This window comes from Arachis hypogaea, chromosome 20, assembly GCF_003086295.3.
Source record: "Arachis hypogaea cultivar Tifrunner chromosome 20, arahy.Tifrunner.gnm2.J5K5, whole genome shotgun sequence".
Lineage (NCBI taxonomy): Eukaryota > Viridiplantae > Streptophyta > Magnoliopsida > Fabales > Fabaceae > Arachis > Arachis hypogaea.
This window is the reverse complement of record NC_092055.1, coordinates 110,177,539-110,249,627: the sequence shown is the minus strand read 5'-3', so window position 1 is coordinate 110,249,627 and position 72,089 is coordinate 110,177,539. Positions and strand designations below refer to the sequence as shown.

Below are 72,089 nucleotides of genomic sequence, written 5' to 3'. Positions count from 1 at the left end.
TCTAGAGTTGAACAGCAGAACCTTCTGTCCTGGCTCAAAGATTCTAGATGACAGCTTTCTGTCATGCCACTTTTTTTATTTCTCTTTATAAAGCTTGGCATTTTCGAATGCTGTGAATCTGAATTCCTCTAGCTCATTTAGCTGGAGCAATCTTTTTTCTCCTGCTAATTTGGCATCAAAGTTTAGGAATCTGGTTGCCCAGTAGGCTTTATGTTCCAGTTCCACGGGCAGGTGACATGCCTTACCATACACAAGTTGGTATGGAGAGGTCCCTATAGGGGTCTTGAATGCTGTTCTGTAAGCCCACAGAGCATCATCCAAGCTCCGTGCCCAATCCTTTTCTACGGGTACTTACTGTCCGTTCTAGGATTCTCTTTAATTCTCTGTTAGAGACTTCAGCTTGCCCATTAGTTTGTGGATGATATGGAGTAGCCACCTTATGGCGAATTCCATACCGAAACATGGCAGAGTAAAGCTATTTATTGCAGAAGTGAGTGCCCCCATCACTGATGAGTACTCTAGGGACACCAAACCTGCTAAAGATATGTTTCTGGAGGAACTTCAGCACTGTTTTAGTATCATTGGTGGGTGTGGCAATGGCCTCAACCCATTTTGATACATAGTCAACTGCCACCAGAATATAATTGTTTGAGTATGATGGTGGGAAAGGTCCCATGAAGTCAATTCCCCATACGTCAAACAACTCAATTTCCAAGATTCCTTGTTGAGGCATGGCGTAACCATGAGGCAGATTACCAGCTCTTTGGCAACTGTCACAGTTACGTACAAACTCTCGGGAATCTTCATAGAGTGTGGGCCAATAGAAGCTACATTGGAGGACCTTGGTGGCTGTTCGCTCACCTCCGAAATGGCCTCCATATTGAGATCCATGGCAATGCCACAGGATCCTCTGTGCTTCTTCTCTAGGCACACACCTACGGATTATTCCGTCTGCACATCTCTTAAAGAGATAGGGTTCATCCCACAAGTAGTACTTTGCATCAGTAATTAATTTCTTCTTTTGTATCCTGTTGTACTCCTTGGGTATGAACCTTGCAGCTTTATAGTTTGTAATATCGGCAAACCATGGTGTTTCCTGAATGGCAAATAAATGCTCGTCCGAAAAAGTCTCAGAGATATCAAGAGAGGGGAGGGGCGTCCCTTCTACTGGCTCTATCCGGGACAGATGATCAGCCACTTGGTTCTCTGTCCCTTTTCTGTCTCTTATTTCTATATCAAACTCTTGCAGAAGCAACACCCATCTGATGAGCCTGGGTTTTGAATCCTGCTTTGTGAGTAGATATTTAAGAGCAGCATGATCAGTATACATAATCACTTTTGATCCTACTAAGTATGATCTGAACTTGTCAATGGCGTAAACCACTGCAAGTAATTCTTTTTCTGTGGTTGTGTAATTTTTCTGGGCATCATTTAGAACGCGGCTAGCGTAATAAATGACGTGCAGAAGCTTGTCATGCCTCTGTCCCAACACTGCACCAATGGCGTGATCACTGGCATCACACATTAGCTCAAATGGTAATGTCCAGTCTGGTGCAGAAATAACTGGTGCTGTGACCAGCTTAGCTTTCAGTGTTTCAAACGCCTGCAGGTACTCTGTGTCAACACAAATAGCGTGTCAGCAGGTAGCAGATTGCTTAGAGGTTTTGCGATTTTTGAAAAATCCTTTATAAACCTCCTATAGAATCCTGCATGCCCCAGAAAGCTTCTGATTGCCTTAACATTGGCAGGTGGTGGTAATTTTTCAATTACCTCTATTTTTTCTTGATCCACCTCTATTCCCTTGTTTGAGATTTTATGCCCAAGAACAATCCCTTCAGTCACCATGAAGTGACATTTTTCCCAGTTTAAAACTAGGTTGGTCTCTTGGCATCTTTTCAGAACAAGTTTCAGGTGATCAAGACAGGAGCTGAATGAGTCTCCATATACTGAGAAGTCATCTATGAAGACTTCCAGAAATTTTTCCACCATATCAGAGAAAATAGAGAGCATGCATCTCTGGAAGGTTGCAGGCGCATTACACAGCCCAAATGGCATCCTTCTATAAGCAAACACTCCGGATGGACACGTGAATGCTGTTTTCTCTTGATCCTGAGGATCTACTGCAATCTGGTTATAGCCTGAGTAGCCATCCAAAAAGCAGTAATAATCATGAACTGCTAGTCTTTCTAGCATCTGGTCTATGAATGGTAAAGGAAAATGATCCTTTCTGGTGGCTGTATTGAGCCTTCTGTAGTCAATACACATGCGCCACCCTGTAACTGTTCTTGTAGGAACCAGTTCATTTTTTTCATTATGAATCACTGTCATGCCTCCCTTTTTTAGGACGACTTGGACAGTGCTCACCCAGGGGCTATTAGAAATAGGATAAATAATCCCAGCCTCTAGTAATTTGGTGACCTCTTTCTGCACCACTTCCTTCATGGCTGGATTTAGCCGTCTCTGTGGTTGAACCACTGGTTTGGCAATTATCCTCCAATAAGATTTTGTGCATGCATCTAGCTGGACTTATGCCCTTAAGGTCACCTATGGACCACCCAAGAGTTGTCTTGTGTGTCCTTAGCACTTGAATAAGTGCTTCCTCTTCCTGTGAATTTAAGGCAGAGCTTATGATCACTGGAAAAGTGTCACCTTCACCCAGAAATGCATATTTCAAGGATGGTGGTAATGGCTTGAGCTCGGGTTTAGGAGGTTTTTCTTCTTCTAGAAGAATTTTCAGAGGCTCTTTCATGTCCTCTGAATCCTCTAAATCAGGCTGAACATCTTTAAAGATGTTTTCCAACTCTGATTCGAGACTCTCAGCCATGTTGATCTCTTCTACCAAAGAGTCAATAAGATCAAATTTCATGCAGTCTTTTGATGTGTCAGGATGCTGCATGGCTTTGACAGCGTTCAACTTAAACTCATCATCATTGACTCTCAGGGTTATTTCCCCCTGTTGGACATCAATGAGGGATCGTCCAGTTGCTAGGAAGGGTCTTCCTAGAATGAGAGTAGCACTCTTGTGCTCCTCCATTTCCAGCACAACAAAGTCAGTGGGAAAGGCGAATGGCCCAACTCTGACAATCATGTCTTCAATCACGCCTGATGGGTATTTAGTGGAGCCATCAGCAAGTTGGAGACATATCCGGGTTGGTTTAACTTCTTCAGTTAAGCCAAGGTTTCTGATAGTGGATGCAGGTATTAGGTTGATGCTTGCCCCAAGATCGCATAAAGCTGTCTTGGTGCATTGACCTTCTAATATGCATGGTATCAGAAAACTCCCAGGGTCTTTAAGCTTTTCAGGGAAGCGTTTCAGAATGACTGCACTGCATTCTTCAGTGAGGAGAACTCTTTCTGTTTCTCTCCAATCCTTTTTATGACTCAAGATCTCTTTCATGAACTTGGCATAAGAAGGTATTTGTTCAAGTGCCTCTGCAAATGGAATCTTTATTTCAAGAGTCCTGAGATAATCTGCAAAGTGAGCAAATTGCTTATCCTGTTCCTCTTTCCAGAGTTTTTGAGGATAAGGTATCTTGGCTTTATATTCCTCAACCTTAGTTGCTGTAGGTTTATTGCCTACAGAAGTGGCTGAAGAATCCTTTTTAGAGGGGTTGTCATCAGCACTTGTGTGTGTCTGATCCCTCACTGGCAATTGAGTGCCAGAGTTAGGAGCTGGAGTGACGTGAGAGGCCAACTCCTTGTCTGTTCCTGCGTCTGAACGCCAGAACTGTGCCCATTTTGGGCGTTTAGCGCCAGATCTTGACCATTTTGGGCGTTCAACGCCAGATCCTTGCTTGTTTCTGGCGTTGAACGCCAGTCCTTGCTTGTTACTGGCGTTGAACGCCAGTCTTGGGCATAGTCTGGGCGTTGAGCGCCAGCCTTCCACCAGATTTCTGGCGTTTTAATGCCATAATTACTTTTCCCTGGGCTCTTACTGTCCTCAGGTGAATTTTGGGTGGTTTGCTCATCCCTTAGCTCTTTGCTGCCTTGAGGTGGGGTATTTAATGTTTTCCCACTTCTTAATTGAACTGCTTGGCATTCTTCTGTTATTTGTCTTGACAGCTGCTGCTTTGTTTGCTTCAATTGTTCTTCCATATTTATATTAGCCATCCTTGTCTCTTGTAGTTTATCCTTGAATTCGGCTAACTGCTTTGTTAGAAAATCCAATTGCTGATTGAGTTCAGCATCTTGTTCTACAGGGCTGAGTTCAGCAGTTACTGTTTTAACCTCTTCTTTCATGGAAGGGTCACTGCTTAGGTACAGATGCTGATTCCTGGCAACTGTATCAATGAGCTCTTGAGCCTCTTCAATTGTCTTTCTCATGTGGATAGATCCGCCAGCTGAGTAATCTAGAGACATCTGAGCTCCTTCTGCAAGTCCATAATAGAAGATGTCTAACTGAACCCACTCTGAAAACATTTCAGAGAGGCATTTTCATAGCATCTCTCTGTATCTCTCCCAGGCATCATAAAGAGATTCACTATCTCCTTGTTTAAAGCCTTGGATGTCCAGCCTTAGCTGTGTCATCCGTTTTGGGGGAAAGTATTGATTCAGGAATTTTTCTGTTAGCTGTTTCCATGTCCTTATGCTGGCCTTAGGTTGGTTATTCAACCACCTCTTAGCTTGATCTTTTACAGCAAATGGAAATAGTAATAGTCTGTAGACATCCTGATCTATTTCTTTATCATGTACTGTGTCAGCAATCTGTAGAAACTGTGCCAGAAACTCTGTAGGTTCTTCCTGTGGAAGACCGGAATACTGACAACTTTGCTGCACCATGATAATGAGCTGAGGATTCAACTCAAAGCTACTGACTCCAATGGAGGGTATGCAGATGCTACTCCCATATGAAGCAGTAGAGGGGTTAGAATATGACCCCAAAATCCTCCTGGACTGTTTATTTCCGCTTAGGTCCATGATGGAGAAGGGGAGATGATTTAAAATAGAGAAAATATTTATTTATTTATTTCGAAAATAAGATAAAGATAAATAAAAATGGGTGAAGATTTTTGAAAAATTGAGGAGAGAGAAAGTGGTTAGGAGGTTTTGAAACAAAATCTGAATTTTAAAAATTGATTTTCGAAAAAAATGCTTTAAAATGATTTAAAATTTTTAGATCTAATGCTCCTTATTTTCGAAAATTTTTGGAGGAAAAAACACCAAGGAACACCAAACTTAAAGATTTTAAGATCAAGACACAAGGAAAAATCAAGAACACTTTGAAGACTCACAAGAACACAAGAACATGAAGGAAGAACACCAAACTTAAAATTTTTAGAAAACCCAAGAAAAATCAACAAGAAAACACCAAACTTAAAGTTTGGCACAAGATTTAATCAAGGGAAAATTATTTTTGAAAAAGATTTTTAATAAAACTGGTGCCCAATCATCAAGAACATAAACCAACACTCTAGCCAAATGGGCAATAAATGTAACACTTATTTTGAAGAAGGATATTTTTAACCAAGAACAATAATAAGAGACTCTAAACCAAAAGGAAAAATTTTCCTAATCTAAGCAACAAAATAAATCGTTAGTTGTTCAAACACGAACAATCCCCGGCAACGGCGCCAAAAACTTGGTACACGAATTGTGAATCACACTTTTCACAACTCGTACCACTAACCAGCAAGTGCACTGGGTCGTCCAAGTAATACCTTACGTGAGTAAGGGTCGAATCCCACGGAGATTGTAGGTTTGAAGCAATCTATGGTTATCTTGTAATTCTTAGTCAGGAAGTCAATTATATTTATCAGTTGAATTGCGAATAAACAAGAGAGCATGGGTTAAAGGTTACTTGTTATGCAGTAATGGAGAATATGTTGGAGTTTTGGAGATGCTTTGTCTTCTGAATCTCTGCTTTCCTTTGTCTTCTGATTCACGCACGCACGTCCCTCTATGGCAAGCTGTGTGTTGGGGCATCACCGTTGTCAATGGTTACATCCCCTCCTCTTGTGAAAATGGTCCAAATGCTCTGTCACAGCACGACTAATCATCTGAGGTTCCCGATCATGCTGGAATAGGATTCACCCTCCTTTTGCGTCTGCCACTACGCCCAGCACTCGCGAGTTTGAAGCTCGTCACAGTCATTCAATCCCTGAATCCTACTCGGAATACCACAGACAAGGTTTAGACTTTCCGGATTCTCATGAATGCCACCATCAATCTAGCTTATACCACGGAGATTCTGATTAAGGAATCTAAGAGATATTCATTCAATCTGATGTAGAACGGAGGTGATTGTCAGACACACGTTCGTGGATTGAGAAAGGTGATGAGTGTCACTGATCATCACCTTCTCCATAGTTAGGCGCGAATGGATATCTTAGATAGGAACAGGCATGTTTGAATAGAAAACAGAAATACTTGCATTAATTCATTGAGACACAGCAGAGCTCCTCACCCCCAACAATGGAGTTTAGAGACTCATGCCGTCAAAGAGTACAAAGTTCAGATCTGAAATGTCATGAGGTGCAAAATAAGTTTCTAAAAGTTGTTTAAATACTAAACTAGTAGCCTAGGTTTACAAAAAGTGAGTAGACTATGACAGATGGTGCAGAGATCCACTTCTGGGGCCCACTTGGTGTGTGCTGGGGCTGAGACTTAAACAATTCACGTGCATAAGGCTGTTTTGGGCGTTCAACGCTAGGTTTGGATCCATTTCTGGCGTTGAACTCCAACTTTTAATCCTTTTCTGGCGCTGGACGCCAAAATTGGGCAGAGAACTGGCGTTGAATGCCAGTTTACGTCGTCTATCCTTGAGCAAAGTATGGACTATTATATATTGCTGGAAATCTCTGAATGTCTACTTTCCAACGCAATTGGAAGCGCGCCATTTCGAGTTCTGTAGCTCCAGAAAATCCACTTTGAGTGCAGAGAGGTCAGAATCCAACAGCATCAGCAGTCCTTTTTCAGCCTGAATCAGATTTTTGCTCAGCTCCCTCAATTTCAGCCAGAAAAATACCTGAAATTACAGAAAAACACACAACTCATAGTAAAGTCCAGAAATATAAATTTTTCCTAAAAACTAATGGAAACAAACTAAAAACTCACTAAAACATACTAAAAACTATATGAAATTAACCCCAAAAAGCGTATAAAATATCCGCTCATCATGTACCGACTTCCAACACAAAAGAAGTCCTAGAAGAGATACACAGTGGCACCTGTGGCAATCACCTCGGAGCGCAAGCACTTACCAAAAAAGTACTCCGGACAGGGTTTTATTGGCCAACTCTATAAAAAGAAGCCACGGAGTTCGTAAAGACATGTACACCATGTCAGAAACATGCCAACTTTCACATCGCCCCGCCAGAGGAACTCATCAGCGTGACCTCACCTTGGCCATTCGCAAAATGGGGACTCAACCTTCTCTGACCCTTCCCTCAGGGATCGGGACAAGTTAAATTCCTCATAATAAGGGTAGACTATTTCACAAAGTGGATCGAGACAGAACCCCTAGCTAATGCCACTGCTCAAATAAGTCGAAAATTCCTATATAGGAACATTGTCACAAGGTTCGGGGTTCCATACTCCATCACCACAGACAATGGCACTCAATTTACAGATGCAGGTTTCAAAAAGCTAGTGGCCGACCTAAACATAAAACACTAGTTCACTTCCGTAGAACATCCCCAAGCCAATGGACAAGCCAAAGCTACCAACAAAGTCATACTGGCGGGGCTCAAGCGAAGATTACAGGACGCAAAGGGAGCCTGGGCTGAAGAACTCCCACAAGTCCTGTGGGCATATCGAACGATGCCGCATTCCACCACAAAGGAATCACCCTTCCGATTAGCATACAAAATAGAGGCAATGATCCCAGTGGAGATTGAAGAAGGGTTGCCTAGAGTGATTCACTATAACGAAGAAGCCAACTCCCAACTTCAAAGGGAAGAACTCGACCTACTCCCAGAAGTCCAAGAAAGAGCTTGAATCAGGGAAGAGGCATTAAAACGATGAATGGCTTCGAGATACAATCAAAGGGTGGTGCTGCGAGGATTTGCTGAGAACGACCTCGTCCTAATCCGAAATGATATCGGAACAAATCGACCTGGAGAAGGAAAGCTGGCAGCAAACTGGAAGGGACCCTACCGAGTCATAGAAGTACTTGGAAAGGGCTACTACAGACTGTCCGAACTCAATGGGCGAGAGCTTCCTAGGTCATGGAACGCCTGCAACCTAAGAAGGTACTATAGTTAAGGACGATAAAGGATCTTAGGATAAGGCGCACTCTTTTTTCTGAAAAGGTTTTTTAATAAGACGCCGAGCCAAGACCTATAAATTGCCCGACTTAGAGGGAGAAAGCTCCCACATGTATATATTTGCATTTTCTTTTGAATAAAATCTGTTCAGATCTTCTATAAATGCTCAAGACGCATTAATCTGAAACATTCATCGTCCGATTACAAAGCTACAGATTGGTAGAAAGTGAAAATCAAATTCACTGCACGATCACGATAAAGACCAAAAGATATGAAAGCCAAATTCATTAAAAGGTCGACCAAACGAGTATTAAACCCAATTTCTACAAAATCGGCAAAGATGATCCCTAGAAAGGACCTGACGAGGTCTTAATAAAATGGATTGCTAAAAAAAATAACTTAAAGACTGACCGACGTAAAGAAGTCGGACTAGTCACAATAACCAAAGTTATAAGTAAATCCCTAGAAAGAGGTCTGGCCAACTAAAAGAGGTTTGCTATAACTTAGAAGAGATCGACATGACGAAGTCGGTCTCCTACAAACAAGTTATAAAAGTAATCCCTGAAAGAGACCTGAACAAGGTCCAAGAAAGATGATTACAAAAATAACTTAGAAGAGATCGACATGACGAAGTCGGTCTCCTATAAACAAGTTATAAAAGTAATCCCTGAAAGAGAGCTGAACAAGGTCCAAGAAAGAGGATTACAAAAATAACTTAGAAGGAACCAACACAAGAAAATCGGTTCCAAAATCAACAAGTTATAAAAAGTAACACCTGAAAGAGACTTGACGAGGGTCCGAGAAAGAGGGTTACTAGAAATAACTTAGGCAAGACTGACATAAAGAAGTCGGCCTCTCCCAAGCAAGTTGCAAGAGTAATTCCTAAAATAAGACCCAACAAGGTCCAAAAGGAAGGATTACTAGAAGTAACTGAAATGACGAAGTCGGCTTCCCAAAGACCTTAACGTTATAAAGGTAAACACTAATAGAGACCTCACAAAGGTCCCAACAAATAGGGTTATTAGAAATAACTTCAAGCCTACATAAGGAAGCCGACATACAAGTTGGATCCAAGCAACTACAACCTCAGAGGAATCAAGCCGCAAGTATGAAGGCAAGCTAAAGAGGTCAACAAAGCTCCAACACTCCGAAAAGCCTAAAAAGATACCAAGGCAGATGCAAACAAACATGATATGAAAAACATAAAGTTATAACAATAACAAGCTCAAGAGGCTGCCAAAATCAACCCCAAGAACTTGGAAACTATTTTGTTTTTCAAAATAAAGTTGCTAAACAAGAAACCAAAAGAGTGTCAACAGTCAGCAAACACCATAAATAGTTTAAAAGCCCACAAGCCGGGCTATCTACACAAACATTTAGAAAACTATTTGTCCGAAGGCTTCTCGGCAACATCAACACGGGGTGAAGGAGGGCGAGTCCGAAGAAGCACTGCATCCACTGTCCCGTCATCCCTATTCAAGATTTGGCAATCATGATCTGATTCAGGATGAACGACCTCAGAGGAAGGAGCTGAAGAAGTCGGCATAACAGAAGCTTTGGCCACAGGCACAGAGGGAGGCTCAACATCGTCATCATCAGGGTCGTCAGGGACAATTTGGCCATCCTTTACAACATTATCCAGACTGAATAGAGCAAGGTCGACCTCGGGAGCAAGAACCCGAACCTGCTCCTTCAGGTTCTCATAAGCAGCATTTACGCTGCCCACAAGGTGACCCTGGAGCTCGGCATAATCAACTCGGGCAGACTCAAACTCCTTCCTAAGACGCATCACTTCCCTGTAAGTGGTGACATAGCTGTCCTTGTGCCTCAATGCCGTATCTTCAGCCAACCTCACAGAAGCTGGCAAGGCAACAGAACTAGCCTTTTCGACCTCCAACTCCTTCTCCAGCTTGGTCACCTTCGCTTGGAGTTCCTCCTTCATCGATTTAATATTCTTAGCCATTTCTGAAAAATGAAGAACAAACAGCTTTACAAACTAGAAAAGAAGAAGGCAGCAAAGAAAAAACAAGAAACAAAATATATCAAGTAAATACCCAATACAGTTCGGACAAGGGAGGGGTCCCCCAAAGATTTTTTAGTGTCCAAATGAGAAGGTTCCCCCCAAATTTCCTCCAGAACAGTTACAAAGGCCTGCTCGACCTCGTCCAACATCTCCCAGGTGTATCGGGATACCACTACATTTTTCTGCCACTCTAAAGGAAAGCGGGGTTCGTTATGCTCATCCAGAAAGAAAGGCCGAGCTCCTTCAACAGCCCAGACCTTAAAGAAGTAATTCTTAAAATCCCGAAAGAATTCATCATACATAGAAAAAATCTTGTGCCCCTGGGCAGACCTAAAAGAAATCCAAGAAGCCTTCTTCTTGGTAGTCCTAGGCTTGGTCAACACAAAAAGATACAAAAAGAGAGTTTGAGAAGGAGTAACAGCAAATTCTCGACAAACCAACTGTAAAATCTTGATAAAACCCCAAGAGTTTGGGTGAAGCTGAGAAGGGGCAACATTAAAGGACCATAACAGGTCAGTTTTGAAAGAAGTAAAGGGAAGAGTGATGTTCATTTGATTAAAAAAGAAATCATATGCATAGAAAAAGGGACGCTCCCCTGAGTCAGAACAGGAAAGCAAACCCTATCGTCAGAATCAGGTGCTACCAACTCGTAACTGTTCTCCTGATCTCCACTGCTACAAATTCGGTGATATTTTCTAAGCTCTACGCAAAATTCAGAATTGGCTAAAGAAACACACAGCAACACAAGGGAGTCCAACCAATCAGACATCCCCTCAGGAACCTTAGAAGATGCCTCGACAATATTTTTGCGAGAAGACATGGCCAACTAGTCCTACAAACAAGAAAAGAAGATTGGATTACTAAAAAACATCTCGGACGAAACCAAGACAACTCGGCCAACGTAACCCAGCACAATACAAGCAACAAAAGGAAACCCAACCCCTCTTTTGATCTGCAACTAAAGCGACACTCCGAAAAGAAAGCTACGAGCCACAAATCGAGCAAAGTCATCAAAATAAACTTCCTTCCAGACTCACCATCCTAGTTTCAATCAACAAACGAAGCTACTAAGCAACAAAATATCATCAAAGACGCAACCTTGTCCTCAGAGAAATAAAATCCCCCCAAACAAACGAAGTAAAGTCAAAACAAGCACCGATCTTCTTTTACAAAAGTTCAACAGCAAGAAAAGCTACCAATAGGGCAAAAATCAAAGGGCAATATTTGCAGAAGTAAACAAATGCAGTTTTCGAGTATCAAAAAACAACCAGAAGCAAACAGCAAAATATGCAAAGCCCTAAAAAGCCTCCACAGAAGTACTAGGAGTATGCATAAAGACGAAAAGAAAGCCAAAAAATACATCATAGTGATGAACAAACACAAGACTACAAAAGGTTCAAGCTTTCCAACATACATTCAGAATCAAAGGTTTACCAAAAAAAATGATGAGAACAAGAAAGTAAGAAAAAACTAACCTGGAAAAAGCAGAAAGCTTCGAGAGAAAGTTGAAGAGAGGAATAGAATCTGGAATCGCCCTTCCAAAGCCAGAAAGAAACAATAACCAAGCAATGTCGCAGAGAAAGAGGCGAAAACAGAAAGAGAGAAAGAACAGGGAAGTTACGGAGAAGAGAAACCGTTTTTCTGAATGTGAAATTCAAAATAAAGAGGCTAAGAGAAATGGGGCAATTAAAACCAATTAATGAGGGTATTAAAATCCTCGCACATTTCCAAGGCTAAAGAGCGCTAATGCAAAAGGGCGCGCTTTCAGAAGAGGAAAGGAAAACGTTCCGTATTCAAAAAGGATAACTCTACAAAGAAAGAAATCGACAAATGCTCGAGTTTGGCTTCACCAGAGAAGGATCGAAGTCCTAAGACTAAGACTCGACCTCAAAAAGAAAGACCGAGCTCGGGCAGGAGCACTGTTCATACCCTGGGTCGAGCTACCCGACCCGCGATGTTTAACGATGAGGCAACCGACCTCGACAGGTCCGACTATCTGACCTCTTCTCAAAGAACTCCGCCAAACTACCAGGAAAGCCCAGTAAAGGGCCCAAATAGAAGAACACGACCCAAATCCAAAGGCAGTCCAAACCTATAGAGATAAAGGCGGTTCCCTTGAAGATAAGCTGACCTCACCCAAAGATAAGATAAGATAAGATAAGATAACTAACTTATCTTGTCTAAAAAGGTCAGCCCACGTTATTATAAATACACTCGAGCACCCAGGTATAACTTATACTCTGATTCTACTAAAAACCTGCTTAATACCCTTGCTAACTTAAGCATCGGAGTCCCTTGCAGGTACCACCACCCTCCGGTGACAACAGATCAGCAGTGCAGCAGTCCAACAAGTCGGATACGACCGCTCCGGCCACCATCCACTAACCGGACACGTCATCTCCGACCAGTATAGAAGATCTTGTCCGAGATCGACCTACAGTTTTAGGTAACCCTCGGAACAATTATATATATGATTTTACTTTTAGAGGTCGTAATATCATACCACCTCTGTTTTACGACTTAAGCGTAAAGCTCTGTGTGGTAAGGTGTTACAGAATCCCATCAACAAAATTAACTCAGCAAAAATAAAACCTCATCCATTAAAATCCAGAACCCAAAATTGAACTTATCATTGTTTTTGACAATTATATCAACCAGAATCTATTTTATTCAGTAACCAATATCCAGAATCATTAATTTAGAATCATTAATTCTTTATAATTAACAAAATAAAAAAATAAACGGAATAGCTGAAGATTGAAGAACTCACGGTGGCAGAGAGAGACGGAGAAAAGTCCACTGCGGCAGAAGAGTTCACGACGGCAGAAGAGTCCACGGCGGTAGAGACAGATGCTCAATGACAGATGGCTCAAAGTCAAATGCTCGACAACAAGGATAGAGAAGACGATGAGGACAAAGGCAGACGACGATGACTATGAGAAGAGAAGACCTTTGAGTGGCGAGGATAGAGGCCGCCGCTGATGACGACAAGACAGCAGCTTCGAACTGACCTTCTGGCGACGCGAGGAAAAGAGTAGACCTTCGGGTGGCGAGTGTAAGAACCGAAATTTTCACGAATAAAATCATTTAAATGCCCAAATTTAATTCCGAAAATTTAGGATGAGAATTTGGGGATTTAAATATGATTTTTTGACTCAGTAGGTTTTTTTGAGTCAGAAAATGTGTTTTCTGCGAAAAACCGTAAAAAATCGCGAACCGACAGTTGAACCGGTTGAACCGGTTCAAATCTACCTGGTGCTACGTGAGAAAAGTGGAAACAGCCGAAAACCTTAGAAAAAATATTAGGAATGAAAAACCGAGCATTAATTTTAAAGGTTTGGCCCGAAGTTGGGCCAAACGGGCTAAAAACGCTAACGAGTTGGACCAGACCCAAGTTGGGCCCAAGCCCAACATATTTAAGGGTTCATTTAATGAACCCATGCAGCCACCACACCATTAAACACACACACACTCAGCAGCAAAGAAAGGGGAGAAAAGGAAGAAGAAACACTATTCACTTCAATCTTCTTTTCGCGATATCTTGAGCTATAGAGCTCCGATCGCCGCACCGTTTGCAGCTATGCATTCCTTGTGAAGAGCTCTACAAAGCTCATCCAAGAAAGTAGTAAGGTAACCACAAAATCTTCTCAGTTCTGCTCTCCAAAATTTCGGGTTTTATTAGGGTTTTGGGTTAAATGGGTTTTTGTAATTTTGGATGTTTAGCTCCACTTTAATCATTGCTTAGCATTGGGTTTTGACTTCCAAAACTATTGGAAAAGGTAAGAGCTCTTTAACCTTTGTGAGATTATGTTTATGTTGAACCCTAGGTTGATTTATGATGGTTTATGCATATATAGTTTGATTTTTGTGAGTTTGGAGCTTGTTGGTGATTGTTGGAAGCTTGGATTGTGGTTGGAAAGCTCATTGGTTCTCAATTTTGAGTTTTCGACATATTGGAAATCGGCCAAGGTATGTTTTCGGTTTTCTCTATGTAGTATATAATATTCATGGACACTTAGGCTAGTGACCCATAGGATAGCGTAGAATTTATGTGGTTGTTGATGATGGTTGGTTGATGTTGTATGTTGAATTAGTATTGTTATGTTGAGGAATAATGATATTGAGATTAGGATGTATGATAAATTGGGGTGAATAACTATTGTTGTTTATGACTTAGAAGCATGAATGAGTTTGATGATAGAAAATTGATGTTGATATAATGATGAATGGTGGGTGTGTCGGTTGAAAGTTGTTGATAATTGTAATATGATGATATTGATGTTGAAAATGATGAGGTATGATCAGAGATTGGTATAAATTGTGGTTTGTGACCCAAGAAGGTAGTTTTTGGTGAAAAATGGATTTTGTAGTGACTTTAATTGGTTTGGTATTGTTTTGATTGGTTTGAGATATGAAAGTTAGAAAAATTGGTAACTTGGGTTATTTGGTAAAAATGGATTTTTGGTGAATTTTGTCTGATCATAACTTTTACCTCAATTTTCAAAATCTGATGAAATTTGTCTAGAATTAAAGATCTATGAAAATTCTTTAAATCGATATAAAGTTTGTGAAATTTGGAATTTTGTAGAGGGAGTTATGATCATTCAAAGATGGTGTTGAAAATCTGAAATTCTGCAACTTTGTGCGCACGCACGGCCTTGTGTGGATGCACAACCTGCGAAAATTTTGATCTGTACGGACGCACACACTTGTACGCACACACAGGCAGGGAAATGTGTTCTGTTTGCAGCACTAGCACAGCTTGTGTGCGCACATATCTAAGGAAGAATTTCAACCTGTGCGGACGCACAGGCCTGTGCGGACGCACACGTTGGGGAGGCCAGTCTGTTAGAAGCACTGGCACAGGTTGTGCGAGTGAACATATTTTGAAAGTTTTGGTACCTGTGCGCACATACACCCCTGTGCGTACGTACACTTTTAAAAATTTTTCTGAGCGTGCGCACGCACACCCCTGTGAGGACGCACACGCCTTGTTGCTCAAATTTTGCTTGGTTTTCAACTATTCTACCTCTCCAACAAGGTTGTAAGCTTCTATAACACCTTTTAAAGACTTTTGGGCATATTTTTGGATACTTGAATATGGGAAAGAATTTTAAGGGTCTTAGATGATATTATTTGGAAAAATTTAGAAAACGGAGGCCTAGGTTTCTGGCGTACTGAAGGTGGTTTAATATTATGTGGTGAATGGTTGATGAATGAGATGAGGATTAAGGAACCATTGAGTTCGGAACTGAAATGTAAATGAATAGTGGTTGAAAAGAGTCAAGGGCTCTGAATGAGGTAATGGATCAATCTTGTATTAAAAATGTTTTTGAAAACTACTGCACTACTTTTCATTGAGATTATGAGACGCTATGCGCTCGGCAGGGGCCGAGGTTGGATCCCGCCTGTTGAGGTAGTAGCGGCGGCGTAAGGGCGGTGGTTCGTCCCGCTTGTGCTTAGATGTGAGGTCGGTGGCAATAGATCCCGCTCGCATCCCTTCGGATCATCAGAGCGTACAGGCGCAAAATCCTGGATAGTGATCCGAGCACTATATCTCGGGGTTCCCACACCATGAATCCGAAGGGCAACATCTCCATGGAGATGTGTCGGGTTGGCAGTTGAACCGACAATATGATATCACAGCTAGTAGGGCAGGCATTCATCATATGCATTTTCTACCTGTTTGTATGCTTTGCCGACTTGATATTGTTTTCCCTATCTGTATAACATGTCTAATTGCTATTTGTATTAATTGCTATATATGCTTCTACTTCTTTTACTTGTACTGTATATACTTGTGCTTTTACTGGGATTGAGAAGGTTCGGAAGGCGGTGGCGATGGGATCGCATGGCGGATCGGTTGGTGAAGGCTGTGGGACAGCGGTGGTTGATTAGAGTAGAAATTCCCTAAGATAGATTACTCTCTTATGGTGCTATGGCTTAAGTTTTGTTAAAGTTTTACATATTATGTTAATTCGGTTTAGAATGCTTTAAGCTTGAATTCTTGTGATGGATATGGAGTCTTGGATTACCTTTGGCGTCCTGGGGTCTTATATCCTACATCATTGGGCACTGTTACCATATTGAGAACCTCCAGTTCTCATACAATATTTCTATTGTTGTTTTCAGATGCAGGTCGCAACCCACCACGGTGAGTTGTTTTATTGGTGATAGGAGCGGAGGATCTGGATACCTCTTGGAGTCTTTTTGATTTATTATGTATATGTCTCTCACTTTTGTATTTTGTTTGGCTTAGAGGCTTGTATTTGAGAGTATAAAACTTGTATAAGCTGTTTTACTATCTGGACTCATGTATTGTCTGTATATGGCTAGCCGGCTTAAACTTCGCGAGCCGTGGCTAGATTTCTTATGATATTATACTACTATATTTTGTTATATTACATTTGTTTCTGTGCCTTAAGTTAGTAGCTTCGCTAGTACGTCTTGTGCTTTTCAAATTCCATTTTTGAGCTATATTCTTCATCGGGCTTCTAGATATTATTAATTCCTTCTATATATGATATGTATAAGTTTAGAACTGTCGTAACCTTTGATTAACCTTTGCTTTACAACGCATGGTAAAGCTTAGGCTAATTAGGGTGTTACAGCGAGAATGGCAACCGTTGGTGGTCATTGTTGACGCCGATAGTGGTAGGGATGGTGGAGGCGTAGCTTTTTCCATTTGTTGCTAATAGGGTTAGACAAAATTAGGGTTAGAAAGGAGAGGGAGGTGCTAGTATTTTGTTTTGCTCATTTAGGGAATGGATTTTCTTCTCTTTTTTTTGCTGGGATCAAAATGACATCATTTTTGACGTTGATTAGAGAACCGGATCTTGAAAAAACCTGGCCAGTTTATTCGGTTCATCGATTAACTACCAATTCGACCGATTTTTTAACCGATTTTTTGCAGGACAATTTCGGGATCAATCGGACCAGCCAGAGGGTCAGCTTTTGATTAACCTGGTTGAACCGGCTGGTTCGGTCCGATTTTCAAAACCTTAATATAATCTTTAATTGGTGCAATCATAGTTTCTGTAGAACTGAACTCCATATCGACGATAAATTCACCGTCCGTAACAACAATAGGCTCTACACCTAGAACAATAATAAATAATTATGACTATTTCTATATAATTCAATAATAATAATAATAAATAATAATAGTAATGATGAGCAAAAAGTATATACATAACGAATATTACAGGTTTAAAGGTTTTACCTCAAAGCATAGGAGGTAGTAGCAGAAGGGAAAGTCTAAGTTGGAGTAGGAGCAATCAAACTAGCCACGTGAGGAGTGTCGATAGGAATGCGTTGAGTAACTTCTATCTCAACATGCACAGGTTGATCGATTTCCCTATCAGAAGGACTGTCGTCTTCAAGTCGAGACTGGAAGCTTCTCTTGAATTGTTTGGACTGTAATGAAAAATAAATAGATGCTAAGTGTGCACATGAATACGCAGTAAGTACAATGGAAACATACAAGTACATATACCTTTGAAGAAGCTATGGCTCAAATCTTTTGAACTTCTTTAGGCTCGGAGCCTATAAGAATGTCGACAGGTCCATGCTTCTTAGAGGAAAGAGTGGTATCACTCGACTTTCGCTTGCCCCGAGTGCCACCGCATCTTAACTTTTCTTTTTTTGGGGCTAAATCTTCAGTTGATTCTAGTCTTCTTCGACTAGCTGGGGGTCGGCTACAAATCATGTGATCTTGATAGGTCGAGAAATTGTAAAAAATATGAAAATATGAGATGAGTAAAGGAAAAGATGAAGACCCAAAGAGGCATGAGATACCTGGAGGATATCCGTTGATCCTTATGTTACCATCGATTTTATTATTGGTTCCTCGATAGTAAATGGCACTAGTCGATGTTACACCCAATGTTCTTGGGTCATTTTTACAAACTTTGTAAATCATGCCCATGGCTCCTTTAGGAGGGTCAGATAGTCGATCAGTAAGGCTAAAAGGGGAATTAGAGAAAGGAGAAAATCCGAAAGGACACATGAAAGATTCTTTTTGTGCAAGAGGATTTTTAGTAAAAACTTCCAAATAGAGTTCAAGGCATTTATAAAGATATGCCTCTTTCTTCTTTTCTCATACCTCACCTTCCTGAAACGTTATTTAACTTTGTAGTAGTCCTCAAACTTTATGATTTCTTTTGTGTGACTTTTGATTTTCTTTGATGCTGCAACAATTTACACAGCAGGAAAGTCCAAATTAGAGAAAGTTTAATCAACTAAAGCATAGTAAGATGAATAATATGTTGACCACCATTTGTGAAAAGAAGGTGTCGACAGAAATCAACGAGTGATGTCGACACGATAAAATTGTTCACTCATTCTTTGGTGATTTAAATCTAAGATTTGGTTGAACTCTTCCAAACTCGACACCCCATAGTGTATCATTTGTGCTGCGGAGTTGAGTGATAATGGAGAAGGTAGTGCTTGGGCAAGGCCATATTGGCAAGAAACATATTTGGGAGAGTAAGTAACCAACTTTTTTTCAAAGTCATAGTCTATTCATGTGGTAACCCTACTAGACGAATTTGAGGAGTTAACATTCAAGACCACAAGTCATCGACTATGGATTGATTTTTGGGATTGGAGCTAATAAAGGAATGAAGATATTAGATGGAACTTCAACGATAAGTAAAAGGATTTAGATAATAGGAAGTATTATTATCAACCGTAATATTAAGAAGAAGAGTGATAAATTGACAAAAAGCATCAATTGGAGACATGTTTTTTGGTTTCGACCAAGAAAGAAAAGAGAGTCGAATTCCGTCGATAAGAGTCCTGGGAATGTTGGATGAGGAGGTTGTAAGCTGAGGGTCGAGAACAACTTTTAGCCACAAGTTAACGACCCAAAGTGGACCAAAAGGATTGATAGAGGTTTCACCTCGACGAATCTCATCGACTACTAAGGACAAGGCTTCATACAATTAGCCTAAGATCAAATAAGGAAGGTCGATGTATTTCTTGTGATAAAGCATGATGGCTAAAGGAAGATAATTATTTTTCTTTATTTGGATAGACTTAGGATGGAAAAACAAAGCCATAAAAGGAGGAAGGCTACGTGCTCACTGTTAGTAATAGGTTCATTATTAGAACCCATATTGTTCTGAATAAAACCTGACACAACAGTTGAGTTAAAATTGATGTCGAAAGCCTTATCAGGGTATTCAGTTGAATATGATACACATTCCTTGTCAGGAGGAATGCCAGTCAAGGTAGACACTTCCATTAAAGTGGGACCCATCATCCTATATGGAAAATGAAAGTCGTTGGTAGCAAGATACCAAAAGTACAAACTAGCTCCTAAAAGGGGTGCAGTGTATGATAGGTCGAAAGTAGCTAGTTTGAGAGCAAAAATAATTCCTACTGATTTCCATACTAGTTTGTACACTGGGGCTGACCTAGACATCCATGTCAAGAAGAGGGAACTTGACTCCTTGGGGGTGTAGTCCTAAAAACTCAACTAGCAAAGTAAAAGGTTTTTACATTCTTATAGAAAATTAAAGGGAGATGCTTCGGAGGAGAAGGAAAGAAAGACGAATAGATTCAATTTGTTATTGGGTGGATAGTGGCCCTAGAAATGAATATAAGATGTCATTAACTCTAAAGGGCAAGAATACCTAGCAAGGCCAAAGTTCTATAGTCTTGACATCTGGGTTTGGGGACCTTAATGTCCCGTCGTCATTATAAAACTGTGCTACATCAACCACTTAAGGAGGAGGGCCTATGACCTGAATATCATCATTTACCTCCTCCGTGAGAATGAGGTAAGTTTTGAGCAGAACCCATTGCACCAGAAGCAGAAGTTGTAGTGGTGGCAACAATGGTGGTGGAAATGATTGGAGGAAGAGAAGAAGATGTGGTTAATGTAGTTACCGAAGCAGTGGATAAAGTAATATTCGCAGTTGCAACAACTGTAGCAGAAGTGGAAGAAGCAGTAGTAAGGGAAGGAGAAACATGTTAATGATGAGCAACTTGGGAATCCATAGAAAGAGATTAATGAGATGAATAAATTTGGAAGGAAGTTGAAAAGCTTCTGGTATTGAGGGCTATTTTCTTTTGAAGGAATAGAAGAAATGATATGAGAAAGTTATTTTAAAAAAGAAAACATCTCATAAAAAGCCCATTAGAATTCATAATGAACGTTGCGTATTCTTAGGAAACCGCATGTACTGTTTCACGTCTGTGTAACTGTCTTTTCAAATTCCGAAATTTGAAAGATGCCACGTAGGAAGCAGATGAGACATAAAACTTCTCATTTCATTCTTGAAATGATAAGTTTTAAGGGGCAATTTTTTAGCGCAAAATTTGACAATAATAGTAGTGTCGATCATGGCGTATAATTCGACAAGTGACTTAGTCGACAACAAGGTGGAACTCTATCAAGTTGAAAAGGCTGAGTCAAAATAACAAAGGGGCATGTGGATAACAAGAACTTTTACTGAAGGAAGAACGTGGGGATGACTACTTGGTGGCCAAAATAAAACAGGAAACGTGAAAGATTCAGTTTGAAAAACAAGAAAAGACGAGATCATAAGAAAGAGTATCACTCAGCATGATCAGATTTGTTGTCTATTTGCGTTTATTCATTTGTTTACCTTCTAAGTTTTGTTTACCCTTTCATTTTCTGTTATTTAAAGCAAGATCTTTTAAATTTATTAAGTTTATTCATTTTAATTACTTTTCTTTCAAGTTACGTTTAGAGCATTTTCTTTACAAATTTGTTTGGATAGTGCACGCAAAAATTCATGGTTAAAAACCAACTTTGACACAAAGTCGATAAGTTTTGCATCGAGCTCACTTCTTTAGAGGAGTCGTATCTACTCCTCGAATTGAGATTTCGATATAAGCTTGATCTACACTTGTAGTCAAGGGTCGAACAAAATCAAGCGAAACAAAGACAAAATTAAAAATTGTAAATCTCAATAAGAATCATATATATTAACATAAGAAATAGAATTCTTTTAATTCTATATTTGATTCATCTTCAAGGTTAATAGTAAAAGAATTTGTCAAGCATGCTATAAGCAAAGATGTGTACTTGAAAGAATCAGAAGTACAGAAAATCTCAAAAAGATTTTTGAGATGTGAAAAAATTGAAAAACAAGAAAGAAAAGAGAAGAAATTGAGAAAAAAAATGAAAAAAGAGAAAATGTTTGAGTTAAAAGAGTTATTGTCAGGGTGAAAAATATTTTTGAGAAAAAAAGAATTGAATAAGAATATAATTTTAAAAAAATTAATAATTAAAATTTAATCTATATAAAAAAAATAGGTTGTTCGGTTGACAAAAATAATAATTAAAGTTTTAAAATTATAAAATTTAAATTGAAATTTGATTTTTTGTGATTATAGTTAAATGGAGAAGCATTCTCAAATCAATATAATACAAATAACAATAATTTAAATTAAATTAGACCGAATTGAAAAATAAAATCATATTCATATAATTTAAATTATAATAAGATATATTTATTTTTATTGTGGAGTACATTTTTAGTTTTTATGATTTTAGCTAAAAATTGAAATTATCCTTAAAATTGTTTTGCTTTTAAAATTGTTCCTAAAGTTAATCTTTGTTTTAAAACCATCATTTTCTTCATTTTTGGACAAAAATACCTTTATTTTTTTCAATCCCTCATCTCCAAAAATACCATCCGCGGTCCCGCGCTACCATCTCCTCTGAACATAACTGTGACCTTCTCTCTCTAAGAGTCACTTGCCTTTTCCTCTCAAATTTATTACCCATCCAAATTAATTATTAGTTCTCCTTGTTTGCTATTGACCCGTTGAATTCTTATTTCTTTCAAAAGACTAAATAGTACAACAACATGAATAAAAAATTATTTTTAACAGAAATGACTAAAATTTCCATGTCAATACATACCTATAAGCATAAAAAATTACAAGAAACAATTAACATATAAAATAAACAATAACTATAAAAATTTAAGATACAAATACAATCAATAGAAAATTTTTTGTTCAGTTCATAGAAATTATGGCAAATACACATTGCAAAACTTTTTACAATGGCTTATGAATAATATAGACACATATACAAAAAAAGTAAAAGTAAAATGAATTTTTTCGTATTAAGACAAAGGCATGGATAGAGAGCAGAGAGAGAGAGAGAGAAGAGGAGGAGACGAATGGGGTAGTGGGATAGATCTATACACAAGTTTAGAGTGGGTGTCGTCAAAAGTCATAGCGTTAAAGGAAAACATACTGAGGAGACCTCTTCATCCTCAGCGTGAAAGAAAGAGGAGGTTTGGAATAGGAGAGAGAGAGAGGGGTGTAGAAGGAGGAGAGAGATTTGACCAGTATGAACGGTGATGGAAGAGGTGGAGAGGGAAGAAAAATCAGAAGAATGTGATAAGGAAAGATAGTAATAAACATAAGGTATTTTTATTTAAAGGACAATTTTAAAATTAAATTCAATGTTAGAAACAATTTTAAACTTTAAAAAAAAAAATCTTAACAACGACTTTATTTACCAAACAAATTTATAGAGATTAAAATTATATTTAACTCTTACCTTTTAAATCAATCTAAACACAAATACTATTTATTACGTATCCCATTTATAATAGTAACAAGATATATATATATTGGAACTTCATATATTATTTTAAGCAATTCTTTATCTTATTTACGAGATATTTGTATACATAAATGATATGCTTAATAAAGCCTAAAAATATAATTTCCTCCAAAATGTTTGTTTTGTTTATCTTAAAAAAATTCGTTGTGCCATGACGTTCCTTAAAGTATTTGTTTATATAAAATTTGTCATATTTTCTAACTAATATTTTTGTCGATGAGTAACTCAACGTACATACACACTTTTCATTCGGACATTATATTTTAGCTAGCTTGATAAAGATCATTCATGTCACAAAGTTTATAATATTAATTATTAAATGTATAACAGTGTGGTCCTACAAGGATTAAAGTTATTTCTGAAAGATGACTTGTATCCAATTCAGTTTATTTGTTTATTCAATTTGAGATTTTTTTTATTTGATATATATTATTAAGAAGTTAATGTAACTGTATTGATAATATAAAATATTTTTATAATATAAAATTATTTATATTTCTTTTTACATAGAATGACTAAAGTAAAATACGTATATAAATTAATTAATTAATTAAAAGAATTTTGTGGATAATTTTTTTATATAAAAATAATTATAATATAATGTATTGAAAAGGACGTATATCAAGTATTTGCCTTGTTATGGGTATCAGTTAAAATGTAATTTATATTTTGTTTTGTTTACGTTTTTTTATTATTTTTTTGTTTATGCCAAACGGAAGTTGTATTTTGTGACATGCAACTTTTTAAAATTTTTTTTATTTTTATATGAGCTGAAAATGCAGGTTGTGTTTATGAGATGGATAATTTTTAATTTTTCTTTTGAAATTATAAAACGCAGGTTGCATTTTGATAGTTCAAAGAACTTTTTAGAAAGCTGTTGTGTTTTGTATAGAAAAAAATATTTTAACGAAAAACTTTGCTTATAAATATGAAACGCAATTCATTCTAACTTGTACCTTACTTCTACTCCCTCACTTGTATTCCTATTACTCTTTTTTTTCATACATTTCATACTTGTGAGTTTTTTTGTCAATTAGTTGTGTCAAAAAAGTCGGGTTAGATGAAGTTGAAGTTTTGGAAGGTATTGCAATTTGCGAGTGTATTATAACGGTGAGATTATATCAAACATATACGAAGGAGTGACTTTTGATTGTGAATGTCCATTTTCATTTACTATTCAATGTACTATGAGTTTTCTAGAGTTGCAAAATGGATTTTGTGAGAACATACAAAGTCACATTTCGAAAAGGGTGAGCAACATTTCGTTAGAAATCCTGTACAACTATTTGGTGGGTTGATACAGTTTCAAATAATATCCATCACTGATGACGCATGTATGCAACAGATGTTCTATATTTATCAACAAACTCGATTTCACGTGCCGATGATAGAGTTGTATGTTGAGTTTGAACAGCATATGAGGATGGACGCGGTTGGTGAGGACAGAGGAGGTCAATGTTGATGAGCTCGGGGATATATATTGGGAAGAAGATAACAACGACAGTGAAGAGAAGTTTGAAGCCAACTATGAAGTCGATGATGAAAACGATGACGGAGACCTGACAGGCAGTCCGGCGGTACAAAATGAAGCGCATGCGACTGTAAGTCAGCTCCCCTTTGGTGTTCCGTCTTTTATGCGGACTCTGGATCTCGAAGCCATGCATGTCTCAGAATTTCCTGAGTATGTGAATATGGGTATGTTATGTTATGGTTATTAATTAAAGTTACCACTACCATTTATTTTATTTGCCTTGTCCAACTAACGGTGGTTCGCATGTCGTAGGTGAAGACAATGTTGCAGCGGAAGATGGTGAATTTAGTGTCGGAATGGAATTTGGTTCTAGAGAGTCGGTGATATCTGCAATCAAAAGCTACACTATCTCTAGAGGAGTTGATTACACTGTGTATGAGTCTGAGTTGCAGATATAAACCCCGTAAATTTAGCAAATAATTAAAAGAAAAATTAAATTTTAATAATGAAAAATAAAAATGTAAATCTAATATTAAAATAGGATAGAGCTAATTAAAACGAAAATTTTGACACCAATTTTAAAGAAATCGGCCCAAAATTGGACCGAACGGGCCAAACCGATTGAACTGGACCCAAACCGAGCCCGTGGGCCCTATCCACTCACTTAATAATAGTGAGTTCAGATCTTCTTTCTCCCTTCTTGCATGCTAAACACGCTAGTGGGCAGCCATGGAAGAGGAGAAGAAGCAAACCCTTACCTAAACTTCAATCCTTGATAACTTTTGATCTGGAGCTCCGATCGCTGCACCGTTTGCGACCACGTGTCCGCGGCGTCGAGCTTTACAAAGCCCAATACCTTTCAAGGTGAGAAAATAAAAATCCCAGCTCCTATTCTCTCTTCTTCAATTTGGGAATATTAAAGTTTTTGGATGTTAAGATTTTGGTTAAATTGATGATTATAGGATCAAATTGAGTTGAGGAATGAGCGGGCATTGGGTTGATTGAGGCACATACAAGGTAAGAATGACCCAAACCCGAGCCAAATCTTGAATTTATTATGTGAAATCTGAAATTAAAGTGTACATGTGTGTTAGGTGTGAATTAAGTAGATATATATGCATTGGAGTTGAATTGTGGGCATTTGGAAGCTTGGTGGTGATTGAAGCTAAGCTTGCAGCTGGTTTCTCTAAGCTTGAGGGGCTATGTGGCGACTTGAGGGGCTGCCTTGGACTAAATATAGTGATCGGCCAATGTATGGTTTAGGTTCGTTTCACGTGTTTAATATGTAAGGTTTTGTAAAAACTTAGACTAGAGCACTATAGGATAAGTTGAAACGATTAATTTTTAAATTATTAGTCTTTATGGTATTGATGGACAAGTTGATGTGGGCATGTGTTGAGTAATTGATAATATGGATTGAATACAAATATATATATATATATATATATATATATATATATATATATATATATATGTATGTATGTTAGTATAATGATGATGGATGAAGGATTGATGATTATGGCAATTTAATGATATGGTTGAGATTGAGTAGTATTTGTGTGGAATTATTGGTATGGTTATTTTGATTAATCTTGTGGTGATGGTTGAAGTATTTTATGATGATGACAATTTGTGGATATGAAATAATATATTAGTTCGTGGGTTTATGAGTAAAATTTGTAAAGTTGGATTGAAATGAGGTGTTGTTGAGTCATGAAAATGCAAGGATTGCAAGAATTGTTGTGTTATGGTGAAGAGCAGGTTGTATTGATGGTTAGGATATGATTGAGTTAAATGAGATTGAGTTTTAAAAAGAAAATGTGATTTTTCGGTAAAAAATGAGGTTTGGTATAATTTGGTAAAAAGTGGTTTTTAATGAACTTTGAAAGTCCATAACTTGCCCCTTAAATTTTGGATGGAAATGTGGTTGGTTTCAAATGAAAGATGGTTTTGAAAACTTTTGAACGATATAAATTTTGTGAAAAACGGAATTTTGTAGAAAGAGTTATGGACGTCGGAAGATTAGTGTGAAAATTATGTTTGCAGGATAATCAAATCTGGTTTAGCAGCTTTTTGGACATTCTGCCATTTTTTTGGAAAAACGTACATCCACGAGTACGCGTGGCCCATGCGTACGCGTGGCGTGGCATTTTAAACTGCGCATGCACAAGTAGCCCATGCGTGCACGTGATGAGCCAACATGCATGACCACGCGTACACATGGTAAGGGAATGCACGCGCGTGCTACCTTTTTATGCTAACACGTGCACGCGAGGCCCTGGTTTTCTGCAAAACTGGTTTATATGTTTTAAAATCAACTTCAGACCTCCAAATCTCTATTTTCACTCCCTTAGCCATAAAAAGCGATATTAAGCCTAGTAATTAGCTGAAGCTAGGAAATAGAGATAACTTGGGAATGAAGTCAAGGTTAGAAATGATGGATCGTATAAGAAAGAGGTGTATATATGAACGAATTATGATGTTAAGGCTTGAATGATTGATTTTTACAAATATTATAAAATGTATGAGGCAAGTAAGAGTGTAATGTAAGAATTTGAGAATTGATGATATTAATTAACCAAGGATAATAAAATGTATGATCTATGAGTTAAGTGATATTGAAAATGACGAGATGAGACATGGATTAGTATTGAGAATGAGAATGATAAATTGTAAGGAATGATCGAATAACTTGAGATTGGGGTGTTGTCCTCATGTCAGCCGGGATTTTTTCCGTGGTTATTATTAAGCTTGGGGTATTGTTTTTCCCATGTCAGCTTGGGGTGTTGTCTCTTCTCCCCATGTCAACTTGGGATTCGTCCCATGGATATTATTGAGCTTGGGGGCTTTCTCTTCCCCATGTCAACTTGGGAATTCTCCCCATGGTATATGTTTGAGCTTGAGAACATGTCGGGATGGCTACGTACCGACAGTTGATATCGACAGCCATAGGACAGGCATGCATCATGTGCATTTGTTTGTTTTGTCTGCTATGCATTATTTGGGATTGCCTAACTGAATATATACTGTAACACCCTACCACACAGAGCTTTACGCTTAAGTCGTAAAACAGAGGTAGTGTGGTATTATGACCTCTAAAATAAAATGTATATATATATAATAGCAGAAGAATTATAATATGCTAGGAGTCTTGAAGAATAGAGGAAATAAAAATCGCGAAATAAAAGCACAACGCTCAAAGAATGAGTTAACTTGCGTACTAAGAAAATCATAACTATTAAACATAAGGTAACAAAAGTAGGAATAGAGTGCCAAAGATACAAAATAACAAGCTCCTAACTCAGCCTGCGAAGTCAAGACTGGCCGGAGAATATTTACACATATGTACATACATATCCAAAATCCAAAAGTACATATACACAATCCTGCCTCTCCATAAACCTCTAAGAGGATAAAAAAGAACAAGTTATGCAGAGAGAAAGCTAAGTACATATATATTCATCACTGTACAACAAAACTACCTAGTAACCACTCCGCTTTAAGAGTCCAGACGCCTAACGAGGTGCCTCTCGACCTGCATCTGAAAAACAACAACATAGTATGGAATGAGAACCAGAGGTTCTCAGTATGGTAAAGGTGCCACACACATAATATATAAGGTCCTGGGAATGCCAGAGGCAATCCTAGAACGCCGACACTCAGATTATAGAGCTTAAAGTATTAAACAGAAGCCATAAGAGGTGGTTTTCTAAGAATATTTAAACCTAACATAACTTAACCTCAAATCTAAGTCCCATACTGCCATTCCTCCATACCTCCAACTTCATCATGCATTTTCAGAGACAAATAGATAGATAAAGACAAGCACAAGAAGGTTACAATTACTGCAGGTAACAAATACACATTTAACATGGCAAATATATATAGGCACACCCAATTAAAGCACAAGCAAGTAATTCAAGTATTATGCATATGATGCATGCCTGTCCTATGGCTGATGAGACTCATCTGTCGGTTATCCAGCCAACCCGACAAGTCTGAATTATCCTTAGACTGTCCCCCGACGTGCATCCCCAAGAGTCTATGCATAGCTTTATCTCAAATAATCAATATTACTCAATGGGGGTAACATTCCCGGGAATTTATATAGTGCCCGGTCACACTTACGTCGTAGGGTCAACAGAGTATCGAGTTTTCAACCTGGTACACGTGGTGGCAAGCCATGGCACTTAATCCAAGGAACCTCGTATCTCAGATCATTAAATTATTCAAGCCATATAAATAATTCAATTATAATTCATCAACATCCACATCATTCTCAATCGCATCTCATTCATCATCATACATTAATCATATTCAATCCTTATCCTTCATTATCACACCTCCCATTCCGTCCATCAATAGTTCCAATCCAACACATAATTCATTCTTTTCTAAATGAATCAAACTTAAAACATGCTCATTTTCTTAATAACTCAAAATCAAACCATATAACCTTTGAATCTAAATATTTTTAAATAATCATATAAATAAAATCTCTAATTTTTATAAAATTTTACCAGCATCTCCTCTAAAACTCGGACTTTGCCACCCTTTTCGGATCCAAACCTGCATTCTTTTTAATTCAACATACCCTTTCTCATCATCATAACAGTCACCACAATAAATCTACCTTAGATCAACAGTTATACTCAAACAATATTCAAATCCAACAACCAAAATTCAACTAAGGATCATAATTCACTAATCCTAGGCTTCTAACACAAAATACCTCATTATCACAACAACCTCCATAATAGTTATACCTCAGATCAATAATTCATCAAATCATTAGTTAATCAACAAACACCAAACCAACCATGTTCATCAATAATAACATTCAATCATAATTCTCTCCAAATTAACATAACAACATTCACCATCCAAAATTAATAACTAATTATCCAATAAACTTCAACCAAATATATTCATCGACAAATTACTAAATATTAAACATACACCTGCATTCCAACTTATCCTATGGTCATCTAGTCTAAGTTTTCACAGAACATTATATATTAAATGCAAGAAACCTAAACCATACCTTAGCCGATTCCCAATTATTATTCCAAGATAATTTTTTCTAAAGAACACAGCCCTCAAAACCTCAACTAATCTGCTTCCTCCAAGTTCCAGTATTTACAATTTCGAGCTCCAATTATTTATTCACAACCTAATACACATTTATAATACATATATACCCAATTTAATACTCAAAGCTCAAATTCAGTAAAATTAAAATAGAATTATGGTATCCTCACCTTACCCAAACTTCACATAAGCAAGAGTAAACATTTTTCTCAAGTTAATTGGATCCTAAAACATCAGAAATCAAAGGAATTCAACATCTCTTCCAATTATTTGAAAATTGGGGGAAAAGAATGGCTGGAAGTGATTAGTGGCTTACTAAAGAAATTGTTCCGGTAGAAATGTAGAGCTCAACGCGGTGGACGCGTGGCCGCAAACGGTGCGGCGATCGGAGCTCGGACGGAGAAGTTACGGTGTTCGGGAGTTGACGCAGGGGTTTCGGTACATTTCTCTTCTCCCTCCCCCTGTTACGTTGTGCTTCTGTTGCGTTGAAAGAAAGAAATGAGCTTTTAAGCTCATGTAATGGGTTAGTCCGGTTGGGCCCCCGGTTCAACCGGTTCGGCCCGTTTGGTCCAATCTTGGGCCGTTTTCTTCGAAATTGGTGTCAAAATTATCGTTTCGACGAGCTCTATCCTAATTTGATATAATTTTCATATTTCTAATCTTTTTTATTAAAAATTAATTTATTGACTAATTATCTACTAATTAATTGGGGTTTACATATACCCTACTAACTGCTATATTTGCTACTTGTACTACCTGTTTCCTACTTGTGCGTGAAACTATTTGTTTGTTTGTCCCTGCTGATTCATGGATGATGGGGGATTGGGGGAAAGGTGGATTGGTTTGGTGTTAATGCTAGAGTTTAAAGTAAGTAAGTAAGTTTAGGATACTTAAATCACCTACCCCTTTTTATGACTTCTGCTTAGAAATTAAGTTTTATAACTGTATGTAGGAGTTCTAGGATTGCCTTTGGCATTCCCAGGACCTTATATATTATATGCATGGCACCTTTACCATGCTGAGAACCTACGGTTCTCACCCCATACTATGTTGTTGTTTTCAGATGCAGGTCGAGTGGCTCCTCGGTAGGCGTCTGAAGGTTCTGCGGTGAAGTGGTTTACTTTGGGGTCTCCTTTTGTTATTTTGATGTATATATATGTGTAGTTTCTGCTCTTGTATGTAAGAATACTTTGTTTATGTACCTCTTAGAGGTTTTATGGAGAACTAGGGTTTTGAACATGTTCTTTTGGGTTATTATTATGTATATATATGTATGTATATGTTCTCCGGCCAGCCTTGGCTTCGCATGCCGAGTCAGGAGCTAGTTATGCTATGTTCTTGGCCCTCTACTCGTATCATCTGTACATATATGTTATTGAACTTTAGTTTTCTTCTCATGCAAGTAACCACCTTTTTTTAGGGTTGCGCTTCAGTCTATTTTGCGATTTTGTTTTACCCGTTTTTCAAGGCTCCTAGTTAAGTATCTCTTTCTCTAATATTATATATATATATATATATATATATATATATATATATATATATATTTTTTTTTTAGAGGTCGTAATACCTTACTATCTCAGTCTTATGACTTTAGCATAAGATTAAGTATAGTAGGGTGTTATAGTAGACATTCTATGCAAAATACAAGGGCTATGATGCAGGGTGCGATTGGCTTATTCGAGCTAACTTGATTCGAAAGAAAGGTTGTTGGGAGATCAGAAGATACAATGGCAAACACACGTGCATCATGGGGCGATTTCACAAGATCATGCCAAGTTGGACTCAGACACAATTACAGATACTATTAGGCTGTTGGTTGAAGCAGACCCATCGATAAAGGTGAAGTCTATTATTGCAGAAGTTCAATCCAGATTCAACTACGCTGTAAGTTACTACAAGGCTTGGTTGGCAAAGCAGAAATCTGTCACAAAAATTTAGGTGATTGGAAAGTTTCTTACCAGACTCTGCCAGTATGGTTGAAAGTAGGGGTGGCAATCGGGAAAGCTCACCTCATCCCGCCGAAAGCCCGCCTTATGGCGGGCTGGCCCGCCCCGCCTAGTGAGGCAGTCCTAAAATCCCACCCCGCCTCGCCTAACTGCGGGCTGGCGGGCTAAGCCCGCCAAATCTCCTCTTTTTTTACTATTAACTATTAAATAATATATATAATTTCACAATTATTTTAATAAATTTATAATTTCTAAAGATATAAAAAAATTATAATTTTTATATTTACAAACATTAAAGTCTTTGTAATTATAAATATCTAATAAAGATAATTATGAACTAAGTTTTCATCCAAAACATAATTATAAATATTTTCTCCAAAGTAAAATAAACATAATCCAAAACATAATTATAAATATTGTCTTCAAAGCAAAATAAACATAATCCAAAACACTCAATTTTCATCTTCATTCTCTTGTAAGTTAGGTTGAGAGAAGTTAGATTTTGGCCAAAAAATTACAAAAATACTCCCTTGCCAAAAAAAAACTAAGCCCGGTGGAGAAGCCCACCTCGCCCCACCAAAAGCCCGTCAAAACCCGCAGTTTAAGCGATGCGAGTTAGGCGGACTTTTGCTATTTGGCGGTCCCAATTTTCCATCTTGACCTGCCTTTTTTGGCAGGTTACACGGGACTGGCCCGACGGGTTTATGCCCGTTTGTCACCCTTAGTTGAAAGCAATGATTGCAAAGATTCCAAGATCTTGTATTTAAATAAAAATGCTCTCCGTTTACCGTGAGAGTGAGGAGGTTCAAGGTGTAAGAGTTCTCCATCGCGTTTTTTAGAACTTCTATCATTGTATTGTAGCATTTAGATACTGCAAGCCATTGGTGCAGGTTGATGGCACACACCTGTACGAAAAGTATAAAAGTGCAATTTTAGTTGCGGTTGCATAAGATAAGCAGCTTAACATAAATTTTGGAAACTTACATCGTTAACTCCCATGTCATCAAATTATTGCCTAAACTGTGCCATAGACCTTCGTGTATATCTTGTTAGCCGGCGCCAATGACTCCACCTAAACAAGATTAGAATGATTGCAATAACAACAACAATAACAACAACAATAATAACAACAACAACAACGATAAACAATACCATCGCCCAAGTGGAACACCAATATCGACGAGCTCATTGTGGGGAATAGGCGCCAGGAACGGCATACGCTCCCATGCCCAAACAAAAAGTAGAATGAATGGCCCATTCATCTCTTTACAGTTGTATTGTGATGCACGACACAACGATCTGTATAGATGTGCCAGACTGGCTGCCCCCAACTGTATAGTGGAATCCAGTGAAAATTTCGAAGTACAGGAAAAAACTTCGAGTTCAAAGAAGTGGTAGACTTATCCGAAAACACAACCGTACCAAGCACGCAGAAAATGTGAGCCCAGACATACCGCTGAATGGACTCCTCCGTGTCACACAGTTTGGTGTCTCTACACTGCCGGACCCATAGAAGATTTACCTTACCCAAGACGTGATCGTCCGGACCGGGCTGACGACCAAAACAAGCAACGCAATTCTCAACCAAAAACTAGTGACTGCTGTCCATTCTACCCGTGACGGGCTCCCCGTTAACCGAGAGCCAAGTATATGTGTTACGTCTTCCAGCGTCACAGTCACTTTGCCGACTGGAAGGTGAAACGTGTGGGTTTTTATCCTCCATCATTCCACCAAAGCACTCAAGAGTGTAGAATGACCTCTCATTACGCCTACTCGTAAAACGTGGTAAAACCCAGTAAATACTTGTGCGGATGTAGCTATCTCGTTAAAGGTTTTCGGCGGATCAAATTTCTAGACAAGAAATTCCTGATCGCCTGCAAAAAGAAAAATAATAATTATTAATATTACTTCATAACTATAATTAGTGTTAACAATAACATTAACTGTTATCAATAATTTCTTAACAACAACAACAACAATAATTTTCTAATAATACTTTTTGTCCCTGAAATTTGACAAAAGTTTCAAAAATATCCCTAAGTTTTATTTTGTTTCAATTTTGTCCCAGAAGTTTTCGATTTGTATCAAATATACCCCTGACGGCTAACTTTTCAAAAAATTTAAGACCGATTCAACAACAATTTCATAAGAATAACCCGCAATACAAGCAAATCAAGCATAATTTTCATGCATTATTGTTAGATTGGTCTTAAATTTTTTGAAAATTTAGCTGTCGAGGGTATATTTGATGCAAATAGAAAATTTTTGGGACAAAATTAAAATAAAATAAAATTTAGGAATATTTTTAAAATTTTTGTCAAACTTTAAGGACAAAAAATACTTTACCCATATTATTATTATTATTATTATTATTATAAAAAATAATAATATGTTAATAACAATAATATATTAATAATAATATATTAAAAAATAATATATTATTACAAAATAATGATAATTTATTCATAATAATAAATTATTATTATCATAAACAATAATATCAAAATTTAACAATATTCTAGTCATAATAATAATTTTTTTCCGGGTGACTTAATGATAATAATAATTACTCATATATAATGATGACGACAACAACAATAACAACAACAATAATAACAACAATAGTAATAATAATAATAATTATAAAATTAACAATAAAATTACTAGTTAAAACACAAATAAGTAAAATAAAAAAATAAATTTATTCATCATAAAAAAAAATACTTACCCATTGAGAATGATCCAAATATTCAATAATGTGTTCTTCAAGTAAAATAAAATTACGAACTATTTTTTCTTCTTCCCTAACTAAAACCATAAACCTTCTTCTATTCTTCTTCTTCCTCCCTCACGAACCCTACTGCAAATATTCACTCCAACACACCCTCAACCAAGTAAAAATCTTGCTTCACTCGCAGTTTGCGTTTTGTTTATAAAGACCTGCTTCAATATTCTCCATGCACATGTGTCGTCCATGCAGCAAGGGAGCCTGCCAATCGCAACTTGCGTTTGGTGTGTTCCGAGATGGTCAACATGGCTGGTCATGTCTGTATGCAGGAGACAAAGAATACGTTTCGAGACGTGGCTGTCCCTTATGTAACACCCTCACTATCAGAAGTCACGCTTTCGGCTGCGCTACTCTGATAGCAAGAAGTATTACGACTACTTTACATACTAAATACTAAAATAGGAGCCTATGACTCGACACTGTATTGCTGATTTCTTTAAAAATCGAAAATAAATACTTTATCTTAAGAAAAAAAAACAGACATAGATTCATATACAAAACATCTTACATAGATTCATATATAAGACACCTTACTGGCAGTGCTTTTTCCGGCGACGGCAGCGGATTTTGGGCGGCAGGAGCTCGGTTCAGAAGCTTCGGTGACTTAGCAGCAACGGCGGTGGCTCCCCATCTTCTCTTCCGTTCACATTTCCCCTCTCTCAGACCAGATCAGTGGCGGCTGGGCTCGTCAACAACGGCGGAGGATCTCAACGGTGGTGGCGCATGCAGATCGGCGTCGGCAGCAGCTTCTGACGGCGACTGGAGCTTCGGCGATGACTACGGTTCTCCCCGGTGGCTCTGCTCGACGGTGACGGACCCGGAGGCGGCGACGATCACACGCGCAGCAGTAGTAGCCCACGATGATGACGGTGGCGGCGGCTTTGCACGGTGACGACGGAAGCTTCGAGGATAGTGACCCGCGGCCTCCTCTCCTTCGCATCTCTGTTTTCGGCGGCGACGCAGCGTGGTGGCGGCGCGACGGACGGTGGCGATGCCGCAGGTGAGACGACGGTGGTGGTGCGGACAGCTCCTCCTCCCCTGACGCTCTCCCTCCCTCACGGTCTCCCGCTTCTCTTCCTCGATTCGCAGCTGCCTCTTCCTTCTCTTTTCCCCTTTCCGTTTCCCCCCTTTTCTTTTCTTGCTAAGGTTTCTATGAGTGAGGGGTGAGGGTGAGTGGCTGGCGGTGAGGAGTGGGTGTGGGTAGGGGTTAGGTAAAATTAGGATTAGAGTTAAATTTGGGGATATTAGGATTAATTAGGATAGTTTAGGTAATTTTAATAAAATTAGGGATATAGGATATTAATTAAAAATCTAATTTAATCCTTTAAGTTTATTTTTAAAATAATATTTAATTATCAATTTGTTAATTAACTTCCAATTAAGTATTTTAATATAAAATTAGAGATAATATAATTAATTTTCTTTGTCTGTAAAAATTGAAAATATTAAGTTCCAGAATCTCAATTATTTAAACCAAATCATATAAAATTCTTAAATTTTACAATTACTAAACTTTATAAATTACATATAGAAAATACCTCAATAATTATAAAATTTGAATAAGAATCTTAATTTATTCCAAATTCAATTAATCAAAACTTACTTTAATTATCTTTAGTAAAGAAATTTCTGAAATTAAAGTTATAAATAAATAATTAAACTTGAAATTAATTTATAATAAAATTTTCAAAAATTCTGGGACTTACACCTTCTTGCCAAACACAGCTTACGTTTTGTGATATACGTAGATTTTTTGTTTTTCGTTCCACTCAAAATGTTACCTATATTTTACAAATTTGACCATAGCAGCTTTACATATGTGAATAAAACGCCATACACCAATATACCTAAATATCACTATTTTTTTATTTATTAATAAATTAATTTTTAGAATTTTTGGATATGTATTTTTTGTTTCTTTTGGTTATTTTGTTTTAGATGTAAATAAAAATTTAAGTATATATAATTAATTTTACGTAAAATTAATTGTACATAAATTTTTAAATTTCATGATAAATGTATGTGTTGTACATTTGTGTGCCTTATAAAGTTGAGAAACTATCAATGATGTGTTTGTGAAACACGTTGGAGAGGATAAAAGTGCGTTTAGCTTTGAACGTTGTTCTTTGATGTTTGGCAACTTTTTTCCTCACGTGATTTTGCATCCCAAAAACTCGTTCACTAGAAGTAAGAAATTATAGCTTCTGCGTTTACTCAAACGTACGTTTAGATTTGTTGCTAGTTATTATTGGTTTTTTCCATAATTTTTTTTAAATAAAAAATACTGAGAGTATTAAAACAATTATTCTAATTTTTATGCACTGTTTACTATTTGAAATTTTTATAATATGTATTATAGTTCCTATTAGAAATAATAAATTAAATAGAAAATTAATTATAAATAATAATAAAAATATAACTCGTAAAAAATTAAAACCTAAAATAATACTAAAAATAAGATTATTAAAAATACTTAAAAAGAGTACTAAAATATATTATTTTATATATTATTTTTAATTAAATAAATATTAATTTTTACTATAAAAAATAGTTAAAAAGTTGTCAATTTTTATATGTTATTTTAAATTTCATAAATAAATATTAAGTTTTATTATAATAATAAAAATTATAATATACTAAATAGAGTATTATAAAAAAATACTATATAAAAAATATTAAAAAAATATAAAAAAAATTAAATATACTTAAAAAAATAATATTATAATTTAATATTATATCTTTTTAGTAATTAATTAATTATTTATTTAAAAATAATTTTAATTAATATTATCTAAATAATATTTATTTTATCAAAATTGATTTTAATAAAAATTGTCAAACATAAATTATATTAATACAAATTTACTTCTACCCAAAATCAATTTTACAAAATCACTTTGATCCAAAGTTTGACTAACGTAAATCCAACAACACACCAAATGGTCAACAATCTTTATTTTCTTTGGTAAGGTAAAATAATAAGACTATTTGCAATTAAATTCCATGTGTAACGACAAGACATGGACCGTGCCCGTCATTAATACTTTATCTTTTTTAATAAATGATTAAATTCGTGGTTAAAAATATTTATTTTTAATTTAATTTCCAAAAATTTTTTAGTTAAATTTAATTTTTAAAATTTTTAAGTTAATTACATTAATTTTTTTGTTATTTTTTTATTAATAGTGTTAAATTTATTAACGTAATATGTTAAATAATATTACAGTATATATTTACGAATTATAATTGATTATTAAAATAATAAATTAATAAAATTAGATTACATTCATTCTAAATTAAGAGATTTTAATTTAATTTAATTTTATAAATTTATTATATTAACTACTAATTAAATTATACTGTAATATTACTTAACGTGTATATCAATAAATTCTAACGCCAGTAAATGACGTTAGTATCTTTAAAAAATTAATTTAAACATTTACTCTTATCTTCTCTTTAAAAAGAATTAAAGTCAATGTTTATTGTATTATCGAGCCGCGTATTTGCAAATAGTAATCCGTAATGTGCACCATTTTTCCATTAAAAAAATAAAACGAACTAAATTAGAAAAAGGGAAAGGTAGGTGATAGAGATGAAAGGGAAAGAAAAAGAAGCGAAGAAAACGACGAGACTGACCGTCGCGTGAGGAGTGTAGGAAATGGTTTACGTAACTCAACTGGGATTTATATGCGTGTCTTTTTCCCCTCTAACCACGATACTTTTTCTTCTTAATTTTTCAACTTGAGCAACCCCTAAGCTTTTTCAACCATATAGTATAACTGTATAAGATAGGGTTAAAAATAAATATGAAGCATGCCACGCCGATAAATTAGACCCATCAATCATAGACAACGACAATCCCTTCTCAGTCAGGCGCCTAAGTATTCGAATTCACATCAAAGTATCATCGCTTCGTAAACTAGACTTCATATCAGTACCACAAAATACAAAAGCAGAAACCAAATTTTCGTAAAATTTATTGGAGTGGGGTTCTATGCAACATTAATTTCAACTCTCTCACCGGTAATCCTTGTTTCATTTGACTCATCTTTTTTTCATTAATCTAATCCATAGTTAAAGGTAGCGGAAAGGAAAATAAAAGTTAAAAGAAAAGAAAAAATAGCTGACACAGAAATGAATTCTATTCATTTAATCTTTTAAAATGTAATTTTGCACCAAATAAAACTTTTTATTAAAAAATTAGAAAAATCTGATATTCTTTTTTTAAAATAATGATCGTTTTGACTTTTTTATGCATTAAAAAAACTAATATACTTAATATAAAATAAATCTATAAGTATATTAACTTTTTAATGTACTATAAAAGAAAAAAGATAAAGTATACTTTTTGTCTTTAAAGTTTGGTAAAAATTTTAAAAATACTCCTAAATTTTATTTTATTTCAATTTTGTTCCAAAAATTTTCGATTTACATCAAATATACTTTCGATGACTAAATTTTCAAAAAATTTAAAACCAATTTAACAATAATGCATAAAAATTATGCTGAATTTGTTTGTGTTGAGAGTTGTTCTTATAAAATTGTTGTTAAATTTGTCTTAAATTTTTTAAAAAATTAACCATCAGAAGTATATTTAATACAAATAAAAAATTTTTAAAATAAAATTAAAACAAAATAAAATTTAAAAATATTTTTAAAACTTTTATCCAACTTCAAACCAAAAAAATATACTTTTACCCAAGAAAAAAACAAGTCTTCTTGAAACGGAGAAAGCTGATATAAAATTATATTTTACAATATTTCATAGGACAATATTTGCATCTCACAGGGTGCCGCCAAAATAGGAATAAATAACTCGTGCCAATTGCAATTGGTGCGGTACTTGGCATCAATTCGTTATTTATCGAACCCACCACACACCAATAATAGAAAATTTTAACGTTTTGTGTTATAGTAACAAAAATTAATCAAATTAAATAGATGCCAATTATTGTGATTACCCACCCTAAAACCCAAGGGCCGGGGTCATGAGTTTTGGATGGCATCTAATTTATTTATTTTTATTTTTATATTTTTTGAGATGACCGACACAAAACAATGTGGTGATGGCAAAATTTATTGCACACGTAATTGTGTGTGGGGGGCAAAGATAAGTGAGTGCCTGAGTGGGAGGGGTGGCACAAACGTACAGAACAAGAATGTGGGCTCTGTGGGCCTTCTTCCCTTCCAAACCGGACTCACACCCCATAAAATTATAAAAGAAACCGACTTTTGCTTCGGCCCCAAGTGTCCTTTTTCTCCCACCACCACCGCAATTATTTTCCCTTTCCCATTCCCATTCCATTTAGTTTCACCATTTTACCCCTTGCACATAAATATTTTTATCACCAGACCTCATAAGTCATAATTATCTTTAGATTTATTAATTGATCTAGGGCCCTCGTTCCCCTCCTTCTCCTCCACCGAATAGAAAACCGAAGAATTAAAATAAAGATGAGAAAAAAAAGGAGGGAAAAAAGCCACTAAAATTGACCGTAGCTGTCAAATTTTAATTTTGTTTTGGAGAAAGGTCAAAGTTGGACAAGTGGAAAAATAGTGTAATGACGCCTCACCCAATTAGATACCGCCGTGTCGACATGTGTCTTTGCTGGATGGAATCTATCTGATAACCTCATCTTCTTCACCTCTTTCTTTTTTCACATTTTTTTCCTTCTCAAAATTAAGCTTTTTAGTTAAGTTTTAAAATACTATATATCTATATCTGTTATTAATTTATTATTCACCATTCATTTTCTCTCTCTTGTAAGTTGTAACTTAGGGTAAACTTACGCCCTCAATAAGAATAAAATGATATAATATGCTACGGTAATGGTAGAACTACACCAACTAGAAACTAGAACTAGAAATCTAGAATAGAACCGTGACTCACCGTGAAGCCTCCTCCCAAATCAATATCAATAAGATTCAAAAAAAAAAAAAAAAAATGCACCCTCCGTTCCCGTTATCAAAATTACCCTCTTTCTTTCAATTTTTTACCATCCCTTTTCTTTTTCGTTTTTCTTTCTAATTTTTTTTTCGCTCCAACGAATTCCAAGTGCACAGAGCTGTAATTCAGTGAAAGTGATAATGGAAAACTCGACCTTACCGGAAAATAGCATAGAGAACAGGAAGGTGGCGGTAGCAGCGGCGGAAGGCGACAGCGTATCGTCCGATGGTTTGAAAGGCGAAGATGGTGAGCGGAACTCAAGCGGCGCGAACCGGTGGCCGCGAGAAGAGACAATGGCTTTGATAAAAATTAGGTCTGAAATGGACGGCGCCTTCAGAGACATCAGCCCCAAAGCCCCTCTTTGGGAACAAGTCTCAAGGTAAATAAAGTAATTAAGTAGTATTAATTACAGTTAATTACGATGAAATTAAATGTTTGTTTGAAACTGTGTTTAGGAAATTAGGTGAGCTGGGATATGAAAGGAGTGCGAAGAAGTGTAAAGAGAAGTTTGAGAATATTTACAAGTACCATAGGAGGACCAAGGAAGGCCGTTCCGGAAAGCGTAACGGAAAAACTTACCGTTTCTTTGATCAACTCGAAGCATTAGACCCGCACCCTAACAATAACGCCGTTATTCAAGATGCGGTTCCTTGTTCCGTTAGGTTTCCGGTTACTGCAATGGAGCATTCCAGTTCCGCCACTTCGTCTTACTCGAGCGGCGGGGGTGAAGACGAAGGTGAAGGGAGGAGGAGGAAGAAGAAGAGGAGGCTGAGGGTGTTCTTTGAGGGGCTTATGAGGGAGGTTTTGGAGAAGCAAGAGAGCCTGCAGAAGAAGTTCATGGAAGTTCTCGATAAGTGCGACCAGGATCGAATGGCGAGGGAGCAAGCATGGAAGACGGAGGAGCTTGCCAGGATCAAGAAGGAGCGCGAGCTTCTCGCTCAGGAACGGTCGATTGCCGCCGCCAAGGACGAAGCGGTTATGTCCTTCATAAGAAAGTTTGCAGAAAACAGCAACAACAATGGCGCGCTGCAATTTCCAGCTGATAATAATAACCACCTCCAGGAGCAGGAGAAGGAGAAGGAGAAGGAGAAAGACGAAGTTGGGAATGGCATCAATGTTGGGAATTTTGTGCACATGAGCTCTTCGCGGTGGCCTAAGGATGAAGTGGAGGCATTGATAAGGCTGAGGACACAAGTGGATGAGCAGTTACAGCAGCAGCAAGGGAACAAGGGACCGCTTTGGGAGGAGGTGTCTACGGCCATGAAGGGACTCGGATACGATCGGAGCGCAAAGAGGTGCAAGGAGAAGTGGGAGAACATCAACAAGTACTTCAAGAGAATGAAGGAGAAGAACAAGAGGAAGCCCGAGGACTCTAAAACATGTCCCTATTATCACCATCTTGAGGCCATATACAGCAAGAAGCCCAAGAACAATAACAAGCTTGATGATAATGATAATGACAAGAAGAACGAGTTGAAGCCTGAAGAGCTTTTGATGCATATCATGAATGGTCAAGAAGAGAGGCAGCAGGATCCAGATCAAGATCAGTCTTCATCTGAAGATGCAGACAGAGACAACCATAATGGATATCAGATGCTTGATAATAGTCCTTCTTCCATACCAATCATGAGTTAAACAAGCTCTCATCAAAGATTCTTCCATCAATGTTGAAACACTTTTAGAGCCACACTCCACTCCATTCAATGATATCATAGAATAATAAAGACATCATGAGTACCAGAAAAAGGAAAATGAGTCCGAAAACATTTCTCTTATCATAAGTTCGGTGGGGGTGTTAGACCAGTCTCATTATTATTGGTAGAATACAAATCAAACTTCATCTTATATTCTTGGTGTCTTTCTTTGTATGTAATTTTTACATAGTAGTATGTTGGACCTTTTCTCAGTTTTGTTTGATCGTGATAAACAGAACAAGTGCACAGAGAGAGAGAGAGAGAGAGAGAGAGTTTCTTTTTTGTATGTGTGTGTGTGTGTAAGAGAACAAAGTTACCGGGCGTCTAATAAAATAGCAGTAAATTTTGTTCTTGGAGTTTGTAAACCCATGTGTGCTTCAGGTGGGTGGTGTTTGGGTCTGATTGTTTTTGGCAATAAAGAAAGGAAGAGTGGTGAAAGGAACTGGTTGTTTTTGGCAATAAAGAAAGGAGGAGTGGTGAAATAAATACCATAATGAGATATCATACATGTATTATTGTGTATTTTTTAGAGTTTAGTTTTGATGTTAGAGGATAAATTAATAATTTAATAAATTTATTTTTGTCGTGTAGTTTACAAATTAAAAAAATTATTAAAAATAAAAATATAATTTTTAATATATTTATTTTGTATTTAGTAAATAAAAATATTTAAAATTTTTTATTAATAACAAATTTATCATGTGTTAAAAAACATATTAATTAAATTTTTATTTAATTATATATAAATTTTTGTGATTATTTATATAATTTATTTAAAAAATAATTATTTTTGTTAGAAAAAAATATAAGAATCAATTCTCTTATAAACCAAATAAGTCAATTCCATTATAATTTAAGTTTTATAAATAAATAAAAAATCTAAAAAAATCCTACTTAAATTTATCCTAATTACATTTGTGGTACACAAAAAAATTCACAAAAATCTTAATTCTTTTCCATTCTTATGTAAACAGTCAATTTTTTTTCCTCACAAACCTACCGTTATCACGTAATTTTTTGTGTCGTTGTCCACCGACTACCGCTGCGTTTGCTGTAACGCCGCGCGGCATCCTCCTTGCGCCGTGCGGCATCCTCTTTGCACCCCACCGCTGTCCTTCATCGCGGCATCTTTGTTGGACACAACCGCCGTCACTGTCGCAGACTTCATCCTCCGAATGTGTCTGCACTGCGGAACACCATCGCGGCCCCCATTCGTTGCCACGCAGCCATCGCCGGGTCCACCCACGACGCGAGACCTCGGCGGCACGTTGTCACACTCATCGTCCATGCTCGTGCCATCCATGCAGCGCCATCAAAGGTATTGTCATTGGCCATCCAATGATTTTTTTTTTCTTCTGATTGGTTCTAGATGATTATTTTTCCTATGTTTTGGATGTTTTTTTTGGGTTTGGATGAGCTTTTTCAATAGTTTTGGATGTTTTTTTTCTTATTTTTTGGATGTTCTTTTTTTAATATTTTTTTGAATATCTCGTTTTGTTAGGTTTTAAAAATTTTAAAATTATTTTGGTTATCTCATTTTTATTAAGATTTAGATGTTTGTTTTTGTTATGTTTCGGATGTTTTGAAATATTTAAAATGATTTTAAATTTTTAAAATGAATTTTGTAATTATTTAAAATGGTTTTAGATTTTTTTTTTTAGATTTTGGATGTTTCTTGCTAGTGGGGGAGTCACAGTAGTCGGAGATGCTGCGCGTCGCGACGGAGGGATCGACGATGGTCAGAGAGAATGTGGAAAGAGGGATTAGAATTTGTTACGAGAATGTAGAAAGAGGATTTAGGATTTGTGTGGTTAGTTTTTTACAATGTACTATCAACGAGGTTAGGGCTAAATTAGATGGGATCTTTTTTGGGTTTTTTATTTTTTTATTGGGCCTTATTTTACCCTAGTTGGCTTTCGTTGCCTTCACCTCTAGTTAGTTATCTAACGAGATTGTTTTTGTTAATGTAGGGTTACATAATTTGATATATGTATAAAATTATTTTATGCTAAATAGTATATTGATATTTTTTTGTTTTTACTTTTAGTATTAAAAGTAATTAATAAAAAAAATTATACTATAAGACAATTAGAAACATTACGAGCATACTAAAATTAGTTTATTTTTAATTATATTTTATATTTCAATATGTATTTTATATTGATATTTAATTTAATAGTTAATTTTAAGGATAATTTACATTAATAAGATGTTTGACATTCAATATTATACAAATGTCTTGATTTTATTTTGCATATACAAGTGTTCTTTTTCAACTTATATAAATCGTAACAACAAAGTTTAATTTTGCTGTTTGTACATAAATTAATTTGGCCAAATTTAATTTCTGTTCAAAAACCTCAAAATAGTAAATTGTAATTCTCCACGTTGAATTACTTGCTGGGGTGAGAGGGTTTTGATTTGAGATTTTGGATTTTCTAAACTTTCTAAATCAATGCAGACAAAATCGGTTTAAAGAATCTAAGGCAAATCGATTTAGGGCAGCACGATTTACCATTATAACCATTAAATCGAATCCTTGTGCTACAATTTATCAAGGAAGTCACTCAAGATAAATCGAAACAAGTAAAGGATTTATCTAGGTAGAACCTATTTAAGTTCGTTTTAGTTTTATATGATTTACAATCTCTATCACACCACCCCCGACACTCCAAAGAATCCAGAGGAAAAAAAAGCGACAAAGAAGAAGTGTTAGTGATGGAGGACGACCCAGATTGCTTCTATTGACTAGATGGAGTTGCCTATGTTGTTGATAACATCAACGAGGAGGTCAATACACCTTATATTTTTTTTCTTCGTGTTAGATTAGGAATGTTAGTGATCCATAGTGGCTTAGGATTATTAGAATAGAAATTTTAGTTAGAATAGTCATTTAAAATTGTTGACTAAAGTTTTTAAATTAAAAATATTAGTGATAGCAGTAATTTAGAATTGTTGATTATAATTAAGTTTAGAATGGAGTGATAGTGTTTTTTAGAATTTGATTTCTATAGATAAGGTTAGAGCAGGAGAGTAATAAAGACACTAAAATTAGATTTTGCATGTAGTGACATTATTGACTTTAACTTTTTAGGATTAAATTTGTATCACTTTGTGTAAAAAATAGTTAAGAAATAATTATGAATTAATTAAGTTATTATATATATTTTTAATAGGTTACGAATTTGTTAAACTTTTTTAGTCGAGAAATCTATTGATTTTAAAGTTTCTTATAAATTTTTAATAAATATTTTTATTATTATATAGCAGGTTTGATATATTACCAGTATTAGGAGGCTATGGGGTGTGCCTCTAGAAGACTGGATCATACTATATTTGAAAATTATCGGATTATATCATTTTGCTAGGTTCAGTAACTATTGGTTTAAGCTAGATGACCCGTTCATTAGTGCTTTTGTTAAGAGATGACGTCCAAAAACATATACGTGTTATATGTCTTTCGAGTAGTACACCATTACGTTATAAGATGTGGTGTACCAGTCAAGTTTTCTAATTCATAGTGACTACACGAGTGGGTACTTGTACTATTAGAGTTATGGATTACTACAAGAAAAACGTTGAATACCGTCAGATTTACCATCGGATTTACCGTCGTAAATTAGCGTCGGCTTTATCGGCGAATTTACTAACGGTTTAGGTGTCAAATTCATCATGTCAAATAATTATCGGTGAATTTTATTTTCCGATGGTAAATTCGCCGGTAATAATTAGAGAAAAAACGGAAAAAATAAGTGCAAAATTTAGCATGACATTTACTGGCAGAAAAATCTGTCGGTAAACCCAATTAGTGGAATGCTGTATTTTAGTGACCCGCAATACATTATCGTTAGATTTATCCGCTGGTAAACACACACACACACACTCTAACCTTCTCTCTCTTTCTCTCTTTTCTCTCTACCTCTGGCAGCCCTTCTGACCACCCTTTGTCAGTGCCAGCCATCGGCATTCTTCTCCAAACACTTAATGGACTTGCCTGATCCTGTTTTGTTTTCTGAAACGAAGCTTCTCCTTCTATCTTCGCCGCCATTGGTGTCACTGCTGTTGGTGCATGTTCTGTCGCCAGAGTTGCGTCTCTCCTCCCTCCTCTAGGTAGGTTGTCCTCATCCTTCCCCATATTCCATCCTTATTTTTATTTCATTTTAAATAAAAATCCTAACCCCTTTTTGAACCCTGACCCTAACCCTAACCCTAACCCTGTTTTACTTTCTTCAGTTGGCTCTGTTTTATTAATGCGTGTTTATGTTTTTCTTATTATTATCATAATAAATTTTATTTTAGTGTTCTTATTCATTGACATGAAATTAATCTAAGTAAGCTGTTTGTGTGCTGTAGTTTTTTGGACAGCTTATTATCCTAATATTAATGTTGTTGTTGAGTTACTTAGACAGGGTAATTTCTTGTCATTTTTGTTAACTATTTGCTTATTAGATTATTCTAATTTAGTTTTGTGTTAAGTTCTTTTGATCTGTTTCTAAATGTCGTATAGGTATCGTTGAATTGAATATTGAACCATATGATGAAGATGAGGGTACTGACAAGTTGTGATATATTTCGGTATGTAATAATATTGAATATGTTAGCTTTTTTAGTTCAATTAACAATTAAAATACTAGATATGGAAAGATATATGAATGGTTCCTTGTTGCTATTGAATTATGTTATTTATGTGAAAAACGTTGAATTGATATTATTTTACTGACAGAGTTAAATAAATTGTTGATAATTTATTTTTATTCATATTGTTTTAGAAAAGGTTCAAAAGTTACTTTAGTTTGGAATTCAAGTAATGAAAATTCACCTAATTCGGACAAATGTGAGCTTGTTGTTTTTTTTTTTAATAACATAAGTTAATGTTGTTGCTATAATAATTAACATTGAGCATCAATTTGTTTCACAATTGCATGTGGCTACCATTGGATCTTGAAACACTACTTTATAAATGACTCCCTCATGTGTAGAAGAGCAATTGCCTATAAGTAATAATATAATTTCACAAAGTTAGTATGTAAGACCCAGAATCTTTGAAAAGTATTATTATGATCAAGTCTCAAATCATATAGTTATTTATAGCCTTAATTTCAGAAATTATTTTATTAAAGATAATTAAGGCAAGTTTTGATTTATTGGATTTGAGATAAGTTATGATTATTATCCAATTTTACAATTATTGGATTATTTTCTATATTTGAATCATATAGTTGATAGTTATGAAATAATAAGGATTTTATATGATTTTGATTAGATAAGTAATATTTTAAATATTAATACTGCTATTTTGGGAAAATGAAGAAATTAAGTATATTATTTCTAATTTTTAGATTTTGGGCATTTTATTGAAAATAATTTGTAAAATTGATGAGAAAATAGTATTTTTCCATATACAATTAGTGTTGAATTTACATTGGGTTTCAATTACTATACTATTCCTAATTTTATGTGAAATTACCATAATACCCTTAACCTTAAATTTCAAAATAAAATCCTAAAACCCTAACCCGGTTACCCGGTTTTCCCATTAGCAACACACTCTCCCCCTTTCTCCAATTTGATGTGCAGCAGCAATGTTTCCCCTCTCTTCTAACAGCAGCAGCAACACTTCCCCCTTTTTCCTCAAACCAATACACTTAGCAACATCAGCAAATCTTTCCCCCTTTCCCCAACAGATCGCAGCATGCACGGCCTTTCATTTCCATAAAAGAAAGGAACTGAGGCAGAGAAGGAGAGGGAGATTGAGATGCGACTGAGGGGAGGCGGAAGGAAGCTCACCGCATTGCCGTCGCCTCGTCGCCGCGCCAACGTGTCCTACCGTCGCCGTCGCTGCCATTGCCAACCGGTCCTTGGAGCCTGAGCCGCGCCTCTGTCACCGAACCAGAGGAGCTCATCCTTGCTGAGTCGCCGCCATCTTGCCTCTGCCGGCGAGTACGAAGAGAGAGAGAGCACGACAGGGGAGCCCTGTTGAAGCCGGTCACTGCCGCCGAGAGGCCATCGCTGTTGCCTCTGTTTTCCACCGCAGATGCCTTCGGCGCTGGCACTAGAAGGTCACCGGAGTTAGTCAGAGCTGCCAATCTGCTGCTCTGCGGTGCCTAGCTGAAGCTTCTGCATTGTTACTACTGGAGGAGGAGGAAGCCTTGCCGTTGCTCTGGTCGCCAGGAGCAGTCCTGTGGCCACCGGAACCACCGCCAGGAATGCTGCCGCTTGGCTCAGTCACTTCTCCTTATTCGCGGTAAGAGTTACATTCCGAAGCCCTTGAAATTTGCACCTTATTATATTTGGGTAGGAATCCTAAGGTTTTAATAACGTAGGGCTGAATTCGAGTTATGGCATGTCACGGCTAGAGTTGTTTTTGCTATTACGAGTAGTTGGAGCTGAGGCTGCCTCTGCCACCGGAGAACGCTCTGCCGGTAAGGGTTTTTAAATTTGTGGTTTCGGTCATTTTGAGTTTCTAGAAGGTTTTGATGTTGCGCGGTTTTTATAGATGACCCACCGGAGCTTCTGGCCGTCGCCGGAGCTGTTGCCGGGCCGATTCGAAATCACAGCTGTTCCGTTTTGTTAATTCGAGCTGTTTATGCTGCTGTGAAAATGTGTGGGGCTGTGCTTAGGAACTGCCATTGGTTTTGACTCGAGACGAATGGATTTCTAAGAGGCGTTTGGAGTATAGTTCCAATTTGTCGAGGTAGGGGCGCTTTCCAAAAACTATAGTTTATTATTGGAATTATTACATATGGGTACTGATGTGAGATATTGTGTATTTGGTGATTGTATCTGCCTTATGTATTATTTGATTGACTCGAATGATTATGGATGTTGGTTTGGCCGAATTGTTGTGTGGCTTGTGAAATGTAATGTTTGAAATTGATTCTTTAAAGATTTGAAATGAGTTTAATCCGTTGAGGATTGGTTTAAATTGAGTCAATTATTTTGATGATGTGGAAGATAGAATACTCTTGAAATTCAGCCTGTGTTGCTTTAATTGATTTGGTTTTGATAAATGATTTATTGCTGAACCGATTCTTTAAAGCTTTGGAAATGAGTTAAATCGGTTGATATTGAGTTGATTTTTGAAATGGTTTCCTTGAGATATGCCACTGAGGCGACTGTTGGATTTAGCTTGCTTTTGAATTGATTTCTGGTTTTGAGCTGTTGAAAAGGAATGAGAAACGGTTTAGTTGGGACCCGAAACGGGTGGCAAAAGTCCAAGTTTTAGGGGAGGTGCTGCCGAAATTTCTATAGAATCCGAGTCCTTATTTGAAATGTTAATTGGGGAATTTTGAGTTTAATGCCTTTCCTATCTATTTTGAGGATTGTGAAATTATGGCTTCTTTATTACCTTTACTTAGAGCAATTAAGAAAGCAATGAAGTTATGCTTTGAAAGAATTATTGAAAAGAGAATCATGATTTATCCTTATTTTCCAAGAAGAACAGTATGTCTTTGGGTACAAGTCATTTGAAAGAGAATTTTGCTTTGAGGCTGTTTTAAAAGGTAAAACGGGTTTATGTTTTTCTCTATTAAACACAAAGATTGTCCCTTGGGAGAGTTTTCGTGATTTTAAAAGGGATTGGATTTCGATTGATGAGCCTCATTATTTTGACGTTTTAAATAAGATTCAAAGTATCTTTTGAACTCTAGTTTAACACAACAAAAATGATTCTCTTATCAGTTTGAAACGCTTCAGATTTAATTATGGAATTGAAGCCGGTTTTGTTTAAGTAAAGGAAATGGTTTTGAAAGAAGTAAAGGTTACGTGACTCGGTTTGGCTTAGATCCTATTTTCTTACTCAAATCAGAAAGCCAATGTTTTAATGATTTTAAATGAATTTGGCGAAATGAGATATGTTGTTCTCCCCTAAAGACTTGGGACTCTGCTGAGAAACTTTGTTATAAAATTCCATTGTTGAATGGATGATTTTGAATGTTTCAAAATAAATCTTTAACTTGCCATGGTTATGGAAGTTTGGAAAGAGGATGCCGAGAGTGGCATTGTTTTCAAAGGGGAATTTACCTTGAGTAAAAGTGGCTTATGAGCCTGAGATGATTTGAGAAATGAGATCTTTAAAGCCAAGGCTGAAAAGAGTTGAAACTCGATTTCAAAGTGAAATGAATTGAGAAAATGATTTATGGCTTAAATGCCGACTTTATGAATTTAATGATGTTGAATGGTGGAAGTGTTGTTTTGTTGTGAGCCGGAATGGCTGTGTATGATTATACATATTGGTTGGTTTTGGATTGAACCGTGAGCCGGAATGGCTGTGTATGATATGAATATTGGCTGGTTCTGGACTGAACCGTGAGCCGGATGGCTGAGATGGATGTTGATCCATGGATGAGATTGAATGCATGTTTATGCTGAATCATTGATAAATGTGAATGTTGCACTTCCACTATCTGAGATACGAGTTTCCCTGGGTAGTAGCAGTGGCTAGCCACCACGTGCTCCAGGTCGAGACTTGATACTCTGTTGACCCTATGTCGTAAGTGTGGCCGGGCACTGTGAAAGGCCCGGATGAGCTCGCCCCCATAAATATTCACCAGTGAGGGTGATGGATATGGATCATGATTATGATCAAGTTTATGATGAGTATAACTCGAGTTGGGGATGCACGACAGAGGGACAGTCCAATGGTTAGCTACCAGGACTTGTCGGGTTGGCTCTATAACCGACAGATGATATCATCAGCCACTAGGGACAGGCATGCATCATATGCATTTGTGTGACATTGGTTGGGTGTGCATATTATACTTGGTTTGCCTATGTGATTAATTGCTAACTGTTCTACTTGTAATAACTGTTTGTTTGTACTTGAACTTCCTATCTGTGTTTGCATCTGGGACTCTGTTGGATTGTGGTGATTGGTTGTTGGTTGGATTGTTTGGGCCTAGGGCCGTGGTTGGAAAGAGATGAACTGATGGTTGATTTCGGTTTTGTGTTTTTGGTTTGGAATAAAATTATGAAAGGCTATTTTGGTTCCGCATAGATAAACCATTTTGAAAGGCTTTTGAGTTTTTGAGAATTGAACGGTTCTTCTTTCCGAAAAGGTTTCCGACTTTACTTTCATTTTAAACCGTTGTTTTTGAAAAGAGGCATAAGACGGTTATGAATCACTGGTACGGTTTATCTTCATGTATCCTATTACAGTAATTCCTAAAAACCCTCTACTGAGAACCCTTTCGAGGATGATGTTCTCACCCCCCTACATTTTTCCCCTTTCAGGATTTGGGCGCAGAAGTTACGAAGAGCTTATTTAATTGTTGTTGTGATGCTCTGTATTGTTTTAGTTATGGTTTACTGCACCCTCGCCTTTATCTTGATATAATCTGTACGAGGGATAGGAATTGTATTGGATTATGGTTGTAATATTATTTATATATATGTATGTATATATATGGATGTACTCTTTATGAGTTTTGTAAGTTGTATGGTATCTATGGATGTATGTTATCGGATGAAAGTATTTTTGGGAACCGATATTGCGGTTTAAAGTTTTAAACAGGCTCATATTTTAGTATTAAATAGTATAAGTGTCGTCGTAATGTCCGAGCTATCAGAGTCGCGCAGCCGGAAGTGCGAGCTTTGGTAGTTAGGGTGTTACATTATGGTATCAGAGCAGTTCTTCCTGTAGAGCCTGAGGAATGGACTGACTATGCTTCAATTGCATACTCTGAGTGTTTGTCATGTATTAGACCTTGTCGAATGACGAGAATTAGAGCTTTATGCACATGACGGTCTATCGATTAACACTGTTAGTCTTGCATTGCATACTTCCTGATATTAAGTTTGGCCGGCTTAATACTAGTGAATTATGTACATGAAGGTACTGATGGGTTATCATAGATGTTATACGAGTTTTGAGTAAAGCGAATCACGGATTTTGGAAACGTTAGAAACTTTTTCTCGAGGCTATTCAGTTGTGTGTCTTGAATTCTGTTCGAGTCGACCTGTTCTTTCATATCCTAACTTGAAGTTCTTGTTTGGTACTCCTCTTGAAAAGTAATTTGATGTTTCCACTCTATTTCTCTATTCATATGCATTCTTGTTTGACCTCAGTTGCATATGCTTGTTTGGAATCCTTGATGCATCTGTCTCCCTCTGTTTGAGTTCTTCTTGATTCAAGTATTCTTTGATATAGTCTTGAACTTGTCTTAATGTGCTGTGACTTTTAACTCCGGGTTCCGAGTTCATTCTTAGAGAACTTGTTGATTCAGTTTTCCTCTTATTTGACAGTGATTACAGCTAATTTTGGGATTTTATAAAAAATTGCTGTTGATTAGATATATACTTATTTATATATGAAATATGAAACTTTGAGATTTCTTATACAGTTTAACAATTATTTGTCTCTAATACCTCGCCTGTACTTTTACTGGTTTACTGAATTGCACTTACTTTAAAAGTAAATTGACTTTCTAGTAATTTTACTATAGTTCCAATGCACATCTTCATTTGATTAGGTATTTTGATATTTTTCAAAATTTTGAAAAGAAAGGATTTATCACTTTTATTCCGGTTGAGTTTCATTTGATAAACTTTACTTAATTCATTTTGATTTGAGTTTGATTTAGCATACTACATGGTTTATGCCATTGTGGTTCTTTTGAAAATGTTGGACTCATAGCTTTCTTCTTAAGAACGGACTCGTTCCTTCTTAAGCTTTTCACCTCTATGAATGTCATACGTGATTCTGTTTTCAACTAATCTTTTACATCTTGTGAAATTACCATTGATCTTGGTTTGTCCTCTCTTGTGAATCTCATCCGTATGTGAGTCAGTTTGATTAGTTTCAAATGAGTGCATTGTTTATTCTCTCATTTTCTCTACAAGAGTTTTTAGTTAAAGATTTATCATTGAAGAATTACAAATGATTGAGTTGTCTTTTCTATGACTTTTGTATTCTTTTGGATCAATTTAAAACTTGTTTGATATTTCATGCTTAGTGGATCTTGTTTGAACTACTCTAATTTAAGATCCTTTCTTGCAAGGCTTGACTCCTTTTTAGTACATCTTAAACTTCTTGAATGTTCTTCTGAGATGGAGATTTCAAGAACACTTTTGGAGTATTGTTTTGGACTTTTTAAAGAAGTTTTGAATTCTCTTTGAAGAAATATTAAACGGAATTTATTTTTTTTGTTGCTTGATTGAGATTGAAACCATTGTCCAATTTTGACGAAATTAATTTAAAGTTGGCATGCGCCATTTTAAATGAGGTTTTGGAAAAGCTCCCTTGTTTAGTGGAAATTGGTTTGTTTGTAACGCACCACCTATTTCCTTACTAGATTGTAAGCAAATTTCTACCTCGGAATTTCCTTTCTAAAAAGAGTTTAATTTTCTCTTTCGCCTTTGCCATGATTTTATACACGCTTGTTTGAATATGAACTTTGGGAATTTTTGAACAAGCATTTGATTTCTTTTCTGAGTTTGATGGTTGCCTTTGGTTAAGCTGTGCACCTAATTATCTTTCTAAAATATTTGAGGAAATATTTTAGCTTTTAGCCAAACTTGTGTGCACCTTGTTTTTAAAATTCTACATGATCTGTTTCAACATGAAGTTGTATTATAGCAAAGTCACGTTTATGCTTTTGTTACTCTCTTGAAGAATGTTTATTACTTGACTTTCTTCCAGACTGCGAAATGATTTTTCCGCAAGTTTTCGATTCTTTTATGAACAAAGTATTCAGAAGTATTTTAATCGTGCTCTTGAGTTCTGTGAACCTTGTCTTGGGTTTGAAATATTCCCTTCTGTAAACCTCATTCTTCATCGACTCAGTTTGAGTTTGTTTCAAGCTGGTGCGCTGGTTTTCTTCTTGTTGAGCCTATTGGACTTCTTTGATCCAAGGGTTATCTTTGAAGTTGTCAATTGAATTGAGTCTAGCAAACTTCATGGCTTGAGTGTCATTGTTTATTTGGAATTGGATACATTCTCTCAAATCTTTGAGTACTATCCTTGACATTTGACTCTCCTTTTTAAATCTTGTATCCTTCTGAGTAGACTCGAGAATTGTTTTGATATCACGTGCGACTTGTAGACGTAGTAACACGATGCGTTAGTTCTTTAAGACGTGATATGTGTATACGAAAGTTGAAGCGGTAGGTGTGCAACGTTATGAGTTGTGGGTGTTTTGTTCCTTGCGAACGGTTTGCGGTTGTTAGACTTATGATTGGTCATGAGGTTGTAAAGTGCTTGGTGGAGTTGGAAGGTTGAAGCTTGGAGGTTGACATGAGATTAGCGTGCGGATGTTAAGCACGTCGTTTTAACCCCAGCCTGTTTTATAGCCTTCGATGCCTTTCTTTTCTACCACATGTTGAACTATGTCACCTTTTACATTGAGCCTGTCTTGTAACGTTTGCTTTGCAATCACACTCCTAGCTTCACATCCTTATGCTTATGACAATCAAAGTATTTGAAAATCGTATATATGATTATATTCTGAGATATTTTTGCTTCTTCCTTAAATGTGTTCAAGGGTGAACTGTTATGGAATTTCTTTCATTTTGTATCAATTTTCGAGGGCGAAAATTTTTATAAGGTGGGTAGAATGTAAGACCCAGAATCTTTGAAAAGTATTATTATGATCAAGTCTCAAATCATATAGTTATTTATAGCCTTAATTTCAGAAATTATTTTATTAAAGATAATTAAGGCAAGTTTTGATTTATTGGATTTGAGATAAGTTATGATTATTATCCAATTTTACAATTATTGGATTATTTTCTATATTTGAATCATATAGTTGATAGTTATGAAATAATAAGGATTTTATATGATTTTGATTAGATAAGTAATATTTTAAATATTAATACTGCTATTTTGGGAAAATGAAGAAATTAAGTATATTATTTCTAATTTTTAGATTTTGGGCATTTTATTGAAAATAATTTGTAAAATTGATGAGAAAATAGTATTTTTCCATATACAATTAGTGTTGAATTTACATTGGGTTTCAATTACTATACTATTCCTAATTTTATGTGAAATTACCATAATACCCTTAACCCTAAATTTCAAAATAAAACCCTAAAACCCTAACCCGGTTACCCGGTTTCCCCATTAGCAACACACTCTCCCCCTTTCTCCAATTTGATGTGCAGCAGCAATGTTTCCCCTCTCTTCTAACAGCAGCAGCAACACTTCCCCTTTTTCCTCAAACCAATACACTTAGCAACATCAGCAAATCTTTCCCCCTTTCCCCAACAGATCGCAGCATGCACGGCCTTTCATTTCCATGAAAGAAAGGAACTGAGGCAGAGAAGGAGAGGGAGATTGAGATGCGACTGAGGGGAGGCGGAAGGAAGCTCACCGCATTGCCGTCGCCTCGTCGCCGCGCCAACGTGTCCTACCGTCGCCGTCGCTGCCATTGCCAACCGGTCCTTGGAGCCTGAGCCGCGCCTCTGTCACCGAACCAGAGGAGCTCATCCTTGCTGAGTCGCCGCCATCTTGCCTCTGCCGGCGAGTACGAAGAGAGAGAGAGCACGACAGGGGAGCCCTGTTGAAGCCGGTCACTGCCGCCGAGAGGCCATCGCTGTTGCCTCTGTTTTCCACCGCAGATGCCTTCGGCGCTGGCACTAGAAGGTCACCGGAGTTAGTCAGAGCTGCCAATCTGCTGCTCTGCGGTGCCTAGCTGAAGCTTCTGCATTGTTACTACTGGAGGAGGAGGAAGCCTTGCCGTTGCTCTGGTCGCCAGGAGCAGTCCTGTGGCCACCGGAACCACCGCCAGGAATGCTGCCGCTTGGCTCAGTCACTTCTCCTTATTCGCGGTAAGAGTTACATTCCGAAGCCCTTGAAATTTGCACCTTATTATATTTGGGTAGGAATCCTAAGGTTTTAATAACGTAGGGCTGAATTCGAGTTATGGCATGTCACGGCTAGAGTTGTTTTTGCTATTACGAGTAGTTGGAGCTGAGGCTGCCTCTGCCACCGGAGAACGCTCTGCCGGTAAGGGTTTTTAAATTTGTGGTTTCGGTCATTTTGAGTTTCTAGAAGGTTTTGATGTTGCGCGGTTTTTATAGATGACCCACCGGAGCTTCTGGCCGTCGCCGGAGCTGTTGCCGGGCCGATTCGAAATCACAGCTGTTCCGTTTTGTTAATTCGAGCTGTTTATGCTGCTGTGAAAATGTGTGGGGCTGTGCTTAGGAACTGCCATTGGTTTTGACTCGAGACGAATGGATTTCTGAGAGGCGTTTGGAGTATAGTTCCAATTTGTCGAGGTAGGGGCGCTTTCCAAAAACTATAGTTTATTATTGGAATTATTACATATGGGTACTGATGTGAGATATTGTGTATTTGGTGATTGTATCTGCCTTATGTATTATTTGATTGACTCGAATGATTATGGATGTTGGTTTGGCCGAATTGTTGTGTGGCTTGTGAAATGTAATGTTTGAAATTGATTCTTTAAAGATTTGAAATGAGTTTAATCCGTTGAGGATTGGTTTAAATTGAGTCAATTATTTTGATGATGTGGAAGATAGAATACTCTTGAAATTCAGCCTGTGTTGCTTTAATTGATTTGGTTTTGATAAATGATTTATTGCTGAACCGATTCTTTAAAGCTTTGGAAATGAGTTAAATCGGTTGATATTGAGTTGATTTTTGAAATGGCTTCCTTGAGATATGCCACTGAGGCGACTGTTGGATTTAGCTTGCTTTTGAATTGATTTCTGGTTTTGAGCTGTTGAAAAGGAATGAGAAACGGTTTAGTTGGGACCCGAAACGGGTGGCAAAAGTCCAAGTTTTAGGGGAGGTGCTGCCGAAATTTCTATAGAATCCGAGTCCTTATTTGAAATGTTAATTGGGGAATTTTGAGTTTAATGCCTTTCCTATCTATTTTGAGGATTGTGAAATTATGGCTTCTTTATTACCTTTACTTAGAGCAATTAAGAAAGCAATGAAGTTATGCTTTGAAAGAATTATTGAAAGAGAATCATGATTTATCCTTATTTTCCAAGAAGAACAGTATGTCTTTGGGTACAAGTCATTTGAAAGAGAATTTTGCTTTGAGGCTGTTTTAAAAGGTAAAACGGGTTTATGTTTTTCTCTATTAAACACAAAGATTGTCCCTTGGGAGAGTTTTCGTGATTTTAAAAGGGATTGGATTTCGATTGATGAGCCTCATTATTTTGACGTTTTAAATAAGATTCAAAGTATCTTTTGAACTCTAGTTTAACACAACAAAAATGATTCTCTTATCAGTTTGAAACGCTTCAGATTTAATTATGGAATTGAAGCCGGTTTTGTTTAAGTAAAGGAAATGGTTTTGAAAGAAGTAAAGGTTACGTGACTCGGTTTGGCTTAGATCCTATTTTCTTACTCAAATCAGAAAGCCAATGTTTTAATGATTTTAAATGAATTTGGCGAAATGAGATATGTTGTTCTCCCCTAAAGACTTGGGACTCTGCTGAGAAACTTTGTTATAAAATTCCATTGTTGAATGGATGATTTTGAATGTTTCAAAATAAATCTTTAACTTGCCATGGTTATGGAAGTTTGGAAAGAGGATGCCGAGAGTGGCATTGTTTTCAAAGGGGAATTTACCTTGAGTAAAAGTGGCTTATGAGCCTGAGATGATTTGAGAAATGAGATCTTTAAAGCCAAGGCTGAAAAGAGTTGAAACTCGATTTCAAAGTGAAATGAATTGAGAAAATGATTTATGGCTTAAATGCCGACTTTATGAATTTAATGATGTTGAATGGTGGAAGTGCTGTTTTGTTGTGAGCCGGAATGGCTGTGTATGATTATACATATTGGTTGGTTTTGGATTGAACCGTGAGCCGGAATGGCTGTGTATGATATGAATATTGGCTGGTTCTGGACTGAACCGTGAGCCGGATGGCTGAGATGGATGTTGATCCATGGATGAGATTGAATGCATGTTTATGCTGAATCATTGATAAATGTGAATGTTGCACTTCCACTATCTGAGATACGAGTTTCCCTGGGTAGTAGCAGTGGCTAGCCACCACGTGCTCCAGGTCGAGACTTGATACTCTGTTGACCCTATGTCGTAAGTGTGGCCGGGCACTGTGAAAGGCCCGGATGAGCTCGCCCCCATAAATATTCACCAGTGAGGGTGATGGATATGGATCATGATTATGATCAAGTTTATGATGAGTATAACTCGAGTTGGGGATGCACGACAGAGGGACAGTCCAATGGTTAGCTACCAGGACTTGTCGGGTTGGCTCTATAACCGACAGATGATATCATCAGCCACTAGGGACAGGCATGCATCATATGCATTTGTGTGACATTGGTTGGGTGTGCATATTATACTTGGTTTGCCTATGTGATTAATTGCTAACTGTTCTACTTGTAATAACTGTTTGTTTGTGCTTGAACTTCCTATCTGTGTTTGCATCTGGGACTCTGTTGGATTGTGGTGATTGGTTGTTGGTTGGATTGTTTGGGCCTAGGGCCGTGGTTGGAAAGAGATGAACTGATGGTTGATTTCGGTTTTGTGTTTTTGGTTTGGAATAAAATTATGAAAGGCTATTTTGGTTCCGCATAGATAAACCATTTTGAAAGGCTTTTGAGTTTTTGAGAATTGAACGGTTCTTCTTTCCGAAAAGGTTTCCGACTTTACTTTCATTTTAAACCGTTGTTTTTGAAAAGAGGCATAAGACGGTTATGAATCATTGGTACGGTTTATCTTCATGTATCCTATTACAGTAATTCCTAAAAACCCTCTACTGAAAACCCTTTCGAGGATGATGTTCTCACCCCCCCTACATTTTTCCCCTTTCAGGATTTGGACGCAGAAGTTACGAAGAGCTTATTTAATTGTTGTTGTGATGCTCTGTATTGTTTTAGTTATGGTTTACTGCACCCTCGCCTTTATCTTGATATAATCTGTACGAGGGATAGGAATTGTATTGGATTATGGTTGTAATATTATTTATATATATGTATGTATATATATGGATGTACTCTTTATGAGTTTTGTAAGTTGTATGGTATCTATGGATGTATGTTATCGGATGAAAGTATTTTTGGGAACCGATATTGCGGTTTAAAGTTTTAAACAGGCTCATATTTTAGTATTAAATAGTATAAGTGTCGTCGTAATGTCCGAGCTATCAGAGTCGCGCAGCCGGAAGTGCGAGCTTTGGTAGTTAGGGTGTTACATAGTAAATTAGATATAGGACAAAGAATTAAATAAAAAAATTATATATTCATGAGAGAAATGAAGCTTTGTTTGGTTGGAAAGAAATAAAATGAAAGTTCTTTCTTTTCTTTTTTATATTAGAATACAAGTGTGATTTAGTATTGTTGTTTGGGCGTTAAGATTGCAAAAATAAATGTTATCATCTAAGAAAGTATTACCATCTAAATTTTTTTTAAAAATTTAAAATTTAAGTTTACTGTCAGGTTTATCGGGGGATTAATCCTACGGTAACAAGCTCAAGAATTTTTCCAAATAAAAATTTATATCCGTCGTTAAATCCACCAGTAATTAGCGGTATACGAATGAATCTACCGGTAAATAATTATTAGTGAAATTTATACCGTCGAATTTATTCCGCCCCTAAATTCAACGGTAAACATATTGCCGTCGGACTTCTTGTAGTAGATATAAGTATTTTGTTTGTTATAGAATAATAAGTCTTTTATTACTTAGAATTCGATTCAAATTTATAAGTATTGCAATTAACTTTTTCATGATTTTATTAAGTGTTTATAACTTTAATGATGTAATATAAAAAATTGTTTATTATAATGGTCTTAATGTAGAAAATAGATCTGCACAAAGCTTATGATAAAATTATTATTTTTCAAAAATATTTATATATTAAATAGCAAATTATTTTGTCTGAAAATTGTTTGAAAATTATATTAAATTTGTAGAAAATTTATGAGAAAATAATTTTTTGCTTTGTATGAAATTTGTTTGAAATACGTAAATTATATTAAATTAAATTTGTCTGAAATTTAATCAAAAAGAAATATTTGATTTATCTAAAATTTGTTCGGAAAAATACGTTATTTGATTAAATCTGTTAGAAATTTGTCTGAAATAAAGTATCTTTTTTGTTTGAAATTTATATAAAATGAAGTATTTTTTTATTAGAAATTTGTCTGAAATACATTGTCTTTATGTTAACTAATTTGTCTAAAATTCATCTAAAACACATTATAATAAAAATTTTAGACAAAATGTAAATTAGGAACTTGAATTTTTGGGACAAAAAAAATTTGTCTAAATTTTGTATGAAAATTTTGTCTCTAATTTGTTTAAAATTTATCTTAATTTTGTCTCAAAATTCGTTCAAAAAATACTTATTTGTAATAGTGTTGATAGATTTTAAGAAGTTTATTGAGGGAGGAAGATTTGCTTGGACTTTATTCAAGGAGCTGCTCAGTTTGCTATCTCTTGCAAACTGCATTAACAAATACACAGTGAGGTACAAGTGGTTTTAGGTACCTTTTGCTATCGAAGAGTGATCCAAACCAATCAGTTGCAATATTTTCCAAATTTTTTACACTTTTCATTATACTTGATGTAATATAACTCAATCCTCTATACCAACCTCACGACGAATGCTATAACTCTTAACACTAAGCACAGCTTTTTCTTTACTATGAAACTGTTGTCCCATTTAAAACTCAGTTGGAGTTGAAATATCATGTAAATTTCTCTTTCTAAGTCTAGATTCCACGTCTAAAAAGTGTAACAACCTGTATTTTTGAAAATTCCATTATATAAATATGAACTTATTATCTTTAGAGGACTATTTCATTAAAAATAACTACATTAATTTTATAATTATTGAAGTTTAAATTAATTATTATTTATTCTATAAGTTTGAACTATTTATTAAAAACTATTTTAATAGATAAAATTAAATTAATTTTTATAATTATTATCATTTGAGTTTGGATTAATTAAGATTATTATATAATTTTGCTATAATAAGATATTTTATATAATTGAAACTACAATTTTAGTAATGTATTATTAATAATGAACCTTTTATAATTTAATTTTGGTAATTAATATTTCAAGTTTAAAATCTGTCATAAGCATGAGTAAATATAGATATTCTTCGATGAACTTAGTTTTGCTAATGTTTCTTCAAAAATCTTCTATCTTTATAATCACAATGTTACTAATGTCATTTATATTAGTAACTCATATATATTTATCTCTATATGTATTATTACTTGTGTTTTAATACATCTAACTTTCGTAATTATCCGTTTAAGATATATAACTTAAATCACTAACTCGATAGCTTAAACAAGTGATACACGCCTCCTTTATTAATTACATCATATCATTATCATCATTCCGATCTCAATTACTTTCTTCACCGAACTATGAGAGAAAGAAAGAGAGAGACCGTGAAAAACTCTATTGAAACATAAACCTTCCAATCTTGATTTTTTGAGATCTGTAACTTCCATAAAAAATTTAAACTGATTAAAGTGTTCGTCTCTTCTTTCTCTTCACAATAATACTGGTTTTCTTGGACGAAAACAAGGCATGAAGCTTCTTTCCCTCCATACAAGGTTCGGCCAAGTAGAGCTCGGTGGAGTAGCCAATTTTTAACGTTTTCTTCTTAGATTTCTCAGTTAGAAAACTTTTTTGGTGCTTCGGTGTTGGTGACTGCCATACGAAGGTAGGGTTTGGTTAAATTTTAAATGATTAGTTATGCTGCTGCTGTGTGTTGATTAAAGTGATGATTGATGCTTGAAATTGAATGTTTTATTTGCTTGATTTTTTTTATGAAAATTTGGTGTTTTTCAAGCTAAAGAATTCAGTTCCAAACAGATGCTGAAAACCGAACTATTCTAACCTGAAACAAGGCTATGTGCAAGCTTTAATAATGTAAAATTTGAGGTGGTTTAGTGACTGGAAAGTTGAATTAACAATTGAGAAAAATCGTTATCGAAAAGATTGAAAAATTAGTTAAAAATCAAGTGAAAATCAATGAACTTTGATGATGTTAGTTCGGTTCTTGAAGAACAAAAAACTCCAGTAACTTTGATTATTTTGAGATCAAAATATAAATAATAAAAAGTTTGAGGTTGAAAGTTAATTAAATAAAAGTTTGGGAGTTAAAGTAAAATTTGCAAAAGTTAATTGATTAAAGTGCAATTTCTAAAAAGTTTGGAGGTTAAAATAAATTTTCAAAAGTTTTAAAAATTAAATATTATTAATTAATTTTCAGTTGTAAAATATTATAACATTATTATTATTTTACTTAAATAATTATCTTATTAATTATGATATAACTAAAAGTGGTAAAAACATAAGTTTTTCTAAAAGTTTTAGAAAGACAAAACTAATCTTAGAAATTTTGGACCCTCTTCAAAAAAACATATAGAAAAAGGTATAAGAGAAGACATAGGAATATGTAAGACGTTGAAAGAGGTGAAAGATAAGAAAGAATATTAAATAACGAAAAAGAAATTTTTGATCTAATCGAATAGTTAAAGAAAACTGAAATAATTTAAAAGAATATTTGTTATAGAAAGTAGAGAAAGAAGACTGAAATAATGTTTTACATAATTGATATGAAAGAATAAATGACTAAGAATGAAAATGACTAAGACTAAATGAAAACTGCAAACTGAGAAAGATATAAGAATTAGTAAACGAGAACTAAATGATTGAAGGTTTGCCTGGCAAAGACGAGGGTTTTGTCCCGGTTGTTTGATGCATGAGCATCTCAAGAACTTTTTTTGGGTATTTCTCATAGAAATTCATGACATTTGCTTGGTAATTATATGATTTTCAAGACTATTCTATTAGTAATTCGATTTTCTTGGTTTTATGATTACTGTAGGAAAAATTTAGGAAAAGAGAAGCAAGGAGAAACCAAGAATTAAAGACAAGTACAAAGAGAATTCGTGGATGCTGTCAACCCTAACCTCTTCACACTCCAACAAGCATAATTTGAGTTATAGAGATCCAAATGATGTGGTGTTAGTGGCATTAGAAAGCCAACTTCCAAAAATTTTCAACGATATATAATAAGTAATGCTTTCTCTATGACATCATGGCACTAAATGCCGTGACATTGGCATTTAGCACCAGTCCACAAAGTAACCTTGGCGCCAAATGCCACGACTTCAAGTTTGACACCAGTTCCTACATCCAGGGTGGTCACCACGTCCTCAGCAAAGCAGTCTCGTGTATTTGATTTATATTTTAATTTATTTTTAATTAGAAAATATATTATTTAGGTTTTTTAAAATTTAAATTAGGAAGTTATCTTAACCACTCTGGTTAAGATAAGATTAATTTTAGAATTTGAATTCGAATTTGAATTAGTAGAAATTTCAGTATAAATAAGTGAGATCAATCACAGAGGCTGGCTTCTCCTACTCTCTCGTCTTCTAAAATTAACAATTTTAATTTCTTAAGAATTCTCTGAAGAACATGAGTTTCTAATTCTCTTCGGTTAAGGTTAGGAGTTCTGTTAATTTCATGGTTTAATACATTAGCTTTTCTACCTTTAATTTATGCAATTGATTTCTTCTTAAGAAAAGGTTTCATTCTTCATCTTAAAGGGTTTGAATATATTGGGAAACAATTCTTCTCTGATTTGAATTCTTTTAACTTCTTAGAAAAGTTGATTAATTGAATTAAGCTTGAAAACCGATTCTCATAATTCTTAAGTTTTGAAACTGGATTGATAAGTGACGTAAAATTAACCAGGGGAGATTCTTATGAATTGTGTAGTTTTATAAATTAGTGAATGTTCTCAACTCGTTTCTTAAATAATTGACTAAGGGATTAGCGATTAATTAGGTTAAAGAGAAATTAAATTACCAAGGAATTGATGTTTAATTATTAATGATTTGCCATGAAAGTATCTTTGCATGATTAAGGTGGAAAGTGAATAATATTAATCCCGAAGTTTTAACATCTTCAAAGCCTTAACTCTTTCATTCATATTATTTCTCACTCTCACTGTTTTCTTTTGTTTGCTTGCTGTTTATGTTTCAAAGTTTTCAAAATTCAAATTCTGATTGTCTGACTAGAATAATCAATTGACTATTGCTTTGCTTAATCCATTAATCTTTGTGGATCGATACTCACTCACCTGAGTTTATTATTTGATATGACCTGGTGCACTTGCCGGTGTTTTGTGGTTTGTAAAATTTGCGATCAAATTTTTGGCGTCGTTGTCGGGGATTAATTGAGATTGACAACTATCAGTTGTTTGATTATCTAGGTTAGATGTTTTTTTGTTTATTTAGATTTTTTATGTTATGATTTTTTTTATTTTTCTTTACGTCCCCCTTTTTTATTTAATTTTTATTTTATTTTTTTAATTTCAATTTTGTTTTTTTTAACTTTCGTTTTTTTTTATTTTTGTTTTTTTATTTTCTTTTAATTTCGTTTTTATTTTTATTTTTATTTTATTTTAATTTTTTTCTTTTCGTTTCTTTTTTTTTCCTTACGTAAGTTCTTTTTTTTTTCATTGTTTTATTTAAAAAAAAAGTTTTTCGTTGTTTTTTTTAATTTACTCTTTTTTGGTTAAGTTAAAAATTTAAAAGTTAAATTTTTAAAATAAAATTTGAATTTAAGTTGGTGTTTTTTATAAAAAATATATCTTTTTTTAGATATAATTAGAATTCAAGTTTGGTGTCCTTTTTTAATTTTAAATTTATAAGTTAGTTTGTTAGTCATTTAAAGTGTATTTATTTGTTTTAAATTTTAAATTTATAAGTAAGTTAGTTAGTTATTTAAAGTGCATAATTAATTTAAGAAATTAAGTTTGGTGTTTTAATTTTTAAATTTTAAATTTTTAAATCTCTTTTATGATCTTTTTAAAGGTTAGGATTTAGATTTAATTCTTTTCATTTTTTTTATTTTTTTATTTTATTTTTTTTGAAAAAAAATTATTTACTGTTCATTTTATTTCTCCTAGAAATTCTCTTCACACTGTGAAGGGAGTTCCAATTTGATTTCTTTGTTGTTTTTATCTATGCAGAATAATAAGAACAGAGAACCATTTCAATACGATCTTGAGATTGAAAGAACTCTTCGATAACAAAGAAGACAAGCTAGAAATTAAAAGGTTGAAGAAGAGTTTGATCAGAACATGGTAGGCAATCCTCACAATGCCAATGTCCCTCCACCAAGGAGAACTTTTGGTTCTTTCACTACTCCTAATCCAGGAAGTTGTGGAAGCAATATTGTGACGCCTAATGTCAATGCCAACAATTTTGAACTAAAACTGCAGCTTGTTACATTGGTTCAATAAAATTGTCAGTTTAGTGGGAGCCTGCAGGAAGATACAAATCTGTTTATCTCTAATTTCCTGCAAATTTGTGACACGGTCAAGACAAACGGCGTCCTGGCTGATGTTTACCGACTATTTCTCTTTCCTTTTGTTGTGAGAGATCAGGCTAAGTAGTGGCTAGATAATCAGTGCAAGGAGAGCATAGCCACATGGGAGGATTTGGTCACTAAGTTCCTAAACAAGTTCTTCCCACCTCAGAGGTTGGCTAAGTTCAGAACAGACGTTCAGACAGCATGAAGGAGAGTCCTCCTATGAAAGTTGGGAGAGGTACAAGAAGATGTTTAGAAATTGCCCTCCAGATATGTTTGCAGACTGGGTCTAGCTTCAGATCTTTTATGATGGGATCACCCCCATCTCACGAGTTTCACTGGATAACTTGGCTGGAGGATCTTTGCATATGAAGAAAACTACTGATGAAGTACTAGAATTAATTGAGATGGTGACCAACAATCAATACCTCTACTCTTCTGAAAGATCATCAAGGAAAGGAGTCATGGAGTCAGACACTTTGGATATCCTTTTGGCTTAGAATAAAGTCCTTTCTCAGCAAATAAATACAATTACTCAATACCTAGGAGGAATGCAAGTCTCGGCAGTAAGCTCCCAAGAGAATCCCTATGGTACAAGTAATGGATTGTCTCAAGGTGAAGGCATGGATTATAGATATGTGTCCATGGAGCTAGTCAATTACCTAGATAAGCCTCACAATAATCCCTTCTCTAAAACCTATAACATCGGATGAAGAAACCACCAGAATTTTGGCTAGAGAAATCAAAACCAGAGGCCTAACAAATTCAGCAACACCCACCAGCCAACTCTGTTCAATAATCCCTGGCAGAACACTTTTAATAACCATCACCACAACCCAAATAACCCTCATGTGAACCACTTTCACCAACCACTACCTCCGTCATAACTGGTGCGTGAAATTAGAACTCACACAACTGAACCGGCAAGTGCACCGGGTCGTTCAAGTAATACCTCAGGTGAGTGAGGGTCGATCCCATGAGGATTGTCGGATCGAGCAAGCAATGGTTATCTCGCTAGACTTAGTCAGGAGAATAGAAGAAATAGTGGTTGTTGTAGGCGCATGAAATAGAATAATAAATAAAGTAATACCGAACTGGTGTAGAAACAATGATGAGAAATTAGTTAAGGCCTTGGGATGCTTGTTCTTCCGGATTAATACTTCTTACTGACTACTTTAACAACGAATGGTTCATTCAATGCCAAGGCTGTAAGTGATTAATGCTAGGGTTAGTGGTCATTAATCTCCTCTGATCCACACCAAGTGCCAGGGTCAGTGGTCATTGGATCTGAACGAGGGTGAAGCTCACACAATTCAATCTCTGGTGATCCTACTCAAAACGCTACAGACAAGGTCAGATCTTCCGGATCGGAGAATGAAGCTCAGGATTCTAGCCTTAGCGCCACAGAAACCTCAATTATCCATGACTAACGAGATTTTATGTCACTTATCCCAATTAGCCCAGATACTCTATTGGAACCTGTGATGCATTCTCAAAATGCAGCTCAATACTATCCTATTAGGGACTTGCAAGATTCATAAGGGGTCATACTTCTGTTCCACCCCAGATTCATAAGGATGAAGAATGAAAATGCATAATAGAATATAATCAAACATATATTAAAATAGAAAAGTAATTATATTAATCCATGGGAATGAGCAGAGCTCCTATCCTTAACTTAGGAGGTTTAGTTGCTCATACTTTACAGAAAATAGATAAGAAGGTGTAATATAATGTGTCTGTGCTTCTCCCCTCCTAGGAGGCACAATCCTCAGGAGGAAGTGATGAGCGGATAATTTATACGCTTTTTGGCATTGTTTTTAGGAAGTTTTTAATGTGTTTTAGTCACTTTTTATTATATTTTTATTAGTTTTTAAATAAAAATTACATTTCTAGACTTTACTATGAGTTTGTGTATTTTTCTGTGATTTCAGGTAATTTCTGGCTGAAATTGAGGGAGCTGAGCAAAAATCTGATTCAGGCTGAAAAAGGACTGCTGACGTTGTTGGATTCTGACCTCCCTACACTCGGAATGGATTTTCTGGAGCTACAGAAGTCCAATTGGTGCGCTCTCAATTGCGTTGGAAAGTAGACATCCAGTGTTTTCCAACAATATATAATAGTCCATACTTTTCTCAAGGATAGATGATGTAAACTGGCGTTCAACTCCAGTTTCATGTTGTAGTCTGGCGTTAAACGCCAGAAACAGGTTACAAGTTGGAGTTGAACGCCCAAAACAGGTTACAACCTGGCGTTTAACTCCAGAAACAGCCCAGGCACGTGTAAAGCTTAAGTCTCAGCTCCAGCACACACCAAGTGGGCCCCAAAAGTGGATTTCTGTACCATCTATCTTAGTTTATTCATTTTCTGTAAACCTAGGTTACTAGTTTAGTATTTAAACAACTTTTAGAGATTTATTTTGTACCTCATGACATTTTATATCTGAACTTTATACCTTTTGACGGCATGAGTCTCTAAACTCCATTGTTGGGGGTGAGGAGCTCTACAGCGTCTTGATGAATTAATGCAATTATCTCTGTTTTCCATTCAAACACGCTTGTTCCTATCTAAGATGTTCATTCGCGCTTCACTGTGAAGAAGGTGATGATCCGTGACACTCATCACCTTCCTCAATCCATGAACGTGTGCCTGACAACCACCTCCGTTCTACATCAGATTGAATGAGTATCTCTTAGATTTCTTAATCAGAATCTTTGTGGTATAAGCTAGAATTGATGGCGGCATTCATGAGAATCCGGAAAGTCTAAACCTTGTCTGTGGTATTCCAAGTAGGATTCAAGGATTGAATGGCTGTGACGAGCTTCAAACTCGCGATTATTGGGCGTAGTGACAGACGCAAAAGAATCAAGGGATTCTATTTCGACATGATCGAGAACCAACAGATGATTAACTGTGCTGTGACAGAGCATTTGGACCATTTTCACTGAGAGGACGGGAAGTAGCCATTGACAACGGTGACACCTTACATACAGCTTGCCATGGAAGGAGCCTTGCGTGTGTGGAGAGGAGTACAAGAGAAAAGCTGAAATAAAGAGGACAAAGCATCTCCAAAACCCCAACATATTCTCCATTATTGAGTAACAAGTATTTATTTTATGCCCTTTGACTTTTACAATTAAAACTAAGAATTATTATTGATATTATATCCTGACTAAGAGTTACAAGATAACCATAGCTTGCTTCAAGCCAACAATCTCCGTGGGATTCGACCCCTTACTCACGTAAGGTATTACTTGGACGACCCAGTGCACTTGCTGGTTAGTTGTGCGGAATTACATAGTGTGAAGTAATTTTCGTGCACCAAGTTTTTGGCGCCGTTGCCGGGGATTGTTCAAGTTTGGACAACTGACGGTTTATTTTGTTGCTTAGATTAGGAAATATTTTTCTTTTTGGTTTAGAGTCTTCTATTATTGTTTTTGGTTGAAATTATTTTTTTAAATCCTTATTTTCTCTTTTTTAAATTTTTAAAATTTTTTTTAACTAGTAATTGAGTTTTTCTGTTTGAGTTTAGTGTCATGTTTTAAGTTTGGTGTCAACTGCATGTTTTTATTTCCCTTTAAATTTTCGAATTGCATGTTCTTTGTTCTTTCTTAATCTTCAAGTTGTTCTTGTTTATTTTCCTTGTTTGATCTTTAGTTTTTCTTGTTTTGTGATTTTCTTATTTTTCTTGTACATTTTCGAATTATTAGCATCTGAAAAAAAAAGATTTATTTATACCTTATTAAAACACTTTAAATTTATAACTCAATTGGCTAGAGCGTGGTGCTTATGTTTTTGGTAATTGGCTATCTTCTTTTTTAAAAAACTTCTTCAAAATTAACTTTTCTTTGAATAAATCTTGTGCCAAACTTTAAGTTTGGTGTTTTCTTGTTGATTTTTCTTTAGTTTTCGAAAATTTTGCTTTGGTTTTCTAAAAATTTTAAAGTTTGGTGTTCTATCTTCATATTCTTGTTGTTCTTGTGAGTCTTCAAAGTGTTCTTGAGTCTTCCTTGTGTTTTGATCTTAAAATTTTTAAGTTTGGTGTTCCTTGGTGTTTCCCTCCAAAATTTTCGAAAATAAGGAGCATTAGATCTAAAAATTTTAAGTTTTGTGTCTTTTTATTGTTTTTCTCTTTCCTCATTGAATTCAAAAATATCTTTTTCGTTTATTTTAAGTGATTTTTCGAATTTTTCTTTTAAAAATTCATATTTCATTTTAAAAATTTTATTTTATCTTATCTTAGTTTTAAAATTTCAAAATTCAAATCTTTTTCAAAAAAATCTTATCTTATTTTATTTCAAATTCAAATTTCAAATTTCAACTACCAAAATTCAAAATTCAAAATTTCAAATTTCAAATTTCAAATTTCAAAATTTAATTTTCAAATTTAAAATTTAAATTTTAAAGCTTTTTAATTTAAATTTCTTATCTTCTCTTACCTAGCTTATCTTATCCTCTCTAATCTCAAATCCTAAAATCAAATCTTTTTCATATCTTTTCTTTTTTTTTTTTTATTTTATTTTCTTACAAGTATCTTTAATTTTAAGACGTATCTTTTTCAAAACTTCCTAACCAATTTCTCTCTCTTCATTTTTTTCGAAAATCCTCACCCACATCTTTTTCAAATCTTTTTAATTAATTAATTTAGTTTTCAAGTTTCTTTTATTTCTTTTCTTCAAATTTTCGAAATTTTAGTCAATTCTTCATTAATTTTATTTTATTTTAATTTCGGTTTTCAAAAAAAAAATTTTACAATCCACATCATCTCCCTTTCTCCATCATGGACAAAAGTGGAAATGAACAGTCCAGAAGGACTCTGGGGTCATATGCTAACCCCACTATTGCTTCATATGGGAGTAGTATCTGTATACCCTCCATCGGAGTCAGTAGCTTTAAGTTGAATCCTCAGCCCATTATCATGGTGTAGCAGAGTTGCCAGTATTCCGGTCTTCCACAGGAAGAACCTACAGAGTTTCTGGCACAGTTTTTATAAATTGCTGACACAGTACATGATAAGGAAGTAGATCAGGATGTCTACAGATTATTACTGTTTCTATTTGCTATAAAAGATCAAGCTAAGAGGTGGTTAAATAACCAACCTAAAGCTAGCATAAGGACATGGAAACAGCTGACAGAAAAATTCCTGAATAAATACTTCCCTCCAAAACGGATGACACAGCTAAGGCTGGATATCCAAGGCTTTAAACAAGGAGATAATGAATCTCTTTATGATGCCTGGGAGAGATACAGAGAGATGCTAAGAAAATGCCCCTCTGAAATGTTTTCAGAATAGGTGCAATTAGACATCTTCTATTATGGGCTTACAGAGAAAGCTCAGATTTCTCTAGACCACTCAGCTGGTGGATCTATACATATGAGAAAAATAATTGAAGAAGCTCAAGAGCTCATTGATACAGTTGCCAGAAATCAGCATCTGTACCTAAGCAGTGAATCTTCCATGAAAGAAGAGGCTAAAACAGTAACTGCTGAACTCAGTCCGGCAGAACAAATTACAGAATTCAATCAGCAATTAGACTTTCTAACAAAACAGCTGGCCGAATTCAAGGAGATACTACAAGACACAAGAATGGCTAATCTGAATATGGAAGTACAGTTGAAGCAAACAGAACATCAGTTATCAAAACAAATAACAGAAGAGTGCCAAACAGTTCAATTAAGAAGTGGGAAAACATTAAATACCTCACTTCAAGGCAGTAGGAAGCCAAGATATGAACAACCGGCTATCCAAAATCCCTCTGAGGACAGTAAGAGCCCAGAGAGGAATAACTCTGGCGTTCAAACGCCAGAAACAGGCAAGGAGTTGGCGTCAAACGCCCAATGGAAGCTCAGTTCTGGCGTTCAAACGCCAGGAACAAGTAAGGAGTTGGCGTCCAATGCCACTCCAGCTTCCAACCCTGACTTTCAAATGCCAGTGAGGGATCAGACACCTGCAAGTGCTGATAATAAATCCCTCAAGAAGGCTTCTCAACCTACCTCTGTAGGAAATAAACCTGCAGCAACTAAGGTTGAGGAATACAAAGCCAAGATGCTTTATCCTCAAAAACTCCGCAAAGAGGAGCAGGATAAGCAATTTGCCCGCTTTGCAGACTATCTCAGGACTCTTGAAATAAAAATTCCGTTTGCAGAGGCACTTGAGCAAATACCCTCTTATGCCAAGTTCATGAAAGATATCTTGAGTCATAAGAAGGATTGGAGAGAAACTGAAAGAGTTCTCCTCACTGAAGAATGCAGTGCAGTCATTCTGAAAAGCTTCCCAGAAAAGCTTAAAGATCCCGGGAGCTTTATGATACCATGCATATTAGAGGGTAACTGCACCAAGACAGCTCTATGTGATCTTGGGGCAAGCATCAACCTAATCCCTGCATCCACTATCAGAAAGCTTGGCTTGACTGAAGAGGTCAAACCAACCCGGATCTGTCTTCAACTTGCTGATGGCTCCATTAAATACCCATAAGGCATAATTGAGGACATGATTGTCAAGGTTGGGCCATTTGTCTTTCCTACTGACTTTGTAGTGCTGAAAATGGAGGAGCACAAGAGTGCAACTCTCATTCTAGGAAGACCATTCCTAGCAACTGGACGAACCCTCATTGACGTCCAAAAAGGGGAGATAACCCTGAGAGTCAATGAAGATGAGTTTAAGTTGAATGTTGTCAAAGCTATGCAACATCCAGACACATCAGATGACTGCCTGGGTGTTGATATTATTGACTCCCTGGTGGAAGAGGTCAATATGACTGAGAGTCTCGAATCAGAGCTAAAGGACATTTTTAAAGATGTTCAGCCTGATCTGGAGGAACCAGAGGAAATAAAAGAACCTCTGAAAACTCCTCAAGAAGAGGAGAAACCTTCTAAACCCGAGCTCAAACCACTACCACCATCCCTGAAATATGCATTTCTAGGAGAAGGTGACACTTTTCCTGTAATCATAAGCTCTGCTTTAGGGCCACAGGAAGAGAAAGCACTAATTCAGGTGCTAAGG

General features: G+C 36.0%; 1 protein-coding gene and 3 long non-coding RNA genes across 4 annotated transcripts; all 4 read left to right on the top strand.

Moving 5' to 3' along the window:
- Window positions 1-25,017: 25,017 nt before the first annotated feature.
- LOC112784428 (uncharacterized) lies at window positions 25,018-25,719 on the top strand. The gene is made up of 3 exons (XR_003193881.3): window positions 25,018-25,181; window positions 25,280-25,334; window positions 25,412-25,719. It is a non-coding gene; the product is annotated as an uncharacterized lncRNA (long non-coding RNA).
- A 13,658-nt stretch (window positions 25,720-39,377) lies between these two features.
- Window positions 39,378-42,376, top strand: LOC112782233 (trihelix transcription factor DF1). Its single transcript, XM_025824582.3, has 2 exons — window positions 39,378-40,471; window positions 40,548-42,376. The coding sequence occupies exons 1-2, from the start codon at window positions 40,233-40,235 to the stop codon at window positions 41,725-41,727; spliced, it is 1,419 nt and encodes a 472-aa protein (XP_025680367.1). The 5' UTR covers window positions 39,378-40,232; the 3' UTR covers window positions 41,728-42,376.
- Window positions 42,377-47,331: 4,955 nt separating this feature from the next.
- Window positions 47,332-48,730, top strand: LOC112784005 (uncharacterized). The gene is made up of 3 exons (XR_003193700.3): window positions 47,332-48,030; window positions 48,110-48,208; window positions 48,283-48,730. It is a non-coding gene; the product is annotated as an uncharacterized lncRNA (long non-coding RNA).
- A 6,109-nt stretch (window positions 48,731-54,839) lies between these two features.
- Window positions 54,840-58,724, top strand: LOC112783923 (uncharacterized). Its single transcript, XR_003193649.2, has 4 exons — window positions 54,840-55,556; window positions 55,636-55,734; window positions 55,809-56,006; window positions 58,544-58,724. It is a non-coding gene; the product is annotated as an uncharacterized lncRNA (long non-coding RNA).
- The last annotated feature ends 13,365 nt before the right edge of the window (window positions 58,725-72,089 follow it).

Excerpts from the sequence above, each read along its gene's own strand:
- LOC112782233 (XM_025824582.3), top strand. The coding sequence starts at position 40,233 with ATGGAAAACTCGACCTTACCGGAAAATAGCATAGAGAACAGGAAGGTG. Across the intron at positions 40,472-40,547 it reads CTTTGGGAACAAGTCTCAAG|GAAATTAGGTGAGCTGGGAT; the intron begins GTAAATAAAGTA and ends AACTGTGTTTAG.